The 72,089-nt window shown below is 44.1% G+C and overlaps 1 protein-coding gene across 1 annotated transcript; it reads right to left on the reverse strand.

Moving 5' to 3' along the window:
* Positions 1 to 5,567: 5,567 nt before the first annotated feature.
* LOC129696499 (uncharacterized) lies at positions 5,568 to 13,633 on the reverse strand. Its single transcript, XM_055634475.1, has 2 exons — positions 12,047 to 13,633; positions 5,568 to 6,302 (listed from the first exon to the last, which is right to left on the reverse strand). Exons 1-2 carry the CDS (start codon positions 12,386 to 12,388, stop codon positions 5,838 to 5,840), a joined length of 807 nt encoding a protein of 268 aa, XP_055490450.1. The 5' UTR covers positions 12,389 to 13,633; the 3' UTR covers positions 5,568 to 5,837.
* Between the last annotated feature and the right edge of the window lie 58,456 nt (positions 13,634 to 72,089).

The raw sequence follows: 72,089 nt of genomic DNA on the forward strand, positions 1-72,089 counted from the left end.
GATAATTATGTTTAAATGCAGCCTAATCAACTGAACTTAAAGATGGTCGGCAAAAGATAGAATAAGAAGATTCTTTAAATATTAACTTCTATGGAGAATGACTGTTGATACTCGCTGCTTAAACCCCTTCATGGTTGGTAACACATACACATACACATACACACACATCAAAGTTCAAAAATATTCTTATTTGAAGGAGGATCAACACAGTGCCACACTTGCCCAACCCGCAGGCTAATTTATGTAATGCTGAATGATGATGTTCCATGCTATGAGATGCGTGAGAACTGTAGTTGTGGATATTTGCCAAACATCATTTCATGACAAATGTTTATGTTTTACACATGAAAATCAAGCGAAATATATTATTTCTATACTATTTTCCTTGTCAAATAAGCAAAAAAATAACATAGACACAAAGTGCTGGACTAACTCAGACAGCAAATCTGGAGGAAAACAAGAGGTGACGTTTCAGGTCAGGATCCTTCTTTAATCTGAGGATGTGTCCTGGTCCAAAAAGTCACCCATCCTTTTCCTCCAGAGATGCTACCTGATCCGTTAAGTTACTGCAGTGTCTGCGTCTATCTTTGTGTCTAGCAGTGCCTGTGTCTACTGTGTCTATCTTTGATATAAACCAGCATTTACAGATCTTTGTTTCTACACTAAGCAAAATAATGTTTGCACAGTTTAAAGTCCAGATAGCAATTTAAATAAAATTCCCGCTCCATACAACCCACATCATCCCACATGTCAGGATAAGCTGAATCAGGCTGATCACTTGCAGAAATAATCTCAAATGCACACTGAAATTTTATTTATTAGTGGTGGCGTTGGCCATTTCGGCTTTGTGAGACTGATCTTTTATGGTACAATTAGAGGTGAGCTAAGACATGCTGCAGCCACAATTGTTTCTGGACAGATCAGGGGCAAAAAACGCATGATGCCAGTTTTCTGAGAAGAGTTGCTTCTAAGTGACCTCTTCAAGACCAATGTTTCACTATGTAGGGCCTGCCCATGTTAGACTTTGCAAAACGCAATGCCTCACATTTGTTATTCATTTGTGATTCGGTAGATATTGCATGGTTGCACTAAATGAAATGTGATCTTTTATATGTCATTTTCTTTATAGATAGAGAGATACAACAGGCCCTTTGTTCTACCGTCCACACTGACCATCAATCACCCCTTTACACAAATCCTACACTAATGTAATCTAACATTATTCCCTCCATATTATTAGCAATTCCCCCAGATTCTACCACTACATACAAACAAGGACACATTACAGTGGCCAATTAGCCCACCAACCTGCACTTCTTTGTGATGTGGGAGGAAACTAGGGCACCCAAAAGAAACCCCATGCATAGGGAGACCTTGCAAAGTTTGATCACCCAGATCCGCCGGGAAGCAGGCTGCGTGATGCCCCATACACCTCGGGTAGAGCGCAAACCCTCCCTCACCTGACTGAAGTACTGACATGACCCAAGGGACCACAGCCCACAACTGGCACGACTGCCACAGTGCCACAGGCAATCTCTCCCCCCACACCACCCTCTTCCCCTCACCGCCCTTCCTCCCCGTCCAGTCCAATAGTTCTGGGCCCCAGGGAGAGACCAGCACTCAGGGCCAACACATAGCAACAGAGGCTTCCCACTGCCCCGACTACAGAGACTGTGAGGGACTCCTAGGATGGCTTTCAGGAGCAACCACAGAGGAATAGCAGACTGAGAGTTAGAGTTAGGCATAGGGACAGATGTTGCATCTCCATGCGGTTTTCATCATTTAGGTAAATTACCCAAGGTCATAAAATCAACTGACATTAGTATTTTCTACAACAGTGTATGCTCTAATCTAATCTTTGCTTCTTTACTCCAGAAATAGAACTCTGGCCTTATAAATCAAAGCTTAGGAACTGCTGTTGATCAACATACTGGCCAAATTTTGATTCCCATAACTCTCTGAGTTAAAACTTCACTTTAGACAATTCCTTGAATTAAGGATGATCCATGTCCACTTCAGTTTATTGGGTCTACAGTGGCTAATCAGGTCAGTGTGGCGATTGTAGTCTCGTCCACAGATAAGGCCAATGGCGGCTGCCATGATGGATTATGAGGTGGCCTAGACTTTCCAGTGCTCTGTGCACTTCTGGCACATTGCCTCAGTGTTCTTACACCATCCCAAGTGCTCCTTCCCCCACTTGAACCTCACTCCGGAGATTCCCAGCAGTGGGATGCTACATTTCTTCAAGGAGGTTTGAAACACATCCTTGAATATTTACCAAAGTCTTGCCATGATAGAACATGGAATATACTGCTTATTTCAGGAGTCTGGTGTTGGACATGCAAATAATGTGGCTAATAAGCAGAAGCATGGCAGGCAAGTGCATCATATTCATGCTCTAAAACTGTCAACACTAATTTCAAATCAATTGGTTAGATATTTATGTCTGAATTCCCACGTGTTGCACCCTGTGGGGATACAATGAGAGAAAAATTATAAAAATTGGTGATTTCCTCAGGATTAGTGAGTGTTATATTTCAATCTTTTCTGAACGTTTAGCATTCCAATGTGTTCTAAAACCATAAGGTAGGAAAGATTAAGATTTGTTGGCTAACAGAAAATAGTCAATAACATTTACAATAAACCTTTGTTTTCAACAGGATATTTAAGTTTGTTACAGATGCACTCAATGTTTTTAACCCCAGGAAAGAGGTTAACTGTTCTCTATTTCATAGTCTCAGAAGGACAAATGTAGAAATAAATATATTGCTTTAAATTATATAAGCCACTAATTAGGTTTGCTTAATTCTTTTTAAAAATGTACCTTTCTATTTTTTCTCATAAACTGGGACATTATAGTGAATCACACCGTTAGGAAACTGTATATAATTCATCTCAATTATTAAAATGGGATGGAATGTGCTCTCAAAAACAGCTTTGATGTCTAAAAGTGCCAACTGCTTGACAGAGGGCGAGCAAGTTGGGAACATGGTCTGACTTTTTTGGCCTCTCCATTTGGTTTTAATCCTCCATGTATAAAATGCATTATCCTTCTCATTCAGTTAATAGCCAGCTTTGCTCGAAGTGCTAAAAGTTAAAATGCAACATGTGTCTTTGGTGCTCAGTGGAATTCAAAAATCTTTCACTAATGAGCCTGCATGGGATTTAAGTTTGATTCAAGTCTAGACCATCTAACAGATGCTTAACTGAAAAGGTAGAAGTGAATCCCTGGGTTAGATTATTTTACAATGATTTAATTGGGTAAAGTATGGATTCGTTTTTATATTTATTCCAGTAATGTGAATTGTAGTTATTATTCCCAATACGTTTTGAATGCTACACGGTATTCAAAAATCACAGTACTCAAAATTTACATCATAAAATATCTCATAATTTAAAACCTTGCAATGAAAATCATATTGCCAAAACAAAAACAACAAAAAGATAAAATATGTTTAAATTTGTGCCAGTTGAAGTTTGTTTTAACTTAAAACACATTGTTTTATTAATTTTAACAGACAGTGACAGTCTTGTCTAACTGAAGCCATTGTGTCTAACTCACTAACTGCCAGTTTAACTTTTCTTTGTGTAATAATTATAGTAAATGTCATCAAAAATGGTCCAAACAAGTTAATTCTACAGACAAGGAAGCACACCAAAACCTCAACTGTACTTTCTCAGAAGGCTGAAGAAATTTAGCATGTCTCCAATGACTCTTACCAATTTACCTATTTCTACCAATGCACCAGAGAAAGCATTGTATTTTGATGTATTACAGCATGATATGGCTACAGTTCTGCTCAAGACTGAATGAAATTGCAGAGAGTTGTGAACACAGAGAGTTGTGAACACAATCCAGAGTCCTCCTCCCCTGCCCGCTACCTGCTACCTCCACCATCGACTCCATCTATACTTCCCGTTCCTCTGGAAAGCATCAACATAATCAAGGACCACTTGCGTGCCCATCATCCTATCCTTTCCCCTCTACCGCGGGCAGGACGTATGCTGCAAAAGCTCAAAGTATGTACGACCAAATTCAAGAGTGGTTTATTCGCCATTGTCACCAGACTCTTGGACCTCATCTGCTCGGGATGAATTCCGTATCTTCCAATTTTCCTTTTACAGCCATACTATTTTCTTAATCATCACTGTATTTTCACCACTAACTTCCATCCGGCACTCAAATACACCTGGACCATTTCCGACATTTCCCGACCATTTCTTGACCTTACTATCTCCATCGCAGATGATAGACTACTGACCGACATCCACTATAAACCCACTGACTCCCATGGCTATCTGGACTGCACTTCTTCAAACCCTGCTTCCTGTAAGGACTCCATCCCCTACTCTCAATTCCTCTGTCTATGCCGCATCTGCGCCCTGGATGAAGTGTTCCACACCAGGGCATCAGAGATGTCCTCATTCTTCAGGGAACGGGGATTCCCCTCTTCTATCATAGATGAGGCTCTCTCCAGGGTCTCTTCTATACCCCGTGACTCTGCTCTCACTCCCCATCCCCATACTCGTAACAAGGGCAGAGTCTCCCTTGTCCTCACCTTCCACTCTACCAGCCGTCACATACAACAAATAATCCTCCGACATTTTCGCCACCTCCAACGTGATCCCACCACTTGCCACATCTTCCCATCCCCTCCCCTGTCTGCTTTCCGCAGAGACCGCTCCCTCCCTAACTCCCTCGCCAATTCGTCCCTTCCCACCCGAACCACCCCCTCTCTGGGCACTTTCCCTTGCAACCGCAAGATATGCTACACTTGTCACTTTACCTCCCCCCTTGATTCCATTCAGGGACCCAAGCAGTCTTTCCAGGTGCGGCAAAGGTTCACCTGCACCTCCTCCAAGCTCATCTATTGCATCCGCTGCTCTAGATGTCAGTTGCTTTACATCAGTGAGACCAAGCTTAGACTTGGTGATCACTTCGCCGAACACCTCCGCTCGGTTCGCAATAACCAACCTGATCTCCCGGTGGCTCAGCACTTCAACTCCCAATCCCATTCCAAATCCGAACTTTGTGTCCTGGGCCTCCTCCATGGTCAGAGTGAGGACCACCGTAAATTGGAGGAGCAGCACCTCATATTTCGCTTGGGCAGTTTGCACCCCAGCGGTATGAACTTCTCTAATTTCAGGTAGTCCTTACTTACTCCTCCCCTTCTCAGCTCTCCCTCAGCCCTCTGGCTCCACCTCTTCCTTTCTTCCTTCCCGCCCCCCCCCCCCCCCCCCCCCCCCCACCCCCACATCAGTCTGAAGAAGGGTTTCTATCCGAAACATTGCCTATTTCCTTCACTCCATAGATGCTGCCTCACCCGCTGAGTTTCTCCAGCATTTTTGTCTACCTTCGATTTTCCACATCTGCAGTTCCTTCTTAAACATTGTATTCTGCACTCTGTTTATTTTCTCTTTTGCACTTCCTGATGTTATGATGCATCTGTTATGCTACGATTTGTCTGAATAGCATGCAAAACACAGTTTTTCACAGTATATCAGTACATGTAACTATAATAAACCAATACCAATACAAATAGTAAATATATAAGTTAATAACTTTACATTGTGTATGATCACTAAATAAATGATGTCTGATGATGTCGGTTGATGTCTTGACACCTTGGAGCTAAGCTCTCAAATCTCCTTAATGTACTCTGTCTCCTTGTATAATAAATGGAGTTAGGGCAGAAATTGGCCGCAAACTCGTAAGTATCTGGGAAGTGTAGTAAATGGCTGAAAATGCAATATTGCAGAGCTCTAGCATTGACGATTATCATGGAGGATATTTTTTGTATCCCTTCCTTACCAATTACAATCTATGGGTCAGTAAGTCAAGTATGCAGTTGAACAAGTGTGCACTGTCCTAGCTGATACCTAAATTTCTTGAACAAGGTACTTGAATAAGGACCAGTCCACCAACTAAAAGCAGTCACATAAGCACTCATTGTGTCTTTGGACCAACACCGTATGACTTTCCGGATAGCATCCTCATACTTCCGGTTCTGCTGGTAACCATGGAGGAGGAGCACAGCTTGATTGGAATAGTGTTCGGTGCCTTTGATGGTCATGTAGCAGTGCTCAAAGGTGTTTGGGCCTCTGGTAGGAGAGGTGACACGTTGATAGTATTTTGGTTGCACACCACTTGAAATAGTTACGTAACAATTAAAATACAGCATCACATTTCTGTGATTAAGTGGAGTGAGAATACGGGTGAAGATTAATAGAGTTCTCACCTTCTGGCTACTATTGACTAGTCTTTCCCCATCCATTGCCCACAAGGTTTGGCACCTTTCTTCCTGGAACCAATATGGACAAAATGACAAAAATAAAACTTACTGTGGATTCATCCAAATTTCTAAGGTTCAATGGCAAAGTAGACTTTAGTCACTACGTCAACAAGATAAAAATTAAATGGCAGCAGACATGTAGTATGATGAGGACAGTAATGTTGAATATAACAAGGCTGAATAGGAAAGTAGGTGTCCAACATGTTGCATGCATTTTTATTTTGTTTTAGCATGTAAAAGGAAAAGTTGCAAGGGGCATATTTCACTCCTGGATGGGTTATTCTTTCTGCCAGGTTCCATAAATGTTTGCTCATAGCTTATACATACACAAAAGAAGGCCTTTGATCAGATCCATGCAATTCTCTGTGGAGCAGTCCCGCTTCCCCACTCATTCTCATGTGCTCTGCATTCTCTACTGATTCTCAAAGAGGGCCATCCACTCCTCTTGACTCTTGCCTTCTACAAACCTATACAAATAGTATTTGGTAAAGAAACATAATTAAGCATCCTGATCTGAGGTACTGTCCATATGGTGTTTGCACATTGTCTCCATGACTGTGCGGGTTTTCTCCAGAAGATACGGTTTCTTTGCACATCCTGTAGATGAATTGGCTGCTGCAAATTATCCCTTACTGCAGGTTAATGTCAAAAGGAATCAAGGGACTATGTGGAGAAATGTTGCAGGGCCAAGGGAAATAAGGAAATGGGCATGGGACTGGTGGGATTGATCCCCTGGGAGTCACACACACACACACACACACCTTCCTTCACCAGCCCGTTATGCAGGAGGGGACAGGGCAAGTGGGGGGAGCGCTGTCTGAGTGAAATTCACACGGTGCAAAGTCAATGTGATACAGACACACACTGCGATGAACAGGAAGGTTGGCGTTGTAATTAAGGTGGTGAAAGCACAGTGTACTGGAGGGGTCACGTAAGTCTTTTAAAAGAGGGGGGGAGAGGGGTGAGAATGGGGGAGAAGGGGGAGAAGGGAGGGGAGAAGAGGGGTGAGAAGGAATGGAGACAACTTTTAAGAAGCCAGAGATACACGGCTGTGAAGCTCGGTGAACCACCAGTCGGTTATCCTTGGTTCTGATAACTACTGCTTAAATGTTTTTTTTTCCCAGTGAGCCATTGAAATTCACCGGTCAGCATCAGCTACAACCTACGAGAACCTTCGACCACTTGGCAACCCACTAGGACCTCCTGGTGACCCACCTATGGCTCAAGAATTCTCGTTACTCTCCATGGCAGCTTCATTCTGGTCGTCGCTAATTTTTCAACATGTTGAAAGATTTGCGGCAACCATAATGGGGCCGCGACTAGTTCCCAGAATGCGGGAACACCTCATGACCATGAAGGCGACTCCCCGGCAACTACCCGCGAACATGTGGCGACCAAGTGGCGCCAACATTGTCTCCTGCAGTAGCCTAAAAAGTCGCCTAAGTGGGACAGGCCCATTAGGAGTTAGACAGCAATGAGAAGAAATTCCTTTCTTTAGAGGATCATGGCTTTTTAGAATTCTGTACCCAAGTGCTGTGGGGTTGAGTTGCTGGATTTATTCAAAGGGAATATTGACAGATATTTGAACTACAAGGGAGTTAATCTGTATGTGGAAAATAGAAAAGTGGTGTTGTAGATAAGGCATGAATAATAGTAAGATTAAACGAGAACTTACCAGTTTGAAGTTTGATCTGTATTTTATGAGGAGTTACGATGAGGGATTACGTGAAGAAGCCCGCCAGGCGCATGCGTGTCATTCTTCAAAGCAGCGGTGTAGAATCACAGATAACTGTAATGACTATACATAGTAAGATTAGAGAAGAGGTACCAGTTAAGTATATGATCAGGGTGGGAGCGGAGGGCACGTAATCCCTCATCGTAACTCCTCATAAAATACAGATCAAACTTCAAACTGGTGAGTTCTCGTTTAATCTTACTATTTTACTTCGGAGTCACGTGAGTGACTACGTGAAGATTTTAAAGCTCTGTGATTTCATGCCGTGGAACGAGTCCATGCATCACTTCTGCCTTGACTGTTGGGAGGAATTGTGTTAACATAATTTGGATATGAATTCGACATTGAAATCATAAAATATTTAACACCAGTTTATAACCCCTTTATATGGGTTTAAATTAATTTACAGAACTTAAATTGTTTCTGCAAATGTTCCAGGTTTCATTACTGGTTTATTACAAAATAATTGGAGTGTTTTCCCCTCCAGACCATCCTGCTGCCTTGAGGGTTTGGTCCATTGGTACATCCAATTGTATCGCTGCCGACGTAGCTGCAGCCCTGGTGGAAAGAGATTTTGAAATTTTAGTATCCACCCCAGCCTGAGTTTAGCAACTGTTTCAGCCATCTTGAGATGGTCTGGACCGTCACTCTTGGTGTGGTTGCTAGTGGCTGATAAAAATTGTGCCTTTTCATTGCCTCTTAGGATATTCGTTTTCTCCATGTATAACGACAGATGTTTATTATGCACAGACGGTCATCTGTTGGGTATGACCTAATTGTATATTGAGGCCTGCTGATCCCTTTTTCTGTTCTGCTTACTATCTCATAAATATGAACGTAATATTTTCTGTTGAGAAAGTCATGTTGTCCAGTCTAGTTTTGCAGTGACTGTATCCTCTGTGCCATGACCAATACCATTAGCATGACCGTTTTAATGTCAGCCTGTGTAAGGACAAAACTGTAGCTGGAGACCAATTCCTGAGCATCTTCAGGATTATACTCACATCCCATATATGGGTGTATCTGGTTCTCCTCATAGGTTTTGAACCAGTGGGTCAGTCCCAACAGTGTAATGATCTGTCCCCTGCCATAGGTAAGTCGATAGGGCACTTCTGGCGCAGTTGATGGCACTGTAACTAAGCCCCTCATCATAGTGGAGGCCTGCCAGATATTCCAGAACAGATGGGATGTTCATGTCTCTGATTCCATGTTTTAATACCACTGGGAACCATGGTTGAGTAGGCCAATCGGGTACTGCCAAATCCAGATGCAGAGTCTAGTTGTATTTCTTTGTCTGCCACTGAATTTAGTCTTCCTGGTAGATAAGTGGTTGATATCCAAATATCTCTCTGGATACACCATTGCCAATTTGTATAGCCAGATTGTCACAGATGTCAATTTGTTTCCACCCTGTGGTTAATGTATGCTACCACGGTGGTATTGGTTGCTCCGCACCCAAGGGTACTGGCATCAGTTTGCAGTACCATGGAAAAGGTTACTGACAATGTTTGGATACGAACAAGGCCAGATGTTATCTATCCACCATTTTAGTTCCATTTTAGCCTGATTGGTAGATTCACAGATCTGTCAAGTGATCTGCATAATTTAGAGTGCTTGTATTTTGCTCTCTATATGTTTTGGTAATGTAGAGGTCCAAATTTGTGTGGCTGGAAAGGCAGCCATCATAATGCCAATTACTTTAGCTACCAATCTGATGGATGGTTTGTTGATGTCAGTGAGGTTATGATAAGCCTCTATTAAACCTGTAGCCTTTTCCTTAGGCAGAGTCACCGAGACATGTGAACTTAGTCAATGGTGAAACCCCAGGTAGTCCATAGTAGTGGAAGACGTTAGTTTAGATTTAACTGGATGAAATGAATCCCAGTTCCCCAAATAACTTTTTTTGTGGCTGTTAGAGTTTGTTTGGCCAAATCCAAAGTTTTTGCCCATAATGAGTATGTCATCTAAATATGCCATGACCATGTGTATACGTTTCCGTAGAAACGCTTGGGCTGGTTTCAAATTTTTTGTGAACAGCCTGGGCTAATGATAACCCATTTGGCAGTGCTTTGTACTGCTAGTTGGCCCATCCAGTTGAATTTAAGTAATATCTGTGGTCACCTCGTATAGGCACTGAATAGTAAGCATCTTTTAAAATTGATGCTGGCCATTGAAGTGACCTTTGGGAATTAATAGTTAAGCAGTAACAAGGGTATCTATTTTGTCAGATCTATGATGATGCGATGACCATCATCTTTTTGTTTTTGATAGATATATTGGACACAAATTTTAATGGTCCGTGTTGAGTCTTCTCAATTACACCTTTTATGTAAAGCCGTTTCAGTTCAGCTTGCGCTTTTGATTTCCTTTATCAGAAAGCACGAACATTCGGTTCAGTATATGCTGAACTGGAGGGCTGTACTTGTGTATAAACTCTGTTGTATATCCCTGGATACTGCTTAAGATGTAGGTATTGGTTGTTATCATGCTCCATGCATTCAGAAGAGAGTGTAATCTCCACCCCCTGTTTGTAGGGAACCAGACCCACCTACCTCCATGTTACTAGTGGCAGGTTTACCTTTTTGTAGGTTCTTCGCTGTTGTTGTAGCGCTGGGTCTGGATTTACGGTTTGGTTGGCGTTGGAGGTCCCGCATCTTCTAGGAAGGCCGGCCTGGGCCATGGCCTTTAAAAGACTCATGTTTTGAGTACCAGTCCTTCAAGCTTTCACCAGTTCTGCTGGTGGGTGCTTGGGGGTGTCAGTAGGTTCTCTTGTTCCTGCACCCTCTGCACTCTTTATCCTTCTGCGGACCCCTCTTCCAGGTCAGCCCAGAACTGACCCGCAGTGCTCCCTTCTGATGGGGTAGAAGCACTGTGCAGCCCTGAAAGAGGTACTGCTGTAGGTTTATCATAGGCCCACAGTGACCCGACTCCATCTCCCGGAGTCTGTCACGTTGGAGCAAGGCTCCATACACCGCTTCTTCCCGCTCCAGCGCTCTCGGGCGCTGGCCGCCGGCGGTTATGCAAAGTCGGACTCCTCTGAGTCCACGACCTTGTTTGTTTTGTGTCTAGCCTTACCGCCCGGCCGCATGGATCTGGCCGGTGCGGAGGCGACATCGGGCACAGCTGATCCCACTACGGGTGATCCAAGTGCCGCTGGCTGCTGCTGGCTGCCCGCTGCTCCACGGTCCTCCTTCTCCAGCTTTGTCCTTCCTTCCGTGGAGTGGATATGGCCGGTGTGGAGGACATCTGGCACAGCTGATTCCATCTAGCCCACCAGCTTTGTCGCAGCCCGTTGTTTCTGCACCTGCAATCAGCATAGAAATGCAAAAAAGACCGCAGCTCTTACCTGCAGGTCCAAGTTGTTGCTACGAGTGAGCGTCATTCCAACCCGTCTGCTGCCGTTATTGACTGGTCAAATCAACGGCCCTATTTGAATGGTCTCCCGCCCGGCCGTGGTGTTCTGGCCGGTGCGGGACCAGGTCAGCACTGCTCTCCTTATAACGGGAGTTAAACGTGCCTATGGCGGCTGCTGCTGCCGGCTGCCTGCGACTCCGCTGTCTTCCCCAGCCAGCTTTACTAGCAGCACTATGGACAGTCCTTTGTCCAGCTTCCCCTCCTGTACAGACCCAGTGTGGGGAAACATTGTTTTTTTGCTCCCTCTCCCGCCCGTTGCGGGAGCGAGTCGGGAGCGAAAGTCGGGCACAGCTATTCCTATTACGGGAGCCGACTCCGGTCGCAGCTGTTGTCCACTGTTGCGCTTACTCCACCTGGCTTAGCCACGGCAGGAGCGCAATCTCATTTTGTCCCCTAATTTTAAAAAGGGGGCAGAGCACTAATACAACCCACTGTTTTGTAGGTTGTTGGCTCTGTTTTTCTCCACCCGTATGGGGTGAAGTTGGCACTCGCTCCCGTTATGGGAGATAGTGGTGCCGACGTCCGTTGCTGGCTGCCTGCTGCTGTTCAGCGGCAGCTCGGCAGCCTTCCTGCAAACAAGAAGAAAGGTAAGGAAATCACTTACCTGTTCCGCAGCCCCAGACCCATGTAGCGTCGGTCCTTGGGGCTGTTGTCCGAGTTGTCGGACTGACGGCTCCGGAGTACTCCCTTGTCGGTGTTTTCTTCCGGAGCTGAAGTCGCACGAACTCCCGCTAAGGGAGACTGTCGTGCCACCGGCCGTTGCTGGCTGCCTGCTGCTGCAGACTCCTCCCCCGCCAGCTTTCAACAGCCTTCTGTAGAAAAAAGGTAAGTATGGAACGATGTTCCCATACCTTACTGTTGCAGGTTCGAAACACTGCCGTTCGGGAGGAACGTCCTTCCTCCCGACAATGACGAGTTGCAATGCGTGTAGCGCAATGACACGCATGCACCTGGCGGGCTTCTTCACGTAGTCACTCACGTGACTCCGAAGTAAAATTGTAGTCTTATTCAATGGTAGAGCTTGTTTGAGGAAGCAAATTACCTGTCTCAGTTCCTGTTTTTAAAGTTCTTATATCACCTGCTGCTATCTGGAGGTTAATGAGGATACCATGATGTTCTCCTTTGTAAACACAGTTCGCTGGGGAATATTGCATGATTAGAGATTTGTCCATAGTGGGTCACAGATCTCTGTTACCTTTGCCTCAGATGCATTGATGCTTGAACAGATGGAGGTGGGAATAAAGAAACAAACTGTTGGAGGGACGCAGTGGGCCAGACAGCATCCGTGGTGGGAAATGGACAGACAGGCACTTCTTCAGACTGAAGAAAGCTTCCAACTGAAAACGCATTACGCCCATTTTCCAGCACAGGTGTGACCTACCTGTCATGTTCCTCCTGCATTACTTTTACTCTAGATTCCAGTTTCTGCTGTCTCTCGTGTTGCCATGGAGGTAAGAATGTTGTACTTAGAGTCTTGCAGCAATGAAACTGCCCCTTCTACTTTATTTTCTATTTGAATAACACGTTAAATTATAAGTACTCAATTAGCAGTCGAACACTCTCAAGATTATCTATCGTTCCACATTTTGGTATGTGCTGGTATGGATAGACCCTATATAGTAGTAAACATTACAATCTCACTCCACATATCTCATTTGATATTGGTATTAGTATGAGAAACAATTTAAACATTGTGTTGCACATTTATTTTGTATCAATATTTGTCCTGGAGCCAATGTTCTAGCTTAACCTGCTTGAATCCAAGGGAATTCATAAGTTCATCCGCTAGCAGCAGAATTAGGCCATTTTGCCCATTGTCTACTTTGCCATTCAATCATGGCTGATCTATCTCTCCCTTCTAACCCCATTCTCCTGCCTCTCCCCATAACCCCTGACACCCGTACTAATCAAGAATCAATCAAAATATCAATTGACGCCTCCACAGCCTTCTTGGGCAATGAATTCCACAGATTCACCACCCTCTGACTAAAGAAATTTCTCCTCATCTCCTTCCTAAAGGAACGTCCTTCAATTCTGAAGTTATGGTCTCTGGTCCTAGACTGACACTAGTGGAAACAACCTCTCCACATCTATTCGATAAGTTTTCACGATTCGATAAGTTTGGAATCCGAGAGGATTGAGCTTGGAAGAGAGTTTGAGTTATATTGCCCTATACATACTTTAGAAGACTGAGAACTATATAACTAAGATGTATAATATTCTGAAAAAGTGGATGCCAAAAGACAGTTTTCACCACGATAAAAGACCGGAAACGTGGTTTGTCCATTCCTTCCACCAATGCTGCCTGACCCGCTGAGCTCATCCAGCACTTTGTGCTTTGCTCAAGATTCGAGCAGATGCAGTTCCTTTGTGCAGGCTTGTACAATGTTTGAAATCGCTCACTTAAAAGAGAGCCGATTCTTCAAATGTTGCATGGAATCGGGTTGGTAGTCAAGTGGGGTTTTTTTCGGATATTCAAAAAATCCGTGGAAATATGGAAGAAACAGCATAAGCTTGAGCAAGTGTGTATGTTCTTAGATTTAAAATCTGTTGTGAACAAAATTGGAGTTTCAGACAAAACATTGGCGGTTGCAAGGTTCATTAGTATAAACTCACCAATTATATAAGGAAACAAAGTCATTCTGGTCACTTGAATAAGTACAGCTTAGATGACTGTGGGAGCTAACGCAATCAAGAATCCCTGGACAGCCCATCGCACCATCCTCCTCTAATAAATCAAACATTGTTTGATTAACTGCTACACTTAGTTGGCAACCTTTCAGCTTGAATTTTCCGTTTAGAGGCATGGCTTGCAAGTAACAACCTCTGCGTGTGACTGGATCTGTGCGTAGTCTCCACATCGTGTCACAAGTGCAATTCCCGTTGCTGCGCTCAAAGCTTCGAGTCATCTTTGCAGAGCTACTCAGCGATCCAAACGACCCACGACCGCGTGTTCAGACCCGGCAGTGAAGACCGCTGCCACTGCGAGTAAACATCAAACCAGTGTATGTCCACCATTGCTGATGGGACGCCTCTTTGCACTTAAAAACGAAATCATAATCGTTGTAAGCAAGCATTCCTTTAGCCATTGCTTCATGCACATTCTGGCATTCCTTTAGCCATTGCTTCATACATTATACAAGGCGTTTAAATGTTGAATGCGTGTGTTCGTTGGAGGGGCTGTGCCGTGTACGTGAAGTAGTCTGTGGGAACAATTGCCAACTTCATCCTGTCATTGAGGGAATTGATTTCGCGTCCCACGTTGGAAAAGTCCCTAGAGCCGATTTGACCATAGTTTTCATATGACATGTCTAAAGAATACAGAGTTCCCGTGCAATTTGTTTGACATCCCGTGTGAATTAATTAAACAGATTGTAAATGTCTTGTAAGTTAAAGCATCACCAAATGGCAACCAAATGGCCACTACCTAGTTCAAAGAAGCTTCTTGATATGAAAAACGTTTAAATGTTAGTGCGAATTTCTTGAATAATCACAACAAATTCAAAATAAGATGTGCGAATTTAATATTCTGAAGATAGACAAAAGTGCTGGAGAAACATGGGTAATACTGTTGCGTACATCAGAAACCGCCGATCAAATCCAGCAATTTTAGAATTGTTGCAACATTTTTAGCATTGCGCGTTGGAATGAGCATGATTATGCATTTATTTAAATCGTTTGTGTCGGAAGGAACTGCAGCTGCTGGTTTAAACCGAAGGTAGACACAAAATGCTGGGACAGGCAACATCTCAGGAATGGGTGACGTTTCGGGTCGAGACTCTTCTTCGTTTAGTGGTTTGGCTGTTGCTTTGAAAGAGTACCCGCAACAAACGGTTCATACACACTGTTGGTCTTGCAAACTGTGTGAAAACCACCATTCCCTGCTTTTGCCTAAGTAAACAGAAGAAGCACGTTTATTATTCCAATCGCTCCGTGTTTGAATCCATAACTCCGTGCTTCTTAATCGCTCCGTGTTTGAATCCATAACTCCGTGCTTCTTAATTGTCGAAGTATCTGAGGATGTTACAGCATGACTTTGTGAACCAGACTTTTCAGCATCCCGACCAGGTTATTTGTTGCAGACAAACTGTGAAGGAACTGTAGAAAGTACACAAAAATACCGGAGAAACTCAGCGGGTGCAGCAACATCTATGGAGCGAAGGAAATAGGCAACGTTTCGGGCCGAAACCCTTCTTCAGACGATTTCGGCCCGAAACGTCGCCTATTTCCTTCGCTCCGTAGATGCTGCTGCACCCGCTGAGTTTCTCCAGCATGTTTGTGTACCTTCGATTTTCCAGCATCTGCAGTTCCTTCTTAAACAAGGTGCTGGTTTATTCTGCAACATCGCTAGAAAGACGGAATGGGTGACGGTTCAGAAATCTGAAGAAGGGTCTTGAACCGAAATGAGTCTCGCCCATCCCTTCTCTCCAGAGATGCTACCTGTCCCGTTGAGTTACTCCAGCATTACTTATTTGTTGCAGTTTCAGTGCCGGCGGACAAATTCACCGGTAGCTGACACATTTAACTTCTAATCATAGAGTTAGCAACGTGCAGAAGATAGTCAAAATACGTAACCGACTTCATACACGATCTGTGAAGGAATGCATTGCTTTCTTTAATGGACATTATTTTTTAAATGTGATAACATTCATGCTGCAATAATCTGTTATTTTAGCCTCGGTCGTTAAAATAGTGAAAATATAGTCTGGGCTGGGTTTAATTTAATATTTCTGTACGCAATAAATACCTGCACTTGCCTTTGGTTTGGGACAACCAATTTTGAAATACTTCCAAGTGGACATGGTTCATTCATGCTTGTTGTTTTTTTCAATTCGCTGCTGCATATTTACTTCAATGGTTTATGCGTATAGTCATATCGATAAGATTTTTTTGGCCCGCCGGCGACCTTTGTTATGGTCGAAGTGTATGTAGTACGAAACGAACAGACGAAGACATGTTTCAGAGTAATCCCTCGGTGTTTTAAAGAATCAAATCACTGTGACAGAGTTGTTAAATATTTTACATCAAATGGAAGTATTTGTGAAGTATCGGCTGAAATTTCCAGTATGTTATTTTTTTGTCTTTCACGTGTTTATTGGTTGAAGTCTGAAGAAGCGTCTCGACCCGAAACGTCACCTATTTGTTTTCTCAAGAGGTGCTGTCTGTCCCGCTGAGTTACACCAGCTTTTTGTGTCTAATTTCTGTTTAAACTAGCATCTGCAGTTCCTTCCTACACATTTCGTCTGCTGTTTTTAACATCTCTTGTTGCAACCGGAATACGTGCTTTTCGGGTGCCGGTGTGGAAGCTGTAATAGATAGCCAGCATTTGAGTCACCGTGGTAGAATGGTACATAGGACGGTTGTCATTCATTTTTCTATCACGGGTAAGGTTGCACATTCTAACACAATAGCCGAGATACATCGGCGGTTTAAACGAAAGGAAACAAGTGCTGGAGTAACTCAACCGGTCAGGCCATCTCTGGAAAACATGGATTACAAAATAACTATTGAAAACAGCAGAAAGAGAATTGATGGTGCTAAAACAATGGTTTGATATTAATAAATTATCTCTAAATGAAAATAAAACAACATTTATGGTGTTTGGTGGTGACAGGGTTAATTGTGAAATAAAATTGAATTTAAATGGAGTTGAAATTGAAAGTATATCAAACAAAATTCCTGGGAGTGATTATAGACCATAAACTCTGCTGGAAGCTACATATAGAATACATCAAACAGAAATTATCTAAATCCATTGCTTTTTTTTTACAAAACAAAGGATCTGTTGAATAAGAGGTGTTTGTATATATTGCATTGCTCGCTTATAATGCCATATATGTCATATTGTGTTGAAGTTTGGGGAAATGTATATAAAACAAATATAGACCCTATAATTAAACTCCAGAAAAGAGCTATTAGAATAATACATAAAGCTTCTTACCGTGAATCTACAAATCCATTATTCATAAATATTCCTTAAATTTTTTGGATATTATGCATGTAAAGACATTAGAAATACTTTTCCGAGTTAGGAATAAAAGCCTTCCTGGTAGTATTCAAAAATATTATAAATTAAGAGAAAGACATTATAATTTAAGAGGATTGTGTATTTTTGAAACATGTTAAGTGAGAACCAACGTAAAATGTAGATGTGTCTCAGTTGTGGGAGTCAAATTATGGAACGGGCTTAGTGATGAGTTGAAATTTTGTAGCTGTCTGTCGAGTTTCAAAAAAGCGTTAAAATGTAAAATAATTGAGGATTATAATGTAAAATGATTAAAATGTAAAATAAGTAAGGATTACAATTTAGAGTAATTTGTTTTTCTTTCCTTTGTAATGCTGATATTCTGGGTTATCTTATTTTATGGATTGTGTAGGATAGGCAAAAATAAGCTTTGTGGCTTCAGCCTATTCCTTTTTCGGTCATTGATTGTGTGAACGTTGTGTGAAATGGATACAGTGTTGGTTCATATTCACACGGATTGTAAAATTTTGTTTGTTTTAATGTATGACCGAAATAAACTATTCAAAAAAGAAACAATTACACAGGTACATGGATAGGATAGGTTTAGAAGGATATGGGGCAAACGCAGTCAAGTGGGTAAAATGGGACATATTGGTCAGTGTGGGCAAATTGGGCCAAAGGGCCTGCTTCCATGCTGTATGACTGAAGGACTAATGATAATTTACGAAAAATGCAGCAAAACATATCATTTGGTTAAGATTACAATTGTCCTATTTCTAACTGGAAATCGACATTTTCAGAACAAATATTTCATTTGGTTTTTCATGATGGTTTCAGTATTTGTAGGATTTATCTTCCATTCGTAAAACAGTAGATGGCATTCTTGAGTTCCAGGAGAAGAAATACTGGATGATGGATCCCTGACTACACTGTTCCATCAGCATCCCATTAAACGTCTAGCGCATAGTACGATCAGCTGATTCGTCCTCTTGCATATTCGCAATCTAGAATCAAATATATTTCTTAATGAATTGCTGACAATCATTTTACACTGTTTCAAATATGTTATGATTGCACTGAGTTGGGCATGTATGTATAGGAATGAACTGTAGCTGCTGGCTTGAACCGAAGACAGACTCAAAAAGCTGGAGTAACTCAGCGGGACAGGCAGCATATCTGGGGAGAAGGAACAGGTGACGCTTCAGGTCAAGACCCTTCCTCAGTCCGAAGTGCCACCTTTTTCCTTTTCTCCTGAGAGGCTGCCTGTCCCGCTGAGTTACTCCACCTTTTTTTGTGTGTCTTGTGCATATATGTACATTCATCCACATTAATACAGTGTAGTGTTTTAACAATGGGATCTGTTTTGTGTTAAGAAACGTTTGCTATAATCCATTTAACCATATAACAATTACAGCACAGAAACAGGCCATCTCGGCCCTTCTAGTCCATGCCGAACACTTACTCTCACCTAGTCCCATCTACCTGTACTCAGACCATAACCCTCCATTCCTTTCCTGTCCATATACCTATCCAATTTATTTTAAATGATAAAATCGAACCTGCCTCCACCACTTCCACTGGAAGCTCATTCCACACAGCTACCACTCTCTGAGTAAAGACGTTCCCCCTCATGTTACCCCTAAACCTTTGTCCCATAATTCTCAAATCATATCCTCTTGTTTGAATCTTCCCTACTCTCAATTACTCTTTATTACTAAGTATTGAAATATGAGATGGTTTCATATTGTAAAGTCTAATGCCGCTCTCTGGAGAAGGGTCTGTTGCCTCTAAGGCTGAAGAACATTCTCGGCCCGAAACGTCACATATCCATGATCTCCAGAGATGCTGCTTGACCCACTGAGTTACTCTGGCACTTTGTGTTCTTGTTTCGTAAACCAGCATCTGGACTCCTTGTTTCTACATTTTGCTGCTCTCTAAGTTATTTGCAAATAAATGTATCCACTCAATATGTATTACATATTAGGCCACAGAGCAGTACAGCACATGAACAGGACATCCGGCCCACAATGGTAATGCCGAATATGATACTAAATTAACCTAATCTCCTCTGCTTGTTTAGGTCCCACATAGGAGATTAGTGGGCAAAATTAGAGCACATGGTATTGGGGGTAGGGTACTGACATGAATAGAAAATTGGTTGGCAGACAGGAAACTAAGAGTAGGGATTAACGGGTCCCTTTCAGAATGGCAGGCAGTGACTAGTGGGGTACCGCATGACTCGGTGCTGGGACCGCAGCTTTTACAATATACATTAATAGTATAGTATAGTATATCTTTATTGTCATTTTGCTGAGTACTCACATACCCAGAGGAAACAAAAGAAACGTTGCTCAACCAGTGTCCATTCAGTGTGCAGTAAAAAATAAATAGAAATAAAAATACATATATCATGAACAAATTAAACACTCTACTCTCTACTAAACATCAAAACATTAGATTAGATTCGTTTATTGTTCATTCAGACCTTTTGGTCTGAACGAAATTTCGTTTCCCTGCAGTCATACATATAATTAAAAAATGACAAAAACACACAATCAACACAAATTTAACATCCACCACAGTGAGTTCACCAAACACCTCCTCACTGTGGTGGAAGGCAAAATCTTTAAGTCTCTGTCTCTTCCCTCTTTGTTCTCCCTCTGCGCCGAGGCGACGGTTCAAACTCCGCGGGTGGTCGCTGCTGCCGCCACAGCTCCGAGGCCGAGTCGGGTCTCCGTTGCCGCTGCTGCCACTGCTACCGCCGCCACAACTTCGGGGCCGAGCCAGGTCTCCGCTGCTGCTGCTGCTGCCACAACTCTGAGGCCGAGTCGGGTCTCCGCTGCTTCTGCCACCGCTACAGCTCTGGGGCCGAGTCGGGTCTCTGATTAATGATTCAGATGAAGGGATTAAAAGTAACATTAGCAAATTTGTAGATGATACAAAACTGGGTGGCAGTGAGGAGGATGCTATGAGGATATAGGGTGACTTGGACAGGTTGGGTGAGTGGGCAGATGCATGGCAGATGCAGTTTAATGTGGATTAATGTGAGGTTGTACACTTTGGTGACAAGAACAGGAAGACATATTATTATCTGAATGGTGTCAAGTTAGGAAAAGGGGAAGTACAATGGGATCTGGGTGTCCTTGTTCATCAGTGAAAGTAAGCATGCAGGTATAGCAGGCAGTGAAGAAAGCTCATGGCATGTTGGCCTTCATAACAAGAGTTGAAGCAAAGAGGTCCTTCTGCAGTTGTACATGGCCCTAGTGAGACCACACCTGGAGTATTGTGTGCAGTTTTGGTCTCCAAATTTGAGGAAGGACATTCCTGCTATTGTGCAGCGAGGTTATAAGATAAAATATATAATATTATTAAGGGATTGGACATGCTAGAGGCAGGAAACATATTCCCGATGTTGGGGGAGTCCATAACCAGGGGCCACAGTTTAAGAATAATGGTTAGGACATTTAGAACAGAGATGAGGAAAACGTTTTTCAGCCAGAGAGTTATGAATCTGAGGAACCCGTTATATACAATGTTTACATATTCACATATTCTGTTGTGCTGCAGCAAGTTAAATTTCATTGTCCCGTCCGGGACATATGAGAATAAAACACGCTTGATTCTTGACTTGAATTCTCTGCCCCAGAAGGCAGTGGAGGCCAATTATCTGGATGCTTTCAAGGGAGAGTTAGATAGAGCTCTTAAATATAGCAGAGTCAAGTGATATGGGGAGAAGGCAGGAACGAGGTACTGATTGTGCATGATCAGCCATGATCACAGTGAATGAAGGTGCTGACTTGAAGGGTCAAATGGCCTACTCCTGCACCTATTGTCTTTTGTCTATTGTCTATTTCATTATTTAATCAAACTTGCCAGCTAATGTTTAATATAGGATGGGCGAAAGTAGTTTATTTCACGATTACCGCCATTAATGTTCACCAAATGATTCAAGAAAAAGCTGTGTCTTTCAATTTAAAGACCAATAAAGCCACGCTGAATAACAGTTTTAGTCGAAAAAGTCCTTCAAATAGACCAAAAACATTAATCTTCAGGATTTCTTAGGGAGAATCTAAACTTATATTGAAATCGTTAATATGAAGATTTATTAGTGTCAGCAAAATATAGTGCCATGGATATTGATTTTAAATAAATATGCCAATAATGACACATCTTTGGCTATGATGAATGATTACATTGGTTTTAATAACATAATTTTTGTTTTGACTCATGGAAAGAGAGAGAGCTTGCGGAGCAGATTCACACTAAGTAATGATGAGGCAGCGTATTCGTTTGATTAAATTGTTAATATATTCACGAATCAACAATTGATGAGCCATCGTAAGATTAATCACCATTTTAATGTTTCTTTCTGTTCTATAAATTGCCCGAATACTTTAATATTAACCAATGATCAAAAATCAATTTGAAGGAAACACCACGGTAATTTCCTTTGTAGAAGATAAACAGGTTTAACAGAATTAGGTCGGTCAACAGCATTGCATCCGATGTTCTGTCAACGTTATTTTCTGGTTCTGTTTTAACAGGGCGAAAAGTCACCACAGACTTGTTTATAAAGATAATAATTGGTACTTTGCATTTATTTATGAACAATAAAACAAAACTCAAGACATAACCTCCAGGCTGGAAAAGCATTTGCTTCCAGTCCAGTTCTATTGGGTTTGAGCTGACTCATGTACAGGGTCCACATACACAAGAGGAACGCATAGAGCTTGCATTGAGCTTGGGCATCATTTGCGCGTCATTTACACGACAGGCCAGTAGTGACTGTCATGCAAAAATCATCTAGCTGTACGGCAGTCGTGTGCCAAGTGCACTTGAGGACCCTGTTTCTTTTGGGAGCCATTTGCGATGTTGTTCGTACTTAGTCCAATCTCCGTGGTAAGGATTTTTCCAGTGAAAATCACAGATACCATGGTGAAAATTTTTCAAAATTACGCGCGCTTTATACCCAGGTGGTCACGTGGTGCAGCTCTCAAATGACGCGCAAATGGCGCGCCGACGGCATATGGGCAGCACATGGTTCCGAACGTTGATGCACGGTGACACATAATAAAGTAGCATCGGTAACGTTCGTGTGTCACCGTGCATAACCATGCGTCACCACGCGCCACATGTTCGCCGCCAGTACATCAGCGCACCTCATTAGATTAGATTTGTTTATTGTCATTCAGACCTTTCGGTCTGAACAAAATTTCTGGGCATCAGCGTGCGCAAGGGATACGTCAAGCGGGTGGCATGCGAGGTTTTTGAGCCTCACAAAATACCGGGGCACCGCGCGTCACTGCATACGCCACCACGCGTCATGCGCGTATCAGGACACGACAACCAATTTTTAGGATGTCGCGAAAATGACGCACAAATGACACCCAAGTGGGACAGGCCCTTAAGTTTATTTTCCAGTATGTGCATCAACTCCACATGCTCCGAGAGAGGCACAAAATGCTGGAGTCCCTCAGTGGACCGGCAGCATCTCGGGAGAGAAGGAATGGGTGACGTTTCTGAAGAAGGGTCTCGACCCGAAACCTCACCTATTCCTTCTCTCCAGAGATGCTGCTGATCCCGCTGAGTTTCTCCAGCGCTTTGTGTCTGTAAAGACGAGTCAAAACGCACTATGTCTTCACTACTGTTTTATTACTAAGCACACTACTCATACACATTACTGCCCTAGCTGTCCGTGGTCTGTCACCGGAGCTAGAGAGCGATCTAGAGGTGGGGAGGTTACAATTATACTGGTGATATGGGGAGTGGTTAGTAGTGGTGAGGTCACTATGTTAAAGGAACATGCAATAGTCTACATCCTTTCCCTTGGAAACAAAGCAGGACGGCAGTGACAGGGCGACCGCGACTCATACGCTACAAGCAGTTAACCGCACACACAGTCAGGCAACAGTTAAACAAATTCCCCGTAACGTACAGGCGGCTTAACCAACCGCCCGGAGCGAGTGTGCAACTCGCCCTCACCCTCCTCCGCAGGAAGAACAGGAACAGGAGCAGGAACGGGAGCGGGCCGGAGATCGGGCAGGAGAGGAATGGAGTGGAGCCCGGGGAGGGGAAACCGGCACATAGGCGGGCAAACGAATAGGTGATGGCGGACTGGCAGCAGGGGAGCGGGGCACAAGGAGCGGAGAGGGCAGAGTTCTGGGCATGCGAGGAGTGGTAGGCAGAGCGGAAGAAATCGGGGGGGGGGGAAGGGGCACCAGGGGGTGGAATCGGCTCATTGACAGCCGCAAATGCTGGCGGGATCGGCGATAGATGGTACCCTCATGGTCGACAAGGTAAGAGCGCGGCGAGCCTGCAGAGCCGACGACCACCACCAGTCGGTAGTGTCCGGAGGGGGACTGCATCCGGACGACCTGACCAGGGAACAGACGCGGAAGGGGACGGCAGGACTTGTCGTGGGAGCGTTTTTGTATTTCTTGCTTTTGGGCAATGCGCACCTGGACGGCAGCAGGGCGGAGGACAGAAGGGACCAAGGACCGCTGGGACACAGGGATAGGTGGGCGCGTGGTGAGGGACATGGGTCGCTGAGCAGGCGAGCCCAGGGCAGGGTCTCGGGAAATGTTGCGGAGGTTGAGGAGGGCCAGGTGTAAATCCAACCGAGAAAGTCTGCAGTGCTCCAGCAATTCCTTGGCACTGCGGACAGCGCGCTCTGTTGCTCTGCGGGTACTCGGGGCTGCTGGTGAAGTGACGAAAGTTCCAGGTGGCAGCGAAATCGCGGAACTCCGCACTTGAAAACTGGGTACCGTTGTCCGACTGCAAACTCGCAGGGGAGCCAAAGGTTGCGAAGTGGCGGCGTAGCTTCCCAATGACAGCAGCAGATGTGAGGGAGGTCAGCTGGTCCACCTCGAACCAGCTGGAGTAGGAATCCACAAGGACCAGGAAGTGCTTGCCACGCCACTCGAAGATGTCAGTGGCGACTGCCATCCATGGCAGATCGGGGACAGGCTGTTGTAGAAGCGGCTGCCATTGCTGGTGGGGAGAGAGACTATTGTAGGTGGAGCAGGCGGAGACCCTCTCCCAGATTTCCGGGGCCATGCCGGGCCAATAGAACTGGCTCTGTGCCTGGGACAGAGTGGCCTCGGCCCCGGGGTGGCCGCTGTGGGCGGTTTGAAAGTAGTGGTCCCGCAGCGCGGCAGGCACCACAACCTTGTGGCCCTTCACCACCACTCCGTCATGCAGCACAAGCTCATCCCGGAAAGGATGAGCGACGGTCAGGCCAACCATGCCGGATGACGTCGGCAAGCTGCTACAAGGCAGGATCTTTGGCAGTGTGCTGGACCAGGGACTGCATCTGCTGTGAAGGCACAATATTAACGTTTAACACCATCAGGTCAGACGATTCGTACGGGTGACGGGTTGTGGACGTGCGCGGGACAGCGTGTCGGCCACGAACATGTCCTTGCCCTTGCGGTACACGACCCGAAACGTAAAGCGCTGGAGCTGCAGCATCATGCGCTGCAAGCGGGATGAGGCGGCGTGGATCGGTTTATTCAGGATCGTGACCAGCGGCTGGTGGTCGGTTTCGATAGTGACGGTGTTGCCCAGGATGTAATCCTTAAACTTCGAGCAGGCAAACACCACGGCGAGGAGCTCTTTCTCGATCTGGGCATAACGCTGCTCAGCGGGGGTCATGGTGCGAGAAGCGTAGGAGACAGGCAGCTGCAGGCCATCGTAAAGCTGCAGGCAGGTGGCACCAAGACCAAACTTCGAGGCGTCGCAGGTGAGGACAATAGGACGCTGCAAGTCGAAGAACTTGAGAGTGGGGGTACTAACCAGCCTGGACTTCAGGATGTCAAACGCCTTCTGGTGCTTCGGGGACCAAGCCCAGGCAGTGTCCTTTTTGATCAGCTTCCTCAGGGGCGCACTCAGCTCACTGAGGTCGGGAATGAACTTCCCCAGGTAGTTCACCATGCCCAGAAAGCGCTGCAGGCTGGGCACGTCGGCGGGTGCAGACATCCCAGAGACCGCAGCCGTCTTCTGCGGGTCAGGCATCAGCCCCTCAGCTGTGAAGACGTGGCCCACGTACGTGACCTCTGGGACACGGAAACGGCACTTCTTAGGGTTAAGCTTAAGGTTGATCTCACGAGCCCTGTCCAGGACTTGGCGGAGGTGGAGGTCCTGCTCAGCGACATCCTTCCCGTATACCAGGATGTCGTCGACTATGATAGTGTAGATCAGTGCATGTTCCTTTAACATAGTGACCTCACCACTACTAACCACTCCCCATTGTCTCTAGTATAATTGTAAGGTCCCCACCTTCAGCCCGCTCTCTAGCTCCAGTGATGACCACGGACAGCTATTACATAGTGTGTGTTAGTGATTGTAATAAACAGTTAGTAAAAGACTCTGTGTAGGATCAAGTCATTTTACAGATAGCACACGGCAGACCGGCAAACAGCTGCTCCATGGTGCGCTGGAAGACCTCACTGGCAGAATTGATCCCGAATGGCATGCAAAGGAAATGGAACCTGCCGAAGGGTGTGCTGAAGGTGGTCAGGTATGAGGAACGTTCATCCAGCGGTATCTGCCAGAAAGAGCTCTTGGCATCGAGGACCGAGAAGACAGTGGCCGGGCCAACTTGTGCAGCGACGTCCTCAACCGTCCGTATGGGGTAGTGCGGGCGCTTGATGGCAAGGTTCAGGTCCTTGGGGTTTATACAAATGCGAAGCTCACTCTTATCCTTCTTTGCAGCAACAACCATGGTGGAGACCCACCGGGTGGGATCACTCACCTCCTTGAGGATGCCCACGGCCACCATGTGGCGCAGAGTCGACTCTACCTTGTCCTTCATAGCAAAGGAGACGCGGTGTGGCGGGCGGACCACAGGCTCGACACCTGGGTCGACAACGATCTTGTAATTGCAGGGCAGCCTGCCCAGCTCGTCGTCGAAACGATCAGGGTACTCACGCAGGGGGTCCAGGAGGGTCCGCACCTGGTGGATATCGCGGTGAAAGGAGACCAATCCGAGGTCCTGGCACGCACGGGCGCCCAACAGCGTGGTGTTCTCAGTGTCCAGCAGATAAAAAGTGAGGGGGCGAGAGGCCTTCAAAACCTTGCAGATAAGGGTTGCCTTCCCGACTGGTATGAGCACACCGCCCCCATAGGCATGTAGATGGGAGTTGTCAGGAGTGACCTTCTCACCAGACCTTATCTTTTTAAAGAGGCTCACCGACATAACATGGGCAACCGCCCCCGTGTCAAGTTTCGCTGGGAAGGTCGACCCATTCACAATAACACGCACCGAAGGATCCGTAATCAGCGCAGGTGCACGCAATAGTGAAAAAATGATCGATTCATCATGGGAGGAACTGGTATCTACCTTCGAGATAAAGAAACTAGTGAGAACCGAGTCAGTGCTTTCCCGTCAGACTAGGAATCCTATGCATTTGCCGAGAGTATATTTCTACAATATAGTACATTACATTATGTTATATCTATATTATATTTCTACAAGTAGGCTTCGATCAAGTCTTTTGAAATCACTCACTGCGATGGAACTCAGAGTGGAGACTCCGCTTCCGATGTTAGACATGCTGGGCAATGTGTATACCTATTGGAGCTACTTGACAGCGACTACGTGCTGGGGGTAATGGCCTGAGAAAGATGCAATCAATCTGAAGATGAGTCCCGACCTAAAACGCAGCCTATTCATATCCTCTAGAGATGCTATCTGACCCGTTGAGTTACTTCAACACATTTTTTTTTTTGTAAACCAGCATGTGCAGTCCCTGGTACCTTTATTCCCACTCTGGAAATCTCCAGTCCATTACCATCCAAAACAGGGAATGAGCTTTTGGATGGAATGGAGAACAACGAGCTGAGTCTGAAGAAGGGTCTCATCCCGAAACGTCACCTATTCCTTGTCCCCAGAGATGCTGTCTGACCCGTTGAGTTACTCCAACATTTTGTGTCTCTCTTCGATTTAAACCAACATTTGCAGTTTATTCAACCGAAGATAGACACAAAATGCTGGGAACGCGACCACTCCTGTGTACTGCCTCAGTATAACCTTTACATTCTTATAGTTGGTATGATTGTGTTTATGTATCTTACGAGTAAGATTTTACAATTGGATGAAAAAAATAATTTCACTGTACCTAAATACATGTGACAATTAAGTACCATTGGCTCATGAAACCTTCGATTGAATATGAAAACAAATCGAGACAGCCTTGGGAGATGAAGCGCAAGAGCCTGCAGAAGGGCAGGGATTGCCGCTGCTCAGTCGTCTGTAAATTTGTTGAAGGGATGAGGTTTTGGTCTTTGGAGGCGCTTTTCTGAATGTGGCTGAAGTTCGTCCATTGCAGATGGTAAATTTATCACTGATGTCTTCCTTCACCGGGAAGAGTATCTGAGGTGAGAAATTATTGATGTTTATTGTCGGATCTTTACGGATATTTATCGTTAAGAGGGAGAATTCTGTGGCAGTTGCAGGTTGGTGAAGGGCCTTTGTAATCTGGAGGCTTGTTGTTTGCCCATCCTTGCTCAGGATACAGTGAAGAAATCAGTGATAGTTTTAATTCAGCTCCCAACTGTACATATATGCAAGCAGTAACTCAACGAGTGAAGTTGAAATGTTCTTGTTTCTCGACTGGAGATGACACAGACTGAACATCCTCTATCTTAACTCTAGAGCAATGTGAACTTGGTTGGAGGTTAGATAAAGTATTGCTGTGAAGAAGATTGGGAAGAGTGTTAGTACAATGAAACCGATTGCTCATGCCTACTCTGTAATGATATTGGATCTGAGGTCTATCTGTTGATGAGGACTGTGGTCATCATGGAGCAGAAAAAAAACACGAAGAAGCTTCCATGCTTTCTTGCAATTAGAGTTGAAATATGTAATGAGATCAATGTAGACCAAAAACCCTGCGCCTTGTGCTTCTCCTGGATGAATTCCACAGATATGATCATGCCCATTGCACTGCTTGTCATGTATAATCTGAATTGCAACTCTGGAAGAAGTTCTTCAGTTACTGGGAGGAGGTGACTGAGGAAGATTTGTGCAATGATTTTCCCTTTAGCAGATAGCAGGTAGACCTTTCCATAACCACTGCAATCAGACATCTCTTTTCTTGAAGGTGGTCACAATTATGACAGTAATGCTTCTCAGTGGATTTTCACCTTGTCATGGTAGAGAAGTTAGTGTGGACCTGAGATCCTGAGAGCTGTCTGGAGCTATGCCCCTGGTAGGGTCACCCATGGCGGTTGAGGGGGAGGTCTCTGACAAAGAGCAATCCAACCAAAACCTCAACGGTGAAACAGGCGGAGGATGATGGCTGACCTTAGTGGAGTGTCACAACGGCTGGGAAGGCGGATGAAGGCTGCAGCAGAAAAGGGTCGGCTTGGACTCCATGCCACTGGTTTCTGACCCAGATCTGTCAAGGACCGTGAGGTGGCTGTCTGTGCATCAGTCTCCCCACGTTAAACAAAGTCACGCACAGGCGTCCTCCATATAGGGAATAGCACCCTGGAGCCAACCCATGGTCAGCCATGACTGAAGAAGACCTAAGAAGAAGAAGAATAGATCCACTGAAAGCTTTCTTCTTCTTCCCTGTGGAAGGAAATGAGGATGGAAATATTTTTGGATAGAAATACTTCTCCCATTAACTTTTAATTCTTCAATGGGAATTTTGAATGTGCTGGAGGCTTTGTTGTTTTTCAGTTTATTAATTGGCCTTTAAAGTTAGGTAGCATGCCATAATGACTATCGTCCAGTGGATCTGACATCCACCATCATGAAGTGCTTTGAGAGATTGGTGATGGTGCACATTTAAACTCCAGCCTCACGGTCAGCCTTGTTCCACTGCAGTTTGCTTATTATTGCAACAGGTCCGCAGCAGACACTATCTTCCTGGCCCTAAACTCATCTCCGGAACACCTTGACAACAAGGGCTCCAACGTTAGATTCATATTTATTGACCACTGCCTTCATCATCATTATCCCATCCAAATACATCTCCAAACTCCTGGACCTAGCAATCAGTACCCATCCTCTGCCATTAGATCCTGGCTATTCTGACCCACAGAAGATAATCAGTGAGGATAGGTGACAACACTTCCTCCACTATAATTTTCAACACGGCTGCCTCATAAGGATGTGTTCTCATCCATTATTATTCTTTCTATACACTCCAACTGTACAGCCAAATTCAGTTATAACTCCTTCTACAAGTTTGCAGATAACACCACTGTGGTGGGCTGGATCATGAACGATGATAAGAGGAAGGCGATAGATAATAAAGTAATATGGTGCCAGGACTAACATAACCATATAACCATATATTACAGCACGGAAACAGGCCATCTCGGCCCTACAAGTCCATGCCGAACAAATTTTTTTCCCCTTAGTCCCACCTGCCTGCACTCGTACCATAACCCTCCATTCCCTTCTCATCCATATGCCTATCCAATTTATTTTTAAATGATACCAATGAACCTGCCTCCACCACTTCCACTGGGAGCTCATTCCACACCGCCACCACTCTCTGCGTAAAGAAGTTCCCCCTCATATTACCCCTAAACTTCTGTCCCTTAATTCTGAAGTCATGTCCTCTTGTTTGAATCTTCCCTATTCTCAAAGGGAAAAGCTTGTCCACATCAACTCTGTCTATCCCTCTCATCATTTTAAAGACCTCTATCAGGTCCCCCTTAACCTTCTGTGCTCCAGAGAAGACCTAACTTATTCAACCTATCTCTGTAACTTAGTTGTTGAAACCCAGGCAACATTCTAGTAAATCTCCTCTGTACTCTCTCTATTTTGTTGACATCCTTCCTATAATTTGGCGACCAAACTTGTACACCATACTCCAGATTTGGTCTCACCAATGCCTTGTACAATTTTAACATTACATCCCAGCTTCTATACTCAATGCTCTGATTTATAAAGGCTAGCATTCCAAAAGCTTTCTTTACCACCCTATCTATATGAGATTCCACCTTCAAGGAACTATGCACGGTTATACCCAGATCCCTCTGTTCAACTGTATTCTTCAATTCCCTACCATTTACCATGTACGTCCTATTTTGATTTGTCCTGCCAAGGTGTAGCACCTCACATTTATCAGCATTAAACTCCATCTGCCATCTTTCAGCCCATTTTTCCAAATGGCCTACATGCCTAGTATTTGATATTTCCATCCTGGGAAAAAAGTTCTGACTATCTAACCGATCTATGCCTCTCATAATTTACTTTAATTAACTATTCAAATACTTCTATCAGGTCTCCCTGCAAAACAATTCTAGACAAAACAATCCCAGTCTGTCCAACCGCTCCCTGTAGCTAATACCACCTCATCCAGACATCGTTCTGGTAAACCTCATCTGCACCCTTTACAAAGACTCCGTATTATTCTGGTGATGGAGCAACCAGAACTGTATGCAATACTCCAAATGCTTCCTAACCAAAGTCCTATAAACAACATCATGACTTCTTGACTCTTTTACTGAATGCCCCAATCAATGGAGGCAAACATACCATATATCTTATTTACCACTCTATTTAATTGTCTTGCCCTTTTCAGGGCATTATGGACTTGAACCCTAAGATCCCTCTGTATATCAATGCTGTTAAGGGTCATGCCATTAATTGTATATTTACCCATTACATTTGACCTTCCAAAGTGCACGACCTTAGGTGCTCAGATTAAACTTGATTTGCCATTTCTCCAGGGCCGGATTTAGATTGAATTGAATTGAATTGAATTCCTTTATTGTCATTCAGACCTTACGGTCTGAACGAAATTTCGTGCCTGCAGTCATACATACAATCATACAATAAAAAACAACACTAAACACAAATTAACATCCACCACAGTGTATCCTCCAAGCACCTCCTCACTGTGGTGGAGGCAAAAATCTTAGGGCTGCAGTCTCTTCCCTCCTCTTCTCCCTCTGCGCTGAGGCGATACCCCACCGGGCGATGGCACAAACAGTCCCGCGGCTAACCGAAGCCCGCAAACGGGCCGGCTCAAACACCGCGGCCTGGGGTGGTCGAAGCCGCCGCCCTCCAGCCCCCCCCCCCCCCCCCCCCCCCCATAAACACAACCTAAAAACCAAAAACTTAACTAGACAAAACAAAAAAAAACAACACAAAAAGTAAAGACAAACAGACTGCAGGCGAGCTGCAGCCGTTCACCAGCGCCGCCACTTCCGGTGGTGAAGAGAGGCCTGAAGATGTTCCACTTGTGAGGCCCCTCCCAATCCCCCACCCTCATGACTAGAGGAAGATGGTCCACCAGATTGACACCGATTTGCAGCCGAGCATGGTCAATGAAATAAGGGGCTGGAAAGCTGCGCGTTTTATTTATTTATTTATTGCCAGTATTAATATCGAGTTATTGGCTTAAAACACTATTATTTTGAAATGGAGGGCAAGGAAAATTACTGAAGGATTGTTTAGAGACTACAGTGCGTTGTGACAGCATATGTAAGAAAGGCCTATGACAGTGTCAAAAATATTATACATCTTGCAGGGCTCTCACTTAATTTTTTTTCTCTGTTGTTATCCGGGCAACCTTGGCAGCTTCTTAGTTGCCAAATGACAGTTTAGGTGGTCATTTAAGATGGCTTGCATGGCGCGTGCGATAATGTGCTCGGACGAAGTGCATAGTTACCAGTCGGAATTAGGCTCAATGAAGCATTCACATATTATTTCTGCTTCAAATTAAGTCACAAACTAAACATATTCACCAATCAAGACATGATATATACCACAATGACATGCAGCAAAATTATAATACAGTATCTCAACTCCTTTTACACATTGCAATTTCTATTATTTGTTTCCACTTCCAAAACAAAAATGTGGTTGGATTATTCAGCATATGATCAACCTTGGTGAGACCAAGCGCAGGCTTGGCGATCGCTTCGCACAACACCTCCACTCAGTTCGCAATAACCAACCTGATCTCCCGGTGGCACAACACTTCAACTCCCCTTCCCATTCCAAATCCGGCCTTTCTGTCCTGGGCCTCCTCCATGGCTAGAGTGAGGCCCACCGCATATTGGAGGAGCAGCACCTCATATTTGCTTGGGTAGTTTACATCCCAGCGATATGAACATTGGCTTCTCTAATTTCAGGTAGTCCTTGCTTTCTCCCTCCTTCCCCTCCCATTCCCAGCTCGTCCACAGCCTACTGTCTCCGCCTCTTCCTTTCTTTTTCGTGTGTCCCCCCCCCGACATCAATCTGAAGAAGGGTCTCGACCCGAAATGTCGACTATTCCTTCGCTCCATAGATGCTGCCTTACCCGCTGATTTTCTCCAGCTTTTTTGTCTACCAATGGGATCCCACCACTGGCCACATCTTCCCATCTCCTCCCCTGGTGGCTTTCCGCAGAGACTGCTCCCTCTGTAACTCCCTGGTCAATTCGTCCCTTCACACCCAAACCACCCCCTCTCCTGTCACTTTCCCTTGCAACCGCAGGAAATGCTACACTTGTCGTTTTACCTCCCCCCTTGACTCCATTCAAGGACCCAAACAGTCTTTCCAGATGCAGCAGAGGTTCACCTGCACTTCCTCCAACCTCATCTATTGCATCCACTGCTCTAGGTGTCAGCTGCTCTACATCAGTGAGACCAAGCGTAGGCTTGCCGATCGCTTCGCCCAACACCTCTGCTCGGTCCGCAATAACCAACCTGATCTCCCGGTGGCTCAGCACTTCAACTCCCCCTCCCATTCCGAATCCTACCTTTCTGTCCTGGGCCTCTTCCATGGCCAGAGTGAGGCCCACCGTAAATTGGAGGAGCAGCACCTCATATTTCACTTGGGCACTTTACACCCCAGCGGTATGAACATTGACTTCTTCAATTTCAGGTAATCCCTGCTTTCTCCTCCCCCTTCCCAGCTCTCCCTCAGCCCACTGTCTCTGCCTCTTTCTTTCTTCTTTCCGTCCCCCCACTCTCACATCATTCTGAAGAAGGGTCTCGACCCGAAACGTTGCCTATTTCCTTCGCTCCATAGATGCTGCCTCACCTGCTGAGTTTCTCCAGCATTTTTGTCTACCCATTCACACAAGTTCTGTTATCCCACTTTCCTCACCCACTCTCTACACATTAGGGGCAATTTTACAGAGACAAGTTAACCTACAAAGCCAATGCGTCTTTGGGATGTGGGAGGAAATCCACACGCTTGCAGGGACAATGTGCAAATTCAACACAGACAGTGCCCGAGGACAGGATCGAACACAGATCGCTGGCGTGTGAGGCAGCAAGTCTAACAGCTGTGCCACTATATTTTATTTTCCAACACACAAAAAATTATACATTGATAACTTTGATATCCATTTTCAGTTTTAAATCTCCAAGTGACGCTATGTCCACCTTTACAGCTACTGTATGTTTGAATTAAGTTCAGGACTATGGGGCAGTACATTGGCCATAAAGTTGCTGCCTAAAAGTTCCAGAGACCCGGAATTGATCCTGAATATGGGTGCCGTCTGCATAGAGTTTGCTTATTTTCCCTTTGATCGCTTGGGTTTCTCCAGGTGCTCTTGTTTCCTTCCACATTCCAAAGGTGTGCAGAAACCTATTTCAGACCAAACCCAAAACTTAATATTTTCCTTTTGTCCAGATATTCTGTCTGACCTGTTGAGTTACTCCAGCTTTTTGTGTCTATCTTCAGTTTAAACCAGCATCTGCAGTTCCTTCCTACACACATACTATACGATAAAACTTTATTAATCCAAGGAGGGAAATTGCGTCTGTGTGTGTGTGGGTATATATATTATACACACACACACACATATATATATATTTATATAGTTATATATTCATATATAAATATATATCATTTTATTTCTCGTTTATAACATTGTTTACAGAGTACTATGTTTACATATTCTGTTGTGCTGCTGCAAGTAAGGATTTCATTGTTCTAACTAGGACGTGAGAGAATAAAACACTATTGATTCTTGACTTAGTCTGCTATTTTGTGGGATAGAACTAGTGTACCGGTGATCGGCATGGACTAGGTGGGCCGAAGGGCCTGTTTCCACGCTGTATCTTTAAATTAAACTAAACACACTAAAACCAGAGGGAGTCTAAAGAAGGGTCCCTACGCGAAACGTCACCCAATTTCTTCTATCCAGAGTTGCTGGCTGCTCCATGGAGTTCCCCTGCACAATTAAAGCATGGAATAGTCTTCACCCTAAAATTGTTACCCAACCAGACGCAACTAAATTTAAGGTACAGGTACCTCTTTTTTCCCCAAGAACCCTTTTTTGCTTAAGTCAAAGTCAAGAGTCAAGAGAGTCAAGAGTCTTGCTCGCTGCAGCACAACAGAATATGTAAACATCATACAGAACAGGAGATAAAAGTTCCGTGTGTTTATATACCACAGACCATATATATACACAATAAATAAACATATACAATTCAATAGGCTGTTATTGTTCAGCCCTCCACCACCTTCAGTTTAAATTCCATTTAAAATATTTATGGAGGACCAAGAAACCAGAAGCAAGTTACTCCAGGGGGTTACTCCAGATCCAGGGTCAGGGAGTGATTCTGCGTTGGTTTTCATCGGGCGTGGCCAGATCTCCCACAATTCACAAGTGAGGGAGAAAGTGCCCAGCATCGACCAGTTGCCGTGGCAGTGCGCATGCGCAGGACGGCCGATGATGCGCTGGCCGTGGTTGTGCCGATGTGCAGGGGGGAGGATGCGCAAGGCGGCCTGCCGTGCCGGCGGATGAGGAGCGAGCGGAGAGCGGAGACCCGGCGGCCTGGACACTGATACGGATGGCGGGCGGAGACGGAGATTGACAGACAGAGAGAGAGGGATATAGAGGGGGGGCCCGGCCAGAGTTGAACGGTGGTCGGAGGCTACCTAGATTTCGAGGCCCTAGGCTTCAGCCTATGAAGCCTAGTGGCAAATCCAGCTCTGCAAGGCCCCCCTAGATCTCGAGGACCTAAGCTTAAGCTTGTCAAGCTTATACATAAATCTAGCCCTGGATGTGGGCCAAATACAAGTTACACAAGACACTAGGTTAGATCGGCACCTTGGTTAGCAAGCGTGAATTAGGCTGGGGGGGGGGGGGCAATCTGTGCTGTGCAAATATGTAAGATATCTTTATTAATTTTTTTTTAAAGATGTTATGCATAAAATACTTACATGATACAGGAAATATGTTACATGAATACATGACATTGTGTCATCAAATCAATATGTTCAATTTACAAAGCCCATGAGCACAGAGATATATTGACAACATATCGGTTCCTGACAATGAACATTCTAAAATGCTCAAATTTTATTTCTGAATAACAATAAGATTTAGGGTAGAAATTATATTTTACTCGACGTTTTAAAAAAATTTCAAGTATTTTTCAATCGAGGTGGTTGGTTATTTGATGTTTCTTTCTTTGCTCGAGGTAGCTTTAAAGTCGATGTGAGTTTTTTACTTGTGGGAGTTTTTACTCGAGGTGTGTTTTTTAGTTGAGGAGGGCTTTTTACTTGTGTTTTTTACTCGAAGTATATTTTGTAACCTGGTTATTTTTTTTACTCGAGGTGTGATTTTTAATTCAGGCGGGCTATTTACTCGTTTTTTTAATACTCGATGTGTTTTTATTTAACTCGATGTATGTTTATTTACTCGGTGGGATTTTTTCGAGGTGTGTCTTTTAACGCAAGGTGAGATGGTTTTTTAAGTCCAGGCGAGCTTTTCACTCGTTTCTTTTTATGAGAAATGTGTACTTAACTCAAGGAGTTTTTTTGTACTCGAGGCGTCATTTTTACTCGTGCATTTTTACACGATTGCGTTTTTTTAAATTCGAGGTGGCTTTAGAGTCGATGTTAGTTTTTTACTCGTGAGATATTTTATTTGAGGTGTTTTTCTTTTAACTCAAAACCCTTTTAACCCCTTACTTGAGGCGGGCTTTTTAACTCGTTTCTTTTGCTCGAGGTTTGTTTGTTAACTGTTTTTTTACTCGAAGTGTGATTTTTAGTTGAGGTGTGTTTTTAGTCAAGGTGGGCTTTTTACTCCAGATGGCTTTTTACTCCTGTTATCTTTTACACAAAGTATAATTTTAGTCAGGGGGGCTTTTTACTCTTTCTATCCGTAGTGTGTTTTTTTTGTTTAAAACTTTGTTATTAGTTGAGGCGGGCTTTTTACTTGTTTTTTTGAACTGGAAAGGTTGGATTTTTACTCGAGGTATGATTTTTAACGTTTTTTTTTACTCAAGGTGGGCATTTTACTCGTGGTTTCCTTTTTGAAAATATAGGCTCATTGTAGCTTAAAATGAATACTCATCGAGTAAACATCAGAGCATTCGATTCTTGGTCAGGATGTGACATTTACATCAGAAATAAGATTTTACTCTTACAGGTCTGTCCCCCAACCTGGCACTGCCCCACTATGGCCGTGACCCCCACTCTGCACACTGGCAGTCAGTGGGGTTCAGTAAATGGAGGAACCTACAAGAACTGTCCTCACCCATTAATTAGGCTGGTTCAGGAGCCAGTCCTCTGCAGCACTCATTTAAAAAACACTCACAATTATATTAATTCTCAATTATATTTTATCTAAATCTGTTGAAAATTTCATGTAGTTCCGAGATGTGGGTCACGAAAATGGATTTCTGGACACATTTTTGATGCTCGGCCCACAGCCTTTTAGGTGGGCTGGATATTTACTGGAGCAGGTTGTTTACATAAGGGGTTGTCCACTCGAGCTGTGCTTGCGACCAAAGATACTAGAGGAGCAAGATAGACCACTCCTCAGAAATCCAATGGACTGACATGTAGTACGTAACAGAACGTCACGGCCGCCATTTGTTTATGCCAAATGCCTCCCGCTGCGTAATCCGCTCTATCGTCTTTGGTGTAATCAGTGTTGTAGGGAACAGTGTTTGATATAGCATCTATCACTTCACATATTTTAGTTAATATTATTGTAAATGTTTTCCCCCTGTTCCCCAATTTCCCTCCCATCTTTCTTCCCCAGCCCCGTCCTTTGCGTAGTTTCCCTTGCATTGTATTGTGCAGTATCCCTTGTATTGCTTTAACACACTGTGAACAAAATTAAATTTAACATATATATATATTTATATGAATGTGTGTTTGTGTGTGCCTGTGTGTGAGGCAAGTTAGAGAGAAATAAAGTTCATTTTCATGAATCAGAAGCAACTTTGATTTAAAGCATCACTATTACTTTCTTTATCTTACGTCAAATGATGTACATAAACCATAAAGGTAATTATATACATATATATATATACATATATATACATATACATATACATATACATATATATATATATATATATATACACACACACATATATACACACATACATATGCATACATATACATATATATATACACACACATATATACAAACATACATATACACACATGTATATATACACATGCATATATGGACGAGGGAATTGAATGCAACATCTCCAAGTTTGCGGATGACACGCTGGGAGGCAGTGTTAGCTGTGAGGATGCTAGGAGGCTGTAAGGTGAGTGGGCAAATGCATAGCAGATGCAGTATAATGTGGATAAATGTGATGTTATCCACTTTGGTGGCAAGAACAGGAAAGTAGACTATTATCTGAATGGTGGCCTATTAGGAAAAGAGTAGATGCAACGGAACCTGGGTGTCATGGTACACCAGTCATTGAAAGTGGGCATACAGGTGCTGCAGGCAGTGAACAAAGCAAATGGTATGTTAGCATTCATAGCAAAAGGATTTGAGTAGAGGAGCAGGGAGGTTCTACTCCAGTTGTACAGGGCCTTGGTGAGACCACACCTGGAGTATCGTGTACAGTTTTGGTCTCCTAATCTGAGGAAAGACATTCTTACCATAGAGGGAGTACAGAGAAGGTTCACCAGACTGTTTCGTGGGATGGCAGGACTTTCATATGAAAAAAGACTGGATAGACTCGGCTTGTACTCGCTAGAATTTAGAAGATTGAGAGGGGAATCTTATAGAAACGTACAAAATTCTTAAGGGGTTGGACAGGCTAGATGCAGGAAGATTGTTCCTGATGTTGGGGAAGTCCAGAACAAGGGGTCACAGTTTAAGGATAAGGGGGAAGTCTTTTAGGACCGAGATGAGAAAAACATTTTTCACATGAATGGTGAATCTGTGGAATTCTCTGCCACAGAAGGTAGTTGAGGCCAGTTTATTGGCTATATTTAAGAGGGTGTTAGATGTGGCCCTTGTGGCTAAAGGGATCAGGGAGTATGGAGAGAAGGCAAGGACAGGATACTGAGTTGGATGATCAGCCATGATCATATTGAAGGGCCGAATGGCCTACTTATATATAATCATTTTCCAATGTTCAATAGATTCTGGGTCAGTTCCTGTGGATTGGAGGATAGCTAATGTTATCCCACTTTTCAAGAAAGGTGCGAGAGAGAATACGGGGAATTACAGACCAGGTAGCCCGACTTCGGTGGCGGGAAAGATGCTGGAGTCAATAATAAAGATGTAATAATGGGGCATTTGGATAGCATTAAAAGGATTAGTCCAAGTCAGCATGGATTTATGAAAGGAAAATCATGCTCGACTAATCTTCTGGAATTTTTTGCCGCAAGGCTCAGTGTTGGGGTTGCAACTGTTTACCATATATATTAATGATTTGGAAGAGGGAATTAGGAGCAAAACTAGTGCATACATGCAAGTTATATAATCCGAATCATTATAAAACCAAAATAGCTGTAAATTCAGCCGATAAGTTGATCAAATAACATGGGGACCTTCTTGCTTTATTTTGAGATTTTTTAAATGTGAATGTCTCATAACGACACATTTGTGCAGTATTTTGCACCAACCCCCACAATTTCAAATAATTAAATTGAACCATAAACAAGGAAAACACTTTTTATTTACATCATTTTGTGTGCAACATATACAGGGCTGTAGTGTTTTGCATATCAGCTAATCAATAAAAGTGATGTCAAATTCAGCATATTTCAAACAAAGGACATTATTTCCAAGTTATATACAATAACTAGACAAAGTGGGACACGTTGGGTCCCAGCATCACACGGGAGGGCTGGTTACCCAACGCAATATTCCACCTCTCCACCAATTCCAATATTGCTGGCCAGTGGAGGGGGGGCTTTCTGTTGCGCTAGTATGGGTGTTGTGGGCCAAAGGGACTGGTTTCCAGAGGGCTAGTATGGACATTGTGGGTCGAATGGATTCTTGGGCTGGCAGCTCAGCCACTGAGGCCTGGCAGTACAGACACACAGACCTGGCAGGCTGGCAGCTGAGAACTTGCCAGACATTCTGCCCAAAACAGGTGACAGACTGTGAGAGAGAAGGGGGAGAGGGTGGACTGAATGGATTATTGGGCTGGCAGTTCAGTCACTTACGGCTGGTGGGCTGGCAGTTCAGTCACTTACAGCTGGTGGGCTGGCAGTGCAGTCGCTCACGCCTGGTACGCAGGCAGTTCACTCAGTCACCCCTGCTCCTTTCACCTGGGGGGGCAGGGAGGAGAGAAGGGGGGGGAGAGGGAGAGAGAAGGGGGGGGGGAGAGAGAAGGGGGGGGGGGAGGAGAGGGAGAAGGGGGGGGGGAGAGAGAGAGGGGGGGGGGGAGAGAGAGAGAAGGAGAGAGAGGAGGGTAGAGAGAGAGAGAGAGGGGGGGGAGAAGGGGAGGGAGAGGAGAAGGGGGAGAGAGAGAAGGGGGGGAGAGAGAGGGGGGGGGAAGGAGAGGGGGGGGGGAGAGAGAGGGGGGGGGGGGAGAAGGGGGGGGAGAGAGGGGGGGGGGGAGAGAGAGGGGGGGGAGGAGAAGGGGGGGGGAGAGAGAGAGAAGGGGGGGAGAGAGAAGGGGGGGAGGGGGAGGAGAGAAGGGGGGGGGGGAGAGGAGAGAGGGGGGGGGAGAGAGGAAGGGGGGGGGGAGAGAGAGAAGGGGGGGGAGGAGAGAGAGGGGGGGGGGGAGAGAGAGAGAAGGGGGGGGAGAGAGAGAGAGAAGGGGGGGGGAGGAGGAGAGAGAAGGGGGGGGAGGAGAGAGAGAAGGGGGGGAGGGAGAGAGAGAAGGGGGGGAGAACGAGGAGGGGGAGAGAAGGGAGGGGGAGAGAAGGGAGGGGGAGAGAATGGGGGGGAGAGAAGGGGGGGAGGGAGAGAAGGGGGGGGAAGAGAGAGAAGGGGGGGGGGGGGGGAGGAGAGAGAGAAGGGGGGAGATGATTGATGACTTTATTATTATGGTAAGTAAAGATCTATTAAAAATAATTCTAATCACTTTCTAATGTACCGACAAATCTAGTTTCCCAATGACCGTTGATGAGAGAACAGAAAATAACATTTTCAGAACAGAATAATATCGACAGAAAACAATATTATGTCCTTACCTTTCTTTGTTGTTGGGGAACCTGAAGAAAGACAGGTTGAGTCGTCCACGTCGACGATTAGCACAATCTATACCGAACAGTGAGCTGTGGACGCCATGACAGTGTGGGGGCAACCCTGTAAAATGGCGTCGACAGTCATACTAGGCTTTTTTCCGCTGAGTGGCGCATCGTTGCTGGTAGGTGGGCTGGATGTTTGCTGGAGCAAGTTGTTTATATAAGGGATCTGCTCTAATCTTTGCTTGCGACGCGCGCGGGCTTCGGACACTTTCTTCGCCTCGGTTTCCCGCTCAAAAAACCGTTCGTGCTAATTGACCGAAGCTCGGGGTCCGATCAGCATCCGGGTGCTGCGAGTGTTTGGAAAGCGGGCGGGTCCGGTTCCCGCCTCCAGTCACGGATCCGCTCTGGTGAAGAAGCATCGTGGTGGCCAGCTCTTGAACTCGAGGTATGTGTTTTTTTTTAACACGGTGGGAATTTTATTCGAGGTGTGGTTTTTAGTCGAAGCGGTTATTTTTAAGTGATTTTTTTCCTCAAGATGTGTTTTTTTTGTCGAAGGCAGCAACTGGAGATGGGCGTTTGCTTAGTCGAGGCGGGCTTTTTTTACTTGTGCTTTTTTGTGCTCGTGGTTTTTTAAAAAACTTTTTACTCTGTTTTGTAACTCAAATGTAATTTTTACTCGAGGCTTGTTTCTCAGTAAGGTGGAAATTTTACTCGTTCTTTGTGACTCGGTGCGTGTTTTGTTTTAACTCAAGAAGTGTTTTTTTTTTAACTCGAGGTGCTTTTTTTTAGTCTTTGTTTATTTTACCCTAGTTTATTTTACTCGGTTCGTTGTTTACCTCAAGGTGTGTTTTTTAGTCGTGATGGTTTTTTTAGTCGAGCCGAGCTTTTTATTCGTGATCTCTATCTACTCGACATGCGTTTTTTAACTGGAGAAACTCAGCGGGTGAGGCAGCATCTACGGAGCGAATGGAAGAGGCAACGTTTCGGGTCGAGACCCTTCTTCAGACATGAAGGGTTTCGGCCCGAAACGTTGCCTATTTCCTTGGCTCCTTAGATGCTGAACCTGAAGAAAGACAGGTTGAGTCGTCCACATCGACGATTAGCACAATCTATACCGAACAGTGAGCTGTGGACGCCATGACAGTGTGGGGGCAACCCTGTAAAATGGCGTCGACAGTCATACTAGGCTTTTTTCCGCTGAGTGGCGCATCTTTGCTGGTAGGTGGGCTGGATGTTTGCTGGAGCAAGTTGTTTATATAAGGGATCTGCTCTAATCTTTGCTTGCGACGCGCGCGGGCTTCGGACACTTTCTTCGCCTCAGTTTCCCGCTCAAAAAACCGTTCGTGCTAATTAGCCGAAGCTCGGGGTCCCATCAGCATCCGGGTGCTGCGAGTGTTTGGAAGGCGGGCGGGTCCGGTTCCCGCCTCCAGTCACGGATCCGCTCTGGTGAAGAAGCATCGTGGTCGCCAGCTCTTGAACTCGAGGTATGTGTTTTTTTTAACACGGTGGGAATTTTATTCGAGGTGTGGTTTTTAGTCGAAGCGGCTATTTTTAAGTGATTTTTTTCCTCAAGATGTGTTTTTTTTGTCGAAGGCAGCAACTGGAGATGGGCGTTTGCTTAGTCGAGGCGGGCTTTTTTTACTTGTGCTTTTTTGTACTCATGGTTTTTTTTAAAACTTTACTCTGTTTTGTAACTCAATGTAATTTTTACTCGAGGCTTGTTTCTCAGTAAGGTGGGAATTTTACTCGTTCTTTGTGACTCGGTGCGTGTCTTGTTTTAACTCGAAGTGGTTTTTTTTAAACTCGAGGTGATTTTTTTTAGTCTGTTTATTTTATCCTAGTTTATTTTACTCGGTTCGTTGTTTACCTCAAGGTGTGTTTTTTAGTCGTGATGGTTGTTTTAGTCGAGCCGAGCTTTTTATTTGTGATCTATCTACTCGACATGCGTTTTTTAACTGGAGAAACTCAGCGGGTGAGGCAGCATCTACGGAGCGAAGGGAAGAGGCAACGTTTCGGGTCGAGACCCTTCTTCAGACATGAAGGGTTTCGGCCCGAAACGTTGCCTATTTCCTTCGCTCCTTAGATGCTGCCTCACCCGCTGAGTTTCTCCACCATTTTTATCTACCTTCGATTTTCCAGCATCTGCAGTTCCTTCTTAAACATGCGTTATAACTCGTGTGTGTTTACTTGACCTGTGCTTTCTGCTCGAGTTGGTTGCTTTACTCGATGAGTTTTTTGTAACTGTTTAGTCGGGGTGGTTGTTGAGAAGTTGATGTTTAGTCGGGTTGGTGTTTAGGCGGGCGGTTGTTTACTGGGGCAGGTTGTTTACATGAGGGGTTGTCCACTAGTGCTGTACTTGTGGCGGGCGCGGGTTTCGCCGACAGCGAAAACTTTCTCCGCTTCGGTTTCCCGCTCAAAAATGACGAAGCCCGAGGACCGATCAGCGTTGGTTACTATTGGTTTATGTGTAGTTTTTTTTTTACGGCTGGCAAACAACTTTTTAGTGCATTACCGCCACCAACTGGTATGGAGTGTGGATCAAATAACATTATAACTTGTATACTAATAACCTATATCCAAACAAATTGGTTACCCTGAGAAAAAGCATTAGGATTTGATAGCACTTATATGAATTCTTTTGTAAGATATCTATTAAATCAAATTGTACGTTTTATTTTCTTAATCCTTCTTAATTGTCTTCTTTCTTCCTCATACCTCTCACAATATATAATGACATGCTCTATTGTCTCTTCTTGCCCACAGTATTCACATCTGCCTGTATTATGCTTGCCTATTTTCATAAAGTGTGTCCAAATCTGATTCTTGAAATTACTGTCGTCTCTTTTCTGTTTTTTCCTGCACATCTAATTTCTGCCACTTTCCTCTGGACTCTGTAGAACCACCGTCCTTTCCGCTTTTCCTCCATTGCTTTTGCCATCTTTCCTTCAGTCTTTGCTTAATAATGTATTTGATTTCAGTTTTACCTATGTTAATACTTAAATCAATCTTCTTTTTGTTATCTCTTTTGCTACCTTATCTGCCATTTTGTTTCCTCTAATGCCAATGTGTGCTGGTACCCATAAAAATATGACTAAGCCCCATCACTTGAATTCTGAATAGTGTTTGTTGTATTTAAATCAAAATGTCTGGTCTACTGTCTGAATGGCTGTGCTGTAAACTCTTTATTGCTAAACTTGAATCTGAACAAATAACTGTCCTTGAAGGCCTGGTATCCTTGACCCACTGTACTGCTAACAATATTGCAATCATTTCACCTGTGTATACTGAGACTTCATTATTGATCCTCTTCCCTACTTTGATGTGAAATTCTGATACAATAAATGATACTCCTACTTTATCTACTGAATGTATTCCTGTATGATGAATGAATTATGCATACGTTGTTTATCCTTGTTTTTCTGTTCTAATATTGTAAAGTCTACTGTTGCATCTGGAAGTATCCAAGGTGCAATTGAAGGTAAATGTGGAACCGCATTTAATTATGCTATGTTGATTTGTAATGCTCTCTGGGTCACTGTCCATCCAAAACGTTTTGTTTCCCTTCTCTCCTTTTCCCAGAATGGTTTGACAGTAACTTGTGCTGGGTGTTCTTGACTGTGGCACTGTAGGTTAATGTAGTAATTCAATGAAAGCTTTATCCTTCTCATCTCTAGAGGCATCTCCCCCATTTCAACCTGTAATGCTGCTGTTGGAGTTGTTTTTATTGCACCTGTGCATATTCTCAATGCCTGATATTGAATGTTTTCTATTTTCTCAATGTTTCTTGTTTAAAGCCTGCACATGCACATTCACCCAAACTACGTATTTATTTATTTATTTATTTATTTATCATCGAATACATTCCATGCTGCAGGCTTGTCTGTTATTAGATGATAAAGAAATAAATAAATAAGTAGTTTGGGTGAATGTGCAGGCTTTAAACAAGAAACATTGAGAAATATATTTTGGAAAATAATAAAATGTCCTAATTTTGTCCAACACAGCTGACAATTATCCCATTCCTTAGCTTGCATCTGAGTAAAATTTATTTCAAAATGCTTTGATAGTTTACCATTATTTAAATGGTAAATGTAGCTTCAGAAGTGTTTTCATTTTGCATGTTAAAACCCACCTGAGAACCATGGGCGTCTTTGCAATTTTACTGAGGGATTTTTCACTTTTAAAACTTCTCATATAACAAATGAATAAAGATAAAAAAGTCAATAATGCCTTACTTTTGATGAAATTCAGCGAGCAAACGCGATAATTCCCGATATTTTGGACCTTTAAATCTCCACGACAAATGTCCGCTGTTCACTTCCGCTGGATTGGCACCTTCAGCTCCCTCTTGAATTTACCTTGGTTTCTATCTTTTTTTTGGGCTGTAAATTTAGGTAGCTGTGCCTCACGATCACCCCGACTGGCACAATAAATTGCAGCTCAAAAACTGGCTGTTTTCGATGTTTTTAACGGGTGTGAAATTGCGTGTTTTCCCATTCACTAACATGTACCGGAAGTGTAGCATGTCCTCCACTTCAAATTTTCGGTTACGTGGGTGTGGATCTACGCTCCAGTAACCTTTCGTGAAATCACCCTATAGCCCTCTAGTTTCTGCACAATAAACTTCACATTTCTCCCCCTTTTCCAGATTGCCCCATCATCCGCAAACAGTGAAACTCCCATTTCATTTACAATTTCTTCATATACATCATTTATCATTACTAAAAATAGTAAAGGACTTATTATGCTCCCTTGAGGTGTTCCATTTTCAATATCTAATGTTCCTGAGTATTGATTTCCAACTTGTACTTGTATTGACCTCCCAAATAAAAAATCCTTAATCCATTTAAATATACGACCTTTAATCCCCAATTTACCTAGTTTCACTAATAACCCTTCTCCCCACATCTTATCATTGTCACAGTCTGCCCTCTCCTCATTCTCATCCACTTCACCTCCCAGTACTTTTCTACCGGTCTCTCCTACTCCTCACCTGCCTGCCAGCCACTCCCCTCTCATCAGCCCAACTCTCCACCTGTTGCACTCAGTTGTCTCTGATCACCAATTAACCCGGTATATAGACTCCTCACTGTTCACACAGTGCCAGATTGTTCTCAGTGTTCATGCAAGACTCTCCAGCGATTTCCCGACTGACTACACGGATTCGAACCTGCCTGCTCCTGACCATTCCGTCCTGTCGTCTTCCCGGATATCACCTCAGCCTTCTGTCCCCGACCACGGCCTTCGTCCCATACTTCCTGGTTACTGTCTGTCTCTCTCCTGGGCTGTTTGGTGTATCCCTGCAACGGCTCCTCAACTTCCTGCTGGGCTTTGACTCTCCTTTCGTCTCCCTTGCTGGTTTGTTAGCATCGTGTGTTGGATCTCCTGGTTACCGGACCTTCCGCTACCCCGACTACACTCCTGCCTGCCCCTCTTCGGAACCCTCACTCAATCCTGAGCCTCTGTGAGTACGGTGTACCCATTCCTGTGTTACTACCCTGTGTTACAGTATCGTAATAAAGTTCATGACCAATTATACCTGCCTGATTCTGTGCTGCTATTGGGTCCAAGCTATACCCGTTACAATCATGCTTTCTCAATATCAAAAAATACAGCTACTACACTTTCTCTGTTAATTTGTGCTCTCCTAATTTCATGTTCTAAACATATAGCTGGATCCATGGTGTTTGTCCCCTTCCTAAAACCACTCTGGTAATTGGATAAATATCCTTTATTTTCTACATAATATGTTAACCTTTCATTTACCATTTTTTCCATTACTTTACGTATGTTGGATGTTACTACTGCCTCCTTCCAGCTTTGCAGTGATTTTCCACCCTCCCACACTTTATTATAAAATTCTAACAAAAAATCCTTGGATGTTTCACTGAGATGGTTTAACATGTGTAACAAATCTGATGCTGACATCTTGGTGTTTCTAAGAGCTCGGTTGAATTCTGTCTTTGTGAATGATCTGTTGAGTACATCGTTAGTGTCTTCCTCATGTATTAACTGTATATTCTCTGCTATGGTATTTTCTTTTCCTTTGCTTCTTTCTTCACTAACATTGTCTGAACTATGAATTTTAGCAAAAGATTTTGCCAACATCTCTGCTTTCTCTTCATCTTTCACTGCTGTAATTTCACCGTCAGTTGGGATTGGATATTTGTATTCTCTTTTAATTCCTTTCATTCTCCTTATCATTCCCCAAACTTGACCTGCTATTGTCTCCCTTCCCACTGAGTTACAAAATGTCCTCCAAAATTCCTTCTGCATTTTTTATTACTCTTCTTACACTTGCTTGCAACCTTTTGTATTCGATAAGATTCTGAAAATTGTGATTTATTTTCAAAATTTTAAAAGATTTATCTCAACACTTAATTGCTTTGTCACACTCCTTAGTCCACCATGGTACACTCTTCTTGTTGTGCTTACCTCCTTTCTTCTTAATGGACTTCGTTGCTGCCTCTAAAATGGCTTCACAAACCGAAATATTTAAATTATCCACATCTTCATAAATATCAATTTTCTCCATTTCTTGATCACTAATAATCTTAAACTTCTCCCAATCAGCACCACTAAATGACCAATTCTGTATTCTCTCTGTATTGTACTCTAAGCTCACTCCTACTATTTCTATCGGGTAGTGGTCACTTCCTACCGTTGTTCTTCGAATTAATTCCCATGAACAAACACCCGCCAACCAGTGTGAGGTCTATGGCTGATGCTGACCCTGTTCTGATGTTGATTCGTGTCCCACTTCCATCATTAAGAAACACAAGGTTTTTATTCTCCATTAAATCCTCAATCACTCACAAATCTCAAGAACAAGAGTTATCTATCATTTCATTGGACGCAGAAAAAGCGTTTGATCAAGTAGAATGGGATTATATGTTTAAAGTACAGGTGCACAACCTTTTATCCGAAAGCCTTGGGACCAGACACTTGTCGGATTTCGGACATTTTCGGATTTCAGAATGGAAGATTTTTAGCGTAGATTAGGTAGGTAGCGCGGGCGGCTTGAAAAGTCTGGAGCAGCTGCCTCCTCCCCGGAGACCGGGAGAATCATTGCATAAATGTTAGTCAGTTAGTTTGGAGGGATTTTATGTGGTGGTGGTGGTGGTGTAGGGGTGAAGGGGGAAACTTTAATTCTTAGTCCCCTACCTACCTGGTCGGCGACTCCCAACCTCGCGGAGCTGGGGGGCTCCGTCCGGCCGCGGGCGGCGCCGGTTGGAGCTCCGACCCCGGCAACTCTACCCCTGGCTGCGAGGCGCTCCAAATCCAGCGCGGCCCGCGGCCGGACGTCCCAGCTCCGAGAATGTCGGGAGTCGGCGGCGTCGCGAGCAATGCCTTACCGGGTCGCCGTGCGGCAAGCTCCGGAGCGCTGTGGCCGCCTTCTTCCAACATTCGCGGAGCGTCGCTGGATTTGGAGCCGCGGAGCTGGGGGCTCCGTCCGGCCGCGGGCGGTGCCGGTTGGAGCTCCGACCCCAGCAACTCTACCCCTGGCTGCGCGGCTCCAAATCCAGCGACGCTCCGCGATGTTGTGTGTCGGCGGCCACAGCGCTCCGGAGCTTGCCGCACGGCGACCCGGTAAGGCATTGCTCGCGACGCCGCCGACTCCCGACATTCTCGGAGCTGGGACGTCCGGCCGCGGGCCGCGCTGGATTTGGAGCGCCTCGCAGCCAGGGGTAGAGTTGCCGGGGTCGGAGCTACAACCGGCGCCGCCCGCGGCCAGACCGGCCACAGCGCTGCGGAGCTTACTGCACAGCGACCCGGTAAGGCATTGACCGCTCCCCGCCTCTCCGACCAGGTAGGGGACTAAGAATTAAAGTTTACCCCCTTCACCCCCGTTCACATAAAAGCCCTCCAAACTAACTGACTAACATTTAAGCAATGATTTACAGATGTTTAAGCGTCTCCCGGTCTCCAGGGAGGAGGCAGCCGCTACAGTAGTACAGACCTGGGTTGACCGTGGGTCATTTTGGGTCAAGTTTGGCGCCAAACGCGAGCTTTGGTGCGCAGACGACATCTGGAAAAAATGGCCGGTTTTCGGAGCTTTTCGGTTTCTGGAACACCGGATAAAAGGTTGTGCACCTGTACTGCAAAAATTTCAAATGGGAGAGAGCTTCATTGCATGGATAAAATTATTATATAATAAACCCACGGCTAGAATATTAACTAATAATATACTATCTACAAAATTCCAATTAACAAGGGGCAATAGACAAGGGTGTTCATTATCACCGCTATTATTCGCTCTGGTAATTGAACCTTTAGCTGAAAAAATTAGAACACATCCTGACATCTATGGGTATAATACAAAACATTCAAATAACAAAATATCCTTATACGCAGATGTATTACTATATATCACAAAACCCCAAATCAGTATACCAAACATATTAAACCTAATCGAGGATTTAGGATCTTTCTCAGGATACAGAATAAACTGGAACAAAAGTTAAATTATGTCGATAAAACCGAAAGACTCAACACATCTCTTGAAATTCCCCTTTAAAATAGCTACAGAAAAATTTAAATACTTAGGAATTGAAATCACTAGAAATTATCACGGTATGTTTAATGCTAATTATAGCCCCTTACTTAAGAAATTAAACAATCTAATTAAGTTCTGGAAAACGCTGCCGATGTCTTTAATAGGTCGAATAAATGCTATAAAAATGATATTTTTACCACAAATCCTATATTTATTTCAATCAATTCCAATATATCTTCCAAAATTTTTTTTCAAAAAATTAGACTCGGACATCACAAACTTTATATGGGATTATAAATCCCACAGAATACAAAGAGCACACCTCGGTAAACCGAAAGAGATGGGTGGTCTAGCGCTCCCTAACTTTATGTACTATAATTGGGCGGTAAATATTAAAAATATGATTCACCTGCTGGACAACTCTGCCCAGCAGGTGGACTGGATTATAATGGAGAGAGAGGACTGCGCTCCTGGTAATACAGGAGCGACTCTCCTCTCACCAACGAATTTGGATAACAAACAGTATAATAAAAATCCAATGATACATAGTACAATTAGAACTTGGAAACAAGTAAAACAGAACTTAAAATTAAGAAATCTATCTCTGCTAATGCCAATAGCCAATAATCCTTCGTGTAAACCCTCAATTATAGATAAATAATTTACACAATGGGAAAGAACGGGAATCAAAATGCTCGGAGACCTGTATGAATTAGGGAAATTATTACCATTTCAACAATTACAACTGAAATATAATTTGAAAAATAATCAATATTTTAAATATCTTCAAATTCGTGATTATCTGAAAAAATATACAAAAGACTATTAAAATATGCCCCCAGACTTATTAGATGAAGCCATGAAGATAAAGGCTGAATCAGCAAATCTAATATCATACTTATATAATATATTGAATATAGAAATACCTACAACAGATAATATTAGAAGAGACTGGGAACAAGAACTAGCTATAAAAATTTCAAAAGAGAGCTGGGATAAACACTTATTATATGTGCATAAATGCTCGATCAACGTACGACATACTCTAATCCAATATAAAACATTACATAGACTATTATTCAAAAACTAAAATAAATAAACTTTTCCCCAATGTCTCACCCATTTGTGATAAATGTCAGTCACAAGAAGCTACCATAGCGCACTCTTTTGTTTTCTGTATAAAAATTCTGGAACGAAATATTTGAAATCTTTACAAAATTATTTAAAACAAAACTACTACCCAAAGTAGAATGGATCATTTTTGGAATATCGGAAGGTAACCCAGAATTAAATATGTTTCAAAGGAACTTACTTAATTATGGGCTAATAATGGGGAAAAAGCTCATACTTAAATTTTGGAAAAATGCTCCAATACCAACAACAAAAATGTGGATTTCAAACATGTTCGAAACACTACACTTGGAAGAGATCAGACTCCTCCTAGCAGGCAAAGCAGATCACTTCCAAACGACGTGGTCTGCATTTATGGAACTATTACAAGCATAAGGTGCAATAATAAGTTAAAACATAAAGGCTACCAGGACCTGGTAATGGGGGGTATAAAATAATTTTTTAATAAAAACACGGTTGGTATATCCATTTTTGCGGAGTTTTGTGTTACAATAGAGCGATTGATTTTCCTTTCTTTTTTTTTTCTTTTCTTTCTAGGGTCTTATTTATTTTCTTTACTTCCTTCTCTAATTCCTTTCCTAAGGGGTTCTCTTCTCCCAACACTTTCCTGCACCTTCACGATTCTTGCTTACTTTCCTTACTTTTATTTCTATCTTTTTTAAAGCTCAAAAAATGAAGTGGTAAAACATAATGTGATAAGATATATGCGATGTATTAATGTGATTTACTGTACTGCTAATAAAAATAAAATAAAAAAAAAAAATTAAAAAAATCCTCATTCACCACCCCATTTTCATCTTTAGAATCATTCCACAACGTGCTGAGCATTAAAATCTCCACAACATATAACTTTCCCCCCTAAATACCCAGCAAGTTCATCCATCAACTCCATTGAAAGCCTTTTACATGGATTATAAAAATTAACAATTTTAACCTTACCGTCTCTTGTCCTAATTTCAACCACTAAATATTCTAATTTTGTTCTTTTCACCAACAATCTATACTGTATTCCTTGTTTATAAATATTACACACACACACATCCCCTCGCCCTATCTCTACGGATACTATCATAACCTTTGATGACAAAATCTAATGAAGGCTTAAGCCAGGTTTCTTGAATACATATGACTTCTGGTTTCTTCTTTAACTCTTTAATGAATACTTTAATGTCCATTCGCTATTATACTCCTTGCGTTCCATTATAATATAATCGTTGACCTATCACCAGAACCTCCTTGCCTTCCATCTGCTTCAAGCTTTTTATTGATACGCTCCTATGATACTTTTAAACCCAAAAACCGCTCTGCTCCCTTAACAATTTTTTTTTTTCTGTTTTGTGTTAAACCTGATCAGTACAGTTGAAAACAATAAGCTTATCAGCTGTCAGTTCTGTGTGAGTTTTGACTGCTTGACTTTCCTCTGATCTCAAAAACGGATGATTCTCTCTCCCATTAATATCCACTCTTCCTTCCCCTTTGTCCTTGCACCTTCTTCACTGCCTCTGAGCAGCTTATGTTACTTACTGTTTTCACTTGCTGAATCTCCACAGCCCTCTTCCTGACTTCACATCCCCCATACGTTACCCTGTGCGGTCCTCCGCAATTGCAGCATTTATCCTGCATATTTTCTCTGCACTCTTCAAATCTGTGCTCTCCTCCACACTTGGGACACCTCTGCTTCCCATTACACACTGCTGCTATATGTCCATATCTCTGGCATTTATAACATCGCAGCAGTGGAGTGATACAAGGCCTCACTGGAAAGCTCATGCATCCGATTCTCACTTTTTCTGGTAGTTCAGACTGTTGAAACTCCAGAAGCACAGACAAGCTCTCTACCCTCTTACCCTCCACTATCCTTAACAATCTCTTAGCTACACTCACCTGGCCACCAAAAATACTCCGTTTGAGTTTCTCCAGGTCTTCATCTACAGGAATACCTGTTATTACTCCCCTTGTCACTATTCTCACCCAGAGTCTTTCTTTCACTGACCATCTTCTTGCAAACACTTTCAATCTTCAGAGCCTTATTTTTCTGATCCTCCGTTTTACATATTATTAACAAGTTCCCGTCTCTCAAAATCTTAGCTGTTTCCACCTCTCCTACCTTCTTTTTTTAGCTCCCTGGATGAAGCTATCGGACTTAAATTGACATGCTCATCTTCCTTTATGAATTTCAGTATTATTTTAACCTTCCTTACAACCTTTTTCCGAACCGTTCTCCTATCTCCTTCTGAACTGTTCCCTTCAAAACTCCTTTTGCTGCTTTGGCTGAGCTCGTTTTGCCTGACTCCTCCTTCTCCTCGATTCCTCCCTGATCTCTGACTAGACACTGACGTCCAGTCATCAAAAACCCTATCATCTTGATCTTCGTCATCCTCTAATCCTACTTGTGTTGCCATTTGATCCAGTCACAAACCAGTTTATGCCAACCGCCAACTCCTAGTCCCCCACCGACATGCTCTCGGCCTCCATCTTGGCGCTCTCCGAACCGACTCCACTCTTGTTTTTACTCGAGGTATTTTTTTGTATAACTGTTCTTTTTACTCGTTCGTTTTTTTTTTTAACTTTAGGCGGGCTTTTTACTCGTTTTTTAAAATCTAAACTCGGGGTGTGTTTTGTAACTCAATGTGCTTTTTACTCGAGGTTTGATTTTTAGTCGAGGAGGGAATTTTACTCGTTCTTTGTGTCTCGAGGTGGGGTTTTTTTTGTCTTTTTTAATGGTGTTTACTCGAGGCAGGCTTTGTATTGGTTTATTTTACCTGGGGTGCTTTCTTTAACTTGAGGTGGCGGTTTGAGTCGAGGCGAGCTTTTTACTCGTGGTTTCTATTTACTCGATAAACTCGAGGTTTGTTTTTCTTCGAGCTGAGTTTTTACTACTTTTTTTACGCGTTGGATGTTTTACTCGAGGTGTTTGTAACTTTGGTCGGGGTGTTTTTTTAGTTTAATCGGGGTGGGTATTTAGGCGGCGGTGGTTTACTGGAGCAGGTTGTTTACATGACCGTCCGGAGGCATTTTAATTGTGATTTTTAGTCAAAGCCAACTTTTTATTGGGGATGGATGTCGAGGCGGCCTTTTATGCGTTTTTTTTTTTTAGCTCGAGCTGGTTGTTTTATTCGAGGTGTTTTTGTAACTTTAGTCGGGGTGGTTGTTAAGTTTGGGGGGGGGGGTGTTTACATGAGGGGTGGTCCACTCGAGCTGTACATGTAGCGCAGGGGAAACTATCATTGGTCCAGGCTGACTTTTTATTAGTGTTTTTTTGACTTTTTCTCGAGGTGTGTTTTTTAGTCGAGGCGGACTATTTACTGGCGAGGACACAAATCTATTGCTCCTTCCACTCCCCCAAACGGGTGAACCGGTTGTACTAGCACTTCCTGTAGGTCAATTCAATGGTGGCGTGGGCAGTATTTGTGATGGACCTGTCAGTGCATTAGTGAAGGCAACAAGTAACTCCTTTGTCTTACAAAGGCAGAGAGTGAGATAATTGTTCTGATACCACTCAATTGTATTGTAGGTCATGCCTTGGATCTGAATGGAAAATCCGCACTGTCTGGAATCCCACGAGGTGCTCCTTAAGGAGGTTATCCGAGATCTATCTGACGGACCAGATCAGTGCTACCAGAGCCCAGCTGTCATAGACTCACTGATGGTCAACTTAACTTGGCCAGATTGTGGACGGGATCCTGCTCGTGATCCTGCATGTCCGCAGAGAGAATTGTCCCCTGTCCAAGAAAATGAAGTACATCTACAACCTTCCTTCGTCCAGTACAACTAAAGGTCTGGTAAGAGCTGCTGAATATTTTACTCCCTAAGTCTGCTGTTTGCATTTATTATGCCTAGATGTCCTATTTCTCTATTTGTAATGCTTAATTAAGAAACATGCTAGTATAGCTCAGGTGAAGAATTGGTGTTCAGACGTGGTAGCATGTGTCATAATTTATTAGTAATGTCATTGTGACAACGTAAAATGCAGGAACAGAAATATTCAAGTTTATCTTGTACTTAACGCTACATCCCTCCTCCAACTTATGGACCGGGTGTGATTGGTATGTTTAATTTTTATTATCTCAACAAAACATTTGATGCTGTAATGAAGGCCACTGGTGATTGTGAAATGACTGTTAAAGGTTTCTGGAAATCTTTTAACTTTGGAGACTTCATAATGCTTGCTCGTGACGGTTTATTAATGTTTAAAAATGTTGAGATTCTCTCCTGTCAATCACGCCATGAAGGCCTTTTGCAACTGTGCCCCTTTTGCAACTGTGCCCCTTTTGCAACTGTGCCCCTTTTGCAACTGTGCCCCTTTTGCAACTGTGCCCCTTTTGCAACTGTGCCCCTTTTGCAACTGTGCCCCTTTTGCAACTGTGCCCCTTTTGCAACTGTGCCCCTTTTGCAACTGTGCCCCTTTTGCAACTGTGCCCCTTTTGCAACTGTGCCCCTTTTGCAACTGTGCCCCTTTTGCAACTGTGCCCCTTTTGCAACTGTGCCCCTTTTGCAACTGTGCCCCTTTTGCAACTGTGCCCCTTTTGCAACTGTGCCCCTTTTGCAACTGTGCCCCTTTTGCAACTGTGCCCCTTTTGCAACTGTGCCCCTTTTGCAACTGTGCCCCTTTTGCAACTGTGCCCCTTTTGCAACTGTGCCCCTTTTGCAACTGTGCCCCTTTTGCAACTGTGCCCCTTTTGCAACTGTGCCCCTTTTGCAACTGTGCCCCTTTTGCAACTGTGCCCCTTTTGCAACTGTGCCCCTTTTGCAACTGTGCCCCTTTTGCAACTGTGCCCCTTTTGCAACTGTGCCCCTTTTGCAACTGTGCCCCTTTTGCAACTGTGCCAAATTGATTGTCCGCTCTCTACAAATCCTTATGTTAAGCTCCTTAGAGAGGTCATCCTAGATCAATCTAGGGTGTGATCAGTGCTAACAGAGCTCAGCTGTCAGACTCACTGAAGGTCAGTGAGCTTAACTTGGCCAGGTTGTGGAAGTGATCCGTCCAGGGAGAGAATTGGCCCCGGTCCGAGAAGATGAAGTACATCTACAACCTTCCTTCGTCCAGTACAACTAAAGGTCTGGTAAGAGCTGCTGAATATTTTACTCCCTAAGTCTGCTGTTCGCATTTATTATGTCTGGGTGTCCTATTTCTCGATTTGTAATGCTGAATGAAGAAACATGCAAGTATATTTCAGATGAAGAATTGATGTTCAGACTTTGTGGCGTGTCATAATTTATTAGTAATGGCATTGTGAGAACGTAAATTGCAGGAACAGAAATATTCAAGTTTATCTTTTTTAAATTTATTTAATAATTTATTTATTAGCAGTAAGTACAATAATGTCACCTTTTTACAGGTGCCAAATATATATATATTGGCATGTTACATTTTATGTACAGCTTCATTTTTTTTTAAATGAAAGGGAGAAAGAGAGACCAGATAATAGAGAATAGAAAAACATGTTATGTATAGTGTGTGAAAAAGAAAAAGGAAGAGAGAAAGTGAGGAAAAGAGGTTTAAAAAAAAAAGAGAGAGAAAGAGTAGAAGATAGGAGATAAGTATTTATATTCTTGACCATCTCTCACCCAGTCCTGAAACAGTTGGTTTTTACGATTTTGTTGCACCATATGCTTCCAAGAAGTCAATAAATGGAGACCAACTCGTTAAGAATTGGTCTGGTTTATCTGTTAGGAGGAATTGCATTTCTTCAAGATGTGCTGTGTCCAACGTATTTATAATCCACATTTTAAGTGTTGGTATGGGTGTATTTTTCCAAAATTTAAGTAAGTTTTTTTGCTATTATTAACCCATAATTAAAAAATGAATTTTGAAATGTGTTCATTTATTTCCGTCTCCCGTTACTCCAAGTATAATCATTTCAGTATTAGGCTCCATTTTTATCTTGAATAATTTTGTAAATATATCAAAAATATTGCACCAGAATTTATAAAGTTTTATGCAGGAAACAAAAGAATGTGTTATAGTGGCATTTTGAGATAAACATTTGTCACAAATGGGAGAAGTATTTGGATAAAACTTATTCAGTCTAGTTTTTGAATAATATAATCTATGTAAAATTTTTAATTGAATTAAGCTATGTCTTACATTAATCGATCATTTATGTATATATATCAAATACTTTTCCCATGTTTCTTTCGTGATTTTGTTTCATTAGTTCTCGTTCCCAATCGTCTCTAAGTGCCCGTCGATGGCAGTTCTATATTTAAAATACTATTATATAGATAAGATATTAATTTCTGTGAGTCGGCCTTAATCAACAACCAATTATTAATTAATTAATTAATTTTTAGACCCACTGGAAGAAGCAATATTAATTAATTGATATTGCTTCTTCCAGTGGGTCTAAAATTATAGTTTGATGTCTTTGTATATATTTCTTCATGAAATTGCAGATCTGAAGATATTTAAAATATTGGTTATCTTTCAACTTAAATTTTAATTGTAATTGTTGGAATGATAACAGATTTCCCATTTCATACATATCGCCGATCCTTTTAATTCCCATTCTTTCCCATTGGTTATATGTTTTATCGATAGGAGATGGTTTAAGTGAAGGATTATTCACTTTTGGCGTTAACACTGATAGGTTTCTTAATTTTAAAGTTAATTTTATTTGTTTCCAAAATCTTATTGTATTATGGATAATTGGATTATTCTTATATTGTGTTCAGCTTTATCGGGGAGAAGGGGATCGCTCCTATATCACACGGAGAACAATCCTCTTTCTCCAATCTTATCCATTCTGTCTGTTGGGAAGAGCTGTTCCACCAATAAATTATATTCTTAATATGCATTGCCCAATAATAATACAAAAAGTTTGGAAGTGAAAGTCCCCCAGCATCTTTGGGTTTACACAGGTGTTTTCTTTGAATTCTATGTGATCTATAGTCCCAAATAAAGTTGGTAATATTAGAATCTAGTTTTTTGAAGAAAAAAATGTGGGTATATATAATGGTATAGATTGAAATGTATATTTTACTGAACACTACCTCCCTCCTCCAACATAGATCTGGGTGTGATTAGCATGTTTAATTTTTATTATCTCAACAAAACATTTGCTGCTGTAATGAAGGCTACTACTGGTGATTGTAAAATGACTGTTAAAGATGTCTGGAAATCTTAACATTAGAGACTTCATAATGCTTGCTCGCGATGCATGGGACACGGTTGGTGTGTTAATGATGTTTGATAAAAACTGCCTGCATCTAGTGCCTGACCTGAGAGGTTTTAGGGTTGGTAATGGACTATGTAAAACCAGAGGAAAAGGTTGAGTTTGGCTTAGAAAGTTGGTTGTAAAGAGATGAGTTGGAAGACATGTAGGAGGTATTAGACTCATTAAAGAGAACTATCCCCCCCAAGATTTGCTTGACCTTAAAAGTGTGGGAACATGAAGCAGAGAAGATAGAGTAGGTTGAGGTTCTTTGAAATCTAACAGCCAAGTGGTTGACAGATGCATTCTGTTTAATTGAGAATGCTACGGCTATTTTGATGAAGACGATCCAAATAATGAACATAATACAAAAGTGAGTAGAAATGTGCTTTCGGTTTTGAAATGTGTTGCTGGTGCAATATGGTTCAAGAAACTGATGGTTGATGGGAAGAAGTTCTTGAAACTGGAAAGAATGATTGTCGGGTTGCTGACGGGCCCACAGTGGGTGTCATAGAGAAGATAAAGAAGAGGAGCATGTTGCAATGACAGATACAATAAATTGTGAAAATGACAACTAAAAGCCAAAGGATCTCTGGGGATGAAGCCTGTCCTTGTCAGAGGACAAACACCACATCCAAGTCAATACAAGACAAAAGGAGGAGGAAATGACCGAGCAGAAATCATACAAGGGAGGAACAGCAGCATCAGAAGCCTACCACAGATTGTCTCTGGGAAAACCAAGACATCACAACTGACCAAAAGTAGCTGGAGCTAATGTCGATGGGGAACCAAGATGGACTCTTCTTTGCAGTGTCATTGAATTCACCATCGGGGCAAAGCCAGAAGAAAGATGTCAAATATCCTGACAAGCTCTGAAAGGGCTTTGCAAGAAAGGCAGAATCTCCAGGCATAATGCAACTATTTGCTAGAAGATGGAGCCAAATGGAAAATGATGAACAAAGAAATCCACCAGTGATGACGAGGAGGAAAAGATCCAGCCAGGACTAAATGGGAGATCATGAGCATCTCAACTGACGCTGTTTGTTGGTGGGAAAACAAGGGAGGATGTTAAAGAGAGTAAGGTGTGCCGTCCCAGTGGATTCGACAGCTGAAGACAGGCCTGCGGGGGGTGCCGGAGAGAAGATGAACACTAGGATCAAGAAGCAAAGATATTTACGACAAATTACCTACTTTCGTCACCCAAGCAAGACAGTTAAAGAGAGAGAGCTGATCCCTCGGGGAGCAAGGAAGCTGGATAGAGCCATCCCAGAGAGAGGACTCGGCAGCTGAAGACGGGTCCAGGGTGGGTTCCGGAGGTTGGACGAAGACGGTCCCTCGGAGGTGCCGGAGGATGGAGAGAAGACGAAGGGGAGCATCAGCCAATGATAGTTACGACAAATGCAGAAAGCGACACCTGAAAGCCAAGGGATCTCAGGTAATGAAGCCAATCCTTGTCAAAGGACAGAAACCACACCCAAGTCATCACCAGACAAAATGAGGAAGGAACATGCAGCGGATGAACAGGACCATCAGAACCCTACCATGGATTGTCACTGGGAAAACCTAGGCTTCACAACTGAGCAGAAGTAGCTGGAGCTAACGACAATTGAGAACCAAGCTGGACTCCTTTTTACATTGTCATTGGATTCACCAGAAGGGCAAACCCAGAAGAAAGATGTCAAATAGCCTGACCAACTTGGGAAGGACTCTGCTAGCAAGGCAGAATCTCCAGGAATGATGCATCTTTTTGACTGGAGATGGAGCCATCACCAATTTAACACTGAACAAAAGAAAATACCAGTGATGACGAGGAGGAAAAGACCCATCCAGGACCAAGAGAAGACGAAGAGGAGCATCGGCCAATGATAGTTACGACAAATGCAGAAAGCGACACCTGAAAGGCAAGGAATCTCTGGTAAGGAAGCCTATCCTTGTCACAAAACAGAACCCACACCCAAATCAAAACCGGACAAAATGTGGAAAGAACATATAAGGGAGGAACAGGAGCAGCAGAACTCTGCCATGGATTGTCACTGGGAAAACCTAGGCATCACAACTGATCAGAAGTAGCTGGAGCTAACGATGATTGAGAACCAAGCTGGACTCTTCTTTGCAGTGTCATTGGAATCACCATCAGGGCAAAACCAGAAGAAAAATGTCAAATAACCTGACCAGCTCTGGGAGGACTCTACTAGCAAGACAGAATCTCCAGGAATGATGCATCTTTGACTGAAGATGGAGCCATCACCAATTCAACACTGAATAAAAGAAAGCACCAGTGTTAGCGAGGTGGAAAAAACGGTGCTGGGTACCGGAATGAAGATGAAGAGGAGCAAGAAACAAAGATAGTTACGACAAATCATCCACTTTCGTCGCCCAAGCAAGTCGGCTAAAGAGTGAGCTGGACCCTCAGGGAGCGAGGAAGACGGATGAAGCCGCCCAAGAGACGACTCGGCAGCTGAAGACGGGCCCTCGACGGGTGCCGGAGATTGGAGAGAAGACCCAATGGTAGATACGACAAAGGCAGTACGCGACACCTGAAAGCCAAGGGATCTCGGGTAATGAAGCCAATCCTTGTCACAGGACAGAACCCACACCCAAGTCAACACCAGACAGAATGAGGAAGGAACATACAGGAGAGGAACAGGAACATCAGAACCCTACCATGGATTGTCACTGGGAAAACCAAGGCATCACAACTGAGCTGAAGTAGCTGGAGCTAACATCGATGGGGAACCAAACTGGTCTCCTCTTTGCAGTGTCATTGGATTCACCATCCTAGAAGCTAGAAGAAAAATGGCAAATAGCCTGACCAGCTCTGGGAGGACTCTGCTAGCAAGACAGAATCTCCAGGAATGATGCATCTTTCTGACTGAAGATGGAGTCATCACCAATTCAACACCGAACTAAAGAAAGCACCAGTGATGACGAGGCGGAAAAGATCCATCCAGGACCAAGCAGTTCATGAGCATCTCAACTGATGTTGCTTGATGGTGGGAAACCTAAGCGAGGATGTTAAAGATGGCAAGGTGTGCAGTCCAAGGGAGGATACAGCAGCTAAAGACAGGCCCGTGGTGGGTGCCGAAGGTTCGATGTGCCCACGGTGGGTGCCGGAGAGAAGATGAAGAAGCAGCGGATCAAGAACCAAAGATAGTTATGACAATTTACCTACTTTCATCACCCAAGTGAGACAGTTAAAGAGTGAGCTAGGCCCTCATGGAGCGAGGAAGACGGATGGAGCCGTCCAAGTGATTACTCGGCAGCTGAAGATGGGCCCATGGTGGGTTCCGGAGGTCGGAGCGAAGACGGCCCTTCTGGGTGTAGGAGGTCGTAGAGAAGACTAAGAGCAGCAAGTGCCAATGTTATTCTCCCAATTCCCAACGCGACACCTGAAATCGAAGGGATCTCTCGTAATGAAGCCAATCTATCTCGGGACAGAACCCACACAAGTCGACTGGGTAAAATGAGGAAGCAACATGCAGCGGTGGAACAGGAGCATCAGAACCCTACTACTGATTGTCTTGGAAAACCAAGGTATCACAACTGTCCAGAAGTAGCTGGAGCTAACGACGATTGAGAACCAACTGGTTTCCTTTGCAGTTTCATTGGATTCACCAGAAGGGCAAAGCCAGAAGAAAGATGTCAAATAGCCTGACCAGCTTAGAGAGGACTGCTAGCAAGGCAGTATCTCCAGGAATAATGCATCTTTTTGACTGGAGATGGATCCATCACCAATTTAACACTGAACAAAAGATAATACCAGTGATGACGAGGAGGAAAAGACCCATCCAGGACGAAGAGAAGACGAAGAGGAGCATCGGCCAATGACTGTTACGACAAATGCAGAAAGCGACACCTGAAAGCCAAGGAATAACCAGCTCTGAGAGGATTCTGCTCGCAAGATAGAATCTCTGGGTATGACGCATCTTTTTACCAATGAACGGAGCCCTCACCAATTCAACCGGTCAAAAGAAAGCACATGCTAAGCAATAAAAAATAAATAAATTAGTTGTTATATTGGTGTTGATATCCATTACAGCAATCTAATGGATAACTTGTCTCATTATTTATATAATTAAAACTCTAATCTTGACCATTTCCTGTTTGCGCTGTATATTGATTTTAGTAAAAACACGACCACTTACGGCTGTGATTTTGGCCACCTTACTCAGAGTTGCCCTCCAGCTGTCAACTGTCAACGACAAACTTGACACCTGAAAGCCAAGGAATCTTTCATTGTCCTATCTGGGATATGGCAATAAACTCTCTTGACTTGAAAGAAGATGAAGAAGAGCAGCAAGTGGCAAAGATAGTTATGCCAAATGACCCAATTTCATCATCCAAGCGAGACGGATAAAGAGAGTGAGCTGGGCCCTCTGGGAGCGAGGAAGACAGACGGAGCGGTCCAAGCGAAGACTCGACAGCTGAAGACGGGCCCTCGGTGGGTTCCGAAGGTCAAAGAGAAGATGAAGAGGAGCAAGTGCCAATGGTAGTTACGTCAAATGCAGAAAGCAACACCTGAAATCCAAGGGATCTCTGGTAATGAAGCCTATCTATGTCACAGGACAGAACCCACACCCAAGTCAACACTGGACAAAATGAGGAACATACATGGGTGGAACAGGAGCATCAGAACCCTACTGCAGATTGTCTCTGGGAAAAACAATGCATCGCAACTCACCAGAAGTAGCTGGAGCTAACGGCGATTGAGAACCAAGCTGGACTCTTTTTTGCATTGTCTTTGGATTCACCAGAAGGGCAAAGCCAGAAGAAAGATGTCAAATAGCCTGACCAGCTTAGGGAGGACTGCTAGCAAGGCAGTATCTCCAGGAATGATGCATCTTTTTGACTGGAGATGGATCCATCACCAATTTAACACTGAACAAAAGAAAATACCAGTGATGACGAGGAGGAAAAGACCCATCCAGGACGAAGAGGAGCATCGGCCAATGATCGTTACGACAAATGCAGAAAGCGACACCTGAAAGCCAAGGAATCTCTGGTAAGGAAGCCTATCCATGTCACAAAACAGAACCCACACCCAAGTCAACACTGGACAAAATGTGGAAAGAACATACATGGGAGGAACAGGAGGAGCAGAACTCTACCATGGATTGTCACTGGGAAAACCTAGGCATCACAACTGATCAGAAGTTGCTGGAGCTAACGATGATTGAGAACCAAGCTGGACTCTTCTTTGCAGTGTCATTGGAATCACCATCAGGGCAAAACCAGAAGAAAAATGTCAAATAACCTGACCAGCTCTGGGAGGACTCTACTAGCAAGACAGAATCTCCAGGAATGATGCATCTTTGACTGAAGATGGAGCCATCACCAATTCAACACTGAATAAAAGAAAGCACCAGTGATCGCGAGGTGGAAAAAAACGTGCTGGGTACCGGAACGAAGATGAAGAGGAGCAAGAAACAAAGATAGTTACGACAAATCATCCACTTTCGTCGGCTAAAGAGTGAGCTGGACCCTCAGGGAGCGAGGAAGACGGATGAAGCCGCCCAAGATACGACTCGGCAGCTGAAGATGGGCCTTCGGTGGGTGCCGGAGATTGGAGAGAAGACCCAATGGTAGTTACGACAAATGCAGAACGCGACACCTGAAAGCCAAGGGATCTCGGGTAATGAAGCCAATACTTGTCACAGGACAGAACCCACACCCAAGTCAACACCAGACAGAATGAGGAAGGAACATACAGGAGAGGAACAGGAACATCAGAACCCTACCATGGATTGTCACTGGGAAAACCAAGGCTTCACAACCGAGCTGAAGTAGCTGGAGCTAACATCGATGGGGAACCAAGCTGGTCTCCTCTTTGCAGTGTCATTGGATTCACCATCCTGGAAGCTAGAAGAAAAATGGCAAATAGCCTGACTCTGCTAGCAAGACAGAATCTCCAGGAATGATGCATCTTTCTGACTGAAGATGGAGTCATCACCAATTCAACACCGAACTAAAGAAAGCACCAGTGATGACGAGGCGGAAAAGATCCATCCAGGACCAAACAGTTCATGAGCATCTCAACTGATGCTGCTTGATGGTGGGAAACCTAAGCGAGGATGTTAAAGATGGCAAGGTGTGCAGTCCAAGGGAGGATACAGCAGCTAAAGACAGGCCCGTGGTGGGTGCCGAAGGTTCGATGTGCCCACGGAGGGTGCCGGAGAGAAGATGAAGAAGCGGATCAAGAACCAAAGATAGTTATGACAATTTACCTACTTTCATCACCCAAGTGAGACAGTTAAAGAGTGAGCTAGGCCCTCATGGAGCGAGGAAGACGGATGGAGCCGTCCAAGTGATTACTCGGCAGCTGAAGATGGGCCCATGGTGGGTTCCGGAGGTCGGAGCGAAGACGGCCCTTCTGGGTGTAGGAGGTCGTAGAGAAGACTAAGAGCAGCAAGTGCCAATGTTATTCTCCCAATTCCCAACGCGACACCTGAAATCGAAGGGATCTCTCGTAATGAAGCCAATCTATCTCAGGACAGAACCCACACAAGTCGACTGGGTAAAATGAGGAAGCAACATGCAGCGGTGGAACAGGAGCATCAGAACCCTACTACTGATTGTCTCTGGAAAACCAAGGTATCACAGCTGTCCAGAAGTAGCTGGAGCTAACGACGATTGAGAACCAACTGGTTTCCTTTGCAGTTTCATTGGATTCACCAGAAGGGCAGAGCCAGAAGAAAGATGTCAAATAGCCTGACCAGCTCGGAGAGGACTCTGCCAGCAAGGCAGAATCTCCAGGATTGATGCATCTTTTTTGACTGAAGATGGTGTCATCACCAATTTAACACTGAAGAAAAGAAATCACCAGTAATGACTAGGAGGAAAAGACCTAGCCAGGACCAAGCAGGACTTCATGAGCATCATAACTGACACTGCTTGTTGTTGGGAAACACAAGTGAGGATGTTAAAGTGAGCAAGGTGTGCCGTCCAAGAGAAGATTCGGCAGCTGAAGACGGGCCCACGATGGGTTCTGGAGGTTGGACGTAGACGGGCCCTCGGTGGTTGCCGGAGGTCGGAGAGAAGACGAGGAGGAGCAAGTGCCATTGGTAGTTATGATAAATGCAGAACGTGACACCTGAAAGCCAAGGTATCTCTGGTAATGAAGCCAATCCTTGTCACAGGACAGAACACACACCCAAGTCAACATTGGACAAAATGAGGAAGGAACATACAGGGGAGGAACAGCAGCATCAGAAGCCTACCATGGATTGTCACTGGGAAAACCAATTCATCACAACTGACCAGAAGTAGCTAGAGCTAACGGCAATTGAAAATCAAGCTGGTCTCTTTGCAGTGTCATTGCATTCACCATAAGGGCAAAGCCAGATGAAAGAGCCTAACCAGCTGTGAGAGGATTCTACTCGCAAGATAGAATCTCTGGGTATGACGCATCTTTTTACCAATGAACGGAGCCCTCACCAATTCAACCGGTCAAAAGAAAGCACATGCTAAGCAATAAAAAATAAATAAATTAGTTGTTATATTGGTGTTGATATCCATTACAGCAATCTAATGGATAACTTGTCTCATTATTTATATAATTAAAACTCTAATCTTGACCATTCCCTGTTTGCGCTGTATATTGATTTTAGTAAAAACACGACCACTTACGGCTGTGATTTTGGCCACCTTACTCAGAGTTGCCCTCCAGCTGTCAACTGTCAACGACAAACTTGACACCTGAAAGCCAAGGAATCTTTCATTGTCCTATCTGGGATATGGCAATAAACTCTCTTGACTTGAAAGAAGATGAAGAAGAGCAGCAAGTGGCAAAGATAGTTATGCCAAATGACCCAATTTCATCATCCAAGCGAGACAGATAAAGAGAGTGAGCTGGGCCCTCAGGGAGCGAGGAAGACGGACGGAGCCGTCCAAGCGAAGACTCGACAGCTGAAGACGGGCCCTCGGTGGGTTCCGAAGGTCAAAGAGAAAATGAAGAGGAGCAAGTGCCAATGGTAGTTACGTCAAATGCAGAAAGCAACACCTGAAATCCAAGGGATCTCTGGTAATGAAGCCTATCCACATCACAGGACAGAACCCACACCCAAGTCAACACTGGACAAAATGAGGAACATACATGGGTGGAACAGGAGCATCAGAACCCTACTGCAGATTGTCTCTGGGAAAAACAATGCATCGCAACTCACCAGAAGTAGCTGGAGCTAACGGCGATTGAGAACCAAGCTGGACTCTTTTTTGCATTGTCTTTGGATTCACCAGAAGGGCCAAGCCAGAAGAAAGATGTCAAATAGCCTGACCAGCTTAGGGAGGACTGCTAGCAAGGCAGTATCTCCAGGAATGATGCATCTTTTTGACTGGACATGGATCCATCACCAATTTAACACTGAACAAAAGAAAATACCAGTGATGACGAGGAGGAAAAGACCCATCCAGGACGAAGAGGAGCATCGGCCAATGATCGTTACGACAAATGCAGAAAGCGACACCTGAAAGCCAAGGAATCTCTGGTAAGGAAGCCTATCCATGTCACAAAACAGAACCCACACCCAAGTCAACACTGGACAAAATGTGGAAAGAACATACATGGGAGGAACAGGAGCAGCAGAACTCTAACATGGATTGTCACTGGGAAAACCTAGGCATCACAACTGATCAGAAGTAGCTGGAGCTAACGATGATTGAGAACCAAGCTGGACTCTTCTTTGCAGTGTCATTGGAATCACCATCAGGGCAAAACCAGAAGAAAAATGTCAAATAACCTGACCAGCTCTGGGAGGACTCTACTAGCAAGACAGAATCTCCAGGAATGATGCATCTTTGACTGAAGATGGAGCCATCACCAATTCAACACTGAATAAAAGAAAGCGCCAGTGATCGCGAGGTGGATAAAAACATGCTGGGTACCGGAACGAAGATGAAGAGGAGCAAGAAACAAAGATAGTTACGACAAATCATCCACTTTCGTCGGCTAAAGAGTGAGCTGGACCGTCGGGGAGCGAGGAAGACGGATAAAGCCGCCCAAGATACGACTCGGCAGCTGAAGATGGGCCTTCGGTGGGTGCCGGAGATTGGAGAGAAGACCCAATGGTAGTTACGACAAATGCAGAACACGACACCTGAAAGCCAAGGGATCTCGGGTAATGAAGCCAATACTTGTCACAGGACAGAACCCACACCCAAGTCAACACCAGACAGAATGAGGAAGGAACATACAGGAGAGGAACAGGAACATCAGAACCCTACCATGGATTGTCACTGGGAAAACCAAGGCTTCACAACTGAGCTGAAGTAGCTGGAGCTAACATCGATGGGGAACCAAGCTGGTCTCCTCTTTGCAGTGTCATTGGATTCACCATCCTAGAAGCTAGAAGAAAAATGGCAAATAGCCTGACCAGCTCTGGGAGGACTCTGCTAGCAAGACAGAATCTCCAGGAATGATGCATCTTTCTGACTGAAGATGGAGTCATCACCAATTCAACACCGAACTAAAGAAAGCACCAGTGATGACGAGGCGGAAAAGATCCATCCAGGACCAAACAGTTCATGAGCATCTCAACTGATGCTGCTTGATGGTGGGAAACCTAAGCGAGGATGTTAAAGATGGCAAGGTGTGCAGTCCAAGGGAGGATACAGCAGCTAAAGACAGGCCCGTGGTGGGTGCCGAAGGTTCGATGTGCCCACGGAGGGTGCCGGAGAGAAGATGAAGAAGCGGATCAAGAACCAAAGATAGTTATGACAATTTACCTACTTTCATCACCCAAGTGAGACAGTTAAAGAGTGAGCTAGGCCCTCATGGAGCGAGGAAGACGGATGGAGCCGTCCAAGTGATTACTCGGCAGCTGAAGATGGGCCCATGGTGGGTTCCGGAGGTCGGAGCGAAGACGGCCCTTCTGGGTGTAGGAGGTCGTAGAGAAGACTAAGAGCAGCAAGTGCCAATGTTATTCTCCCAATTCCCAACGCGACACCTGAAATCGAAGGGATCTCTCGTAATGAAGCCAATCTATCTCAGGACAGAACCCACACAAGTCGACTGGGTAAAATGAGGAAGCAACATGCAGCGGTGGAACAGGAGCATCAGAACCCTACTACTGATTGTCTCTGGAAAACCAAGGTATCACAGCTGTCCAGAAGTAGCTGGAGCTAACGACGATTGAGAACCAACTGGTTTCCTTTGCAGTTTCATTGGATTCACCAGAAGGGCAGAGCCAGAAGAAAGATGTCAAATAGCCTGACCAGCTCGGAGAGGACTCTGCCAGCAAGGCAGAATCTCCAGGATTGATGCATCTTTTTTGACTGAAGATGGTGTCATCACCAATTTAACACTGAAGAAAAGAAATCACCAGTAATGACTAGGAGGAAAAGACCTAGCCAGGACCAAGCAGGACTTCACGAGCATCATAACTGACACTGCTTGTTGTTGGGAAACACAAGTGAGGATGTTAAAGTGAGCAAGGTGTGCCGTCCAAGAGAAGATTCGGCAGCTGAAGACGGGCCCACGATGGGTTCTGGAGGTTGGACGTAGACGGGCCCTCGGTGGTTGCCGGAGGTCGGAGAGAAGACGAGGAGGAGCAAGTGCCATTGGTAGTTATGATAAATGCAGAACGTGACACCTGAAAGCCAAGGTATCTCTGGTAATGAAGCCAATCCTTGTCACAGGACAGAACACACACCCAAGTCAACATTGGACAAAATGAGGAAGGAACATACAGGGGAGGAACAGCAGCATCAGAAGCCTACCATGGATTGTCACTGGGAAAACCAATTCATCACAACTGACCAGAAGTAGCTAGAGCTAACGGCAATTGAAAATCAAGCTGGTCTCTTTGCAGTGTCATTGCATTCACCATAAGGGCAAAGCCAGATGAAAGAGCCTAACCAGCTGTGAGAGGATTCTACTCGCAAGATAGAATCTCTGGGTATGACGCATCTTTTTACCAATGAACGGAGCCCTCACCAATTCAACCGGTCAAAAGAAAGCACATGCTAAGCAATAAAAAATAAATAAATTAGTTGTTATATTGGTGTTGATATCCATTACAGCAATCTAATGGATAACTTGTCTCATTATTTATATAATTAAAACTCTAATCTTGACCATTCCCTGTTTGCGCTGTATATTGATTTTAGTAAAAACACGACCACTTACGGCTGTGATTTTGGCCACCTTACTCAGAGTTGCCCTCCAGCTGTCAACTGTCAACGACAAACTTGACACCTGAAAGCCAAGGAATCTTTCATTGTCCTATCTGGGATATGGCAATAAACTCTCTTGACTTGAAAGAAGATGAAGAAGAGCAGCAAGTGGCAAAGATAGTTATGCCAAATGACCCAATTTCATCATCCAAGCGAGACGGATAAAGAGAGTGAGCTGGGCCCTCAGGGAGCGAGGAAGACGGACGGAGCCGTCCAAGCGAAGACTCGACAGCTGAAGACGGGCCCTCGGTGGGTTCCGAAGGTCAAAGGGAAAATGAAGAGGAGCAAGTGCCAATGGTAGTTACGTCAAATGCAGAAAGCAACACCTGAAATCCAAGGGATCTCTGGTAACGAAGCCTATCCATGTCACAGGACAGAACCCACACCCAAGACAACACTGGACAAAATGAGGAACATACATGGGTGGAACAGGAGCATCAGAACCCTACTGCAGATTGTCTCTGGGAAAAACAATGCATCGCAACTCACCAGAAGTAGCTGCAGTTAACTGCGATTGAGAACCAAGCTGGACTCTTTTTTCCATTGTCTTTGGATTCACCAGAAGGGCAAAGCCAGAAGAAAGATGTCAAATAGCCTGACCAGCTTAGGGAGGACTCCTAGCAAGACAGAATCTCCAGGAATGATGCATCTTTTTGACTGAAGATGGAGTCATCACCAATTCAACACTGAACAAAAGAAAATACCAGTGATGACGAGGAGGGAAAGACCCATCCAGGACGAAGAGAAGATGAAGAGGAGCATCGGCCAATGATCGTTACGACAAGTGCAGAAAGCGACACCTGAAAGCCAAGGAATCTCGGGTAATGAAGCCAATCCTTGTCACAGGACAGAACCCACACCCAAGTCAACACCAGACAGAATGAGGAAGGAACATACAGGAGAGGAACAGGAACATCAGAACCCTACCATGGATTGTCACTGGGAAAACCAAGGCTTCACAACTGAGCTGACGTAGCTGGAGCTAACATCGATGGGGAACCAAGCTGGTCTCCTCTTTGCAGTGTCATTGGATTCACCATCCTAGAAGCTAGAAGAAAAATGGCAAATAGCCTGACCAGCTCTGGGAGGACTCTGCTAGCAAGACAGAATCTCCAGGAATGATGCATCTTTCTGACTGAAGATGGAGTCATCACCAATTCAACACCAAACTAAAGAAAGCACCAGTGATGACGAGGCGGAAAAGATCCATCCAGGACCAAACAGTTCATGAGCATCTCAACTGATGCTGCTTGATGGTGGGAAACCTAAGCGAGGATGTTAAAGATGGCAAGGTGTGCAGTACAAGGGAGGATACAGCAGCTAAAGACAGGCCCGTGGTGGGTGCCGAAGGTTCGATGTGCCCACGGTGGGTGCCGGAGAGAAGATGAAGAAGCGGATCAAGAACCAAAGATAGTTATGACAATTTACCTACTTTCATCACCCAAGTGAGACAGTTAAAGAGTGAGCTAGGCCCTCATGGAGCGAAGAAGACGGATGGAGCCGTCCAAGTGATTACTCGGCAGCTGAAGATGGGCCCATGGTGGGTTCCGGAGGTCAAAGCGAAGACGGCCCTTCTGGGTGTAGGAGGTTGTAGAGAAGACTAAGAGCAGCAAGTGCCAATGTTATTCTCCCTATTCCCAACACAACACCTGAAATCGAAGGGATCTCTCGTAATGAAGCCAATCTATCTCAGGACAGAACCCACACAAGTCGACTGGGTAAAATGAGGAAGCAACATGCAGCGGTGGAACAGGAGCATCAGAACCCTACTACTGATTGTCTCTGGAAAACCAAGGTATCACAAGTGTCCAGAAGGTGCTGGAGCTAACGACGATTGCGAACCAACTGGTTTCCTTTGCAGTTTCATTGGATTCACCAGAAGGGCAAAGCCAGAAGAAAGATGTCAAATAGCCTGACCAGCTCGGAGAGCACTCTGCCAGCAAGGCAGAATCTCCAGGATTGATGCATCTTTTTTGACTGAAGATGGTGTCATCACCAATTTAACACTGAAGAAAAGAAATCACCAGTAATGACTAGGAGGAAAAGACCTAGCCAGGACCAAGCAGGACTTCATGAGCATCATAACTGACACTGCTTGTTGTTGGGAAACACAAGTGAGGATGTTAAAGTGAGCAAGGTGTGCCGTCCAAGAGAAGATTCGGCAGCTGAAGACGGGCCCACGATGGGTTCTGGAGGTTGGACGTAGACGGGCCCTCGGTGGTTGCCGGAGGTCGGAGAGAAAACGAGGAGGAGCAAGTGCCATTGGTAGTTATGATAAATGCAGAACGTGACACGTGAAAGCCAAGGTATCTCTGGTAATGAAGCCAATCTTTGTCGCAGGACAGAACACACACCCAAGTCAACATTGGACAAAATGAGGAAGGAACATTCAGGGGAGGAACAGCAGCATCAGAAGCCTACCATGGATTGTCACTGGGAAAACCAATTCATCACAACTGACCAGAAGTAGCTAGAGCTAACGGCAATTGAAAATCAAGCTGGTCTCTTTGCAGTGTCATTGCATTCACCATAAGGGCAAAGCCAGCAGAAAGAGCCTAACCAGCTGTGAGAGGATTCTACTCGCAAGATAGAATCTCTGGGTATGACGCATCTTTTTACCAATGAACGGAGCCCTCACCAATTCAACCGGTCAAAAGAAAGCACATGCTAAGCAATAAAAAATAAATAAATTAGTTGTTATATTGGTGTTGATATCCATTACAGCAATCTAATGGATAACTTGTCTCATTATTTATATAATTAAAACTCTAATCTTGACCATTCCCTGTTTGCGCTGTATATGATTTTGGCCACCTTACTCAGAGTTGCCCTCCAGCTGTCAACTGTCAACGACAAACTTGACACCTGAAAGCCAAGGAATCTTTCATTGTCCTATCTGGGATATGGCAATAAACTCTCTTGACTTGAAAGAAGATGAAGAAGAGCAACAAGTGGCAAAGATAGTTATGCCAAATGACCCAATTTCATCATCCAAGCGAGACGGATAAAGAGAGTGAGCTGGGCCCTCAGGGAGCGAGGAAGACGGACGGAGCCGTCCAAGCGAAGACTCGACAGCTGAAGACGGGCCCTCGGTGGGTTCCGAAGGTCAAAGAGAAAATGAAGAGGAGCAAGTGCCAATGGTAGTTACGTCAAATGCAGAAAGCAACACCTGAAATCCAAGGGATCTCTGGTAACGAAGCCTATCCATGTCACAGGACAGAACCCACACCCAAGTCAACACTGGACAAAATGAGGAACATACATGGGTGGAACAGGAGCATCAGAACCCTACTGCAGATTGTCTCTGGGAAAAACAATGCATCGCAACTCACCAGAAGTAGCTGGAGCTAACGGCGATTGAGAACCAAGCTGGACTCTTTTTTGCATTGTCTTTGGATTCACCAGAAGGGC

This window comes from Leucoraja erinacea, chromosome 4 (genome assembly GCF_028641065.1).
Source record: "Leucoraja erinacea ecotype New England chromosome 4, Leri_hhj_1, whole genome shotgun sequence".
Lineage (NCBI taxonomy): Eukaryota > Metazoa > Chordata > Chondrichthyes > Rajiformes > Rajidae > Leucoraja > Leucoraja erinaceus.

Excerpts from the sequence above, each read along its gene's own strand:
- LOC129696499 (XM_055634475.1), bottom strand. The coding sequence starts at position 12,388 with ATGCGTGTCATTGCGCTACACGCATTGCAACTCGTCATTGTCGGGAGG. Across the intron at positions 6,303-12,046 it reads GGTCTGGGGCTGCGGAACAG|GAAGAAAGGTGCCAAACCTT; the intron begins GTAAGTGATTTC and ends TATTGGTTCCAG.